Raw genomic sequence first — 69116 nt, forward strand, 5'->3', positions numbered from 1 at the left:
CTTCCCCAGAGCCTAGTGCCTCCCATGGCTCCCCATTGCTGACCAGAAAACTCGTAAAGACCCAGCCACTCATGAAGGGCCTGTCAGGAGGACTCCATGTGCAAGTCCGTAAGTTCTGCAAGGACAGGGTCCCACCTGAACCATCCAACCTCCTGGGCCTGGCTTACAGTTGGTGCCTAATAAATGACTATGCAGGAATGACGGGCCTGCAAGTAGGAGGTGAGACAGGTCAGATGAGAACCTCAGTTACCCCTTTCCCAACTTTGGGAAGGCAGTCTTAGCCCTCAGCAATCCCAGGACCCCTCACAGAGGCTGTTGGCAGGAAAGGAGGACTCGTCCCAGATGCTGTGTCCTGGCCTGACCTTGAATTCTGCCCCACCCAGTGGCCCTAAGGGAGGCTCAGATACTGAGCTGTGACTAAGCGGAAGGAAGAAAGGAGGGGTGATACTGGGGCCCTAGGGTTTTGCTTCTCATTTCTCTCTTTCCAAAGCACAGTCAGTTCCCAGAAATGAAGGTACCCAGAACCAGTGAAACTCTGGGCTTTCAGGGGCACAGGGTTCCCCAGTCTTTCCACCCTTGGAGGCACCACCAAGGGCCTGGGGAAGTCCCTAGCCCATGTCTACTGCTCGGGGCTTTCTTCCCTGCCCCAGATCGGGGATGGAGTACTTGGAGCATCCACACTGGAACCAGGTGGGGCTCCCAGGATCTTTCAGGAGCGTGTGGCCCAGATTCATTTGCTGTGACAGATGCTGGGTGGGAGGTGCCGGGAGCCTCAGGCTATGGGGGCTGGAGCAGTTGGGGCAGACCTCCAGGAAGGGAATGGTCACGTGGGGCATCAAGTGCCCCAGATGCCCCACCCCACAGGAGTTCCTTTTCTTTCTTTTCTTCTTCCTTTCTCAGCTCACTGCAACCTCCGCCTTCTGGGTTCAAGAGATTCTCCTGCCTCAGCCTCTCAAGTAGCTGGGATTACAGGCATGAGCCACCACGCCCGGCTAATTTTTGTATTTTTAGTAGAGACAGGGTTTCAACATGTTGGCCAGGCTGGTCTTGAACTCCTGACCTCAGTTGATCCTCCCGCCTCAGTCTCCCAAAATACTGGGATTACAGGCGTGAGCCACTGTGTGCAGTCCCTTTCTCTCTTTCTTGCTTACTCCTCCCTTCTTCCTTTTCTTTCATTTTTAAAACATTTTTTTAAATTACTATAATTTTTAAATTTTATTTTTTTGAGACGGAGTCTAGCTCTGTCGCCCAGGCTGGAGTGCAGTGATGTGATCTCGGCTCACTGCAACCGCTGCCTCCCAGGTTCAAGCGATTCTGCTTCAGCCTCCTGAGTAGCTGTGATTATGGGAGCCCGCCACCACGCCCAGCTAATTTTTGTATTTTTAGTAGATGGGGTTTCACCGTGTTGGCCAGGCTGGTCTCAAACTCCTGACCTTGTGATCCCTGGCCTCCCAAAGTGCTGGGATTAGAAATGTGAGCTACTACGCCCGGCCTATTATTATTATTTTTGAGACAGGGTTTCGCTCTTGTTGCCTGGGTGGGAGTGCAATGGCGTGATCTTGGCTCACTGCAACCTCTGCCTCTCAGTTTCAAGCGATTCTCCTGCCCCAGCCTCTCGAGTAGCTGGGATTACAGGCGTGAGCCACCACACCTGGCTAATTTTTGTATTTTTAGTACAGACGGGTTTTCACCAGGTTGGCCAGCCTGGCCTTGAACTCCTGACCTCAAGTGATCTGCCTGCCTCAGCCTCCCAAAGTGCTGGGATTACAGGCATGAGCCACCGTGCCCAGTCTAAAATTATTTTTTTAGAGACAGGGTCTGACTCTGATGTCCAGGCTGGAGTGCAGTGGTACAATTATAGCTCATTGCTGTCTTAAACTCTTGGGCTCAAGTAATACTCTTGCCTCAGCCTCCCAAGTAGGTGGGACCACAGGAATGTGCCACCATGCCCAGCTCATATTTTTAATTATTGAAAAAAAATCCAATTTTTAAAACCACGCACAGACTCAAATGGGCACAGCACCAAATTATGACACATTAGAATCCTTCCCATGTACTCAGAGAACAGGGTTTGTGCTGAGCTTGAAATAAGGCTTCTCTTGCTGTCCCTGTCAATCAGAGAGACTGCAAGGTGGGCTTCAGACACAGTGCTAGCATTTGTAAACACTTATTTGTGAGACTCAGCGGTCACTTCATCCTGTGCTACCAAAATCAAACACTGAAAGAAACTGGACATTGAGACCAACATAAGACTACAACTACCATCCCAGCCCCCAGTTCAAACATTTGTGTTCATTGCTGTTCGACTTGATGGATTGTATGCTGAGAAATAATTTGCATTTGCAAAATACATTTATGCTAACAAGATGCTCATTTTATCTTTTTAAAAATATATATTTGAGTTGCACACGAAACGTGCTTTGAAAGAATGAGCTCCAAATTTCTGGGGGACTGAGGCAGGAGGGCTGAGGGAAATGAAGAAACAGTGGTTTTCAGTGCAGGCCAAGAAAGTAGGCAGCAATGGTCAGTTCTTGAGCTGTGGAGTGCCTTCAACAAGGGTTTTTAGACACATGCATCTGGTGCCTCATCCCAGAACCTCACAGGCCTAGGGACCTGAAATGCTCCCCGTGACAAGGCAAACTTCATATCCTCACATGCTGAGATGGACTCGACTTTCAGTCTGGAATTGGGCTGGGTGTCTGTCAGTCTGCGCCACCCATATGCGGAGTATATGAGTCTGGGTTCAGTGGCAACCACTTTCGCTGCCCTCTCCTGCCCCACACCTAGTGCTCTGCCTGGCCCCTTTGCTGTGGGCGTGAAAATCTGGCACCCGGGCTGACGGGGAGAGAGCTCAGTCTGCATCTGCTGCTTTCTGTTTGATTCATCACTTTCCCCTTCACTCTGGAGCCCACGTTGGCTGTGGGGCACCTCACTGGCTCCTGGGGCCCCTCTGGGGGTTGAGGCTCTGGGCTGCATTTGGCCTCTGCAGCCTGCTCACGCCTCTCCTGGCTGGGACGTCAGAGGACTAGGTTCAAACTCCAGCATGGCCAGTTGCTGGCTGTGTGGCCTTGGGCAGGTTAAGCCTCAGTCCCTTCATCCGTACAGTGGGCCAAGGAAGGGATCCCTGATGTGCCAACAGAAAGACTTATGACAAAGTGTGTGCGGCACCTGGCACTAGTTTACATACTGCAGGTGCCCAGTACTGTTGTCAGCACTCAGGTCTAGGAGAGTGTTCTTCCCAACTCTACCTCAAGGGCTGCCTTTGGACTGTGTCCCCACATGGTCACATTTGCATCTCCAGACACTCCGATGCTGCCTTTCGGATATTCTGGAAGCATCCTATGCTGTCAAGCTCCCCGACTGTCCCCCCCAGCACCCCAGTCTCCAACTCAGGTGGCCCCATTTCCCCCACGTCCCAATCAGAGCCCTGGGCCCATTGTGGTCCTGGCCATCCCACATCCAACCCCTCAGCAATGGCTGTGAGTCAGTTCTGTTCCAGAGTATCTGATGCCACTGCTACAGACCCCAGCCGCCTCCAGACCCTGGACAGTTGCAGCCTCCTGCCCCAGTCCCTTTTTCCTGGAAGCCAGAAAAAGCAGCCTCAATGCCTCTCTAACTCTGTAACTCAGCTCAAAAACCTCTTTAGGGTCCTGGTCCCCAGAAATGCATTCAGAGCTCAGCAAAGGGCACCCCCCAGCACCAGCTTACCCCTACACATCCCTACCCGTGTGTCTGCAGAACTCCAGGCCTTTGTCCAGACTGTCCCTACGGCGTGGTATATTCCTGTCCTATCCGCCCCTCTCAAGCCTGGTGTGACGACTAAGGCGTCCAGCTCCAGGTCACTCAGCCTGTGCCAGAATCACAGCTCAGACAGCATACAAGCAAGTTTCTTATTTATTTTTATTTTTTTTTTGAGACGGAGTCTCGCTCTGTTGCCCAGGCTGGAGTGCAGTGGCCGGATCTCAGCTCACTGCAAGCTCCACCTCCCGGGTTCACGCCATTCTCCTGCCTCAGCCTCCCCAGTAGCTGGGACTACGGGCGCCTGCCACCTCGCCCGGCTAGTTTTTTGTATTTTTTTTTAGTAGAAACGGGGTTTCACCGTGTTAGCCAGGATGGTCTCGATCTCCTGACCTCGTGATCCGCCTGTCTCGGCCTCCCAAAGTGCTGGGATTACAGGCTTGAGCCACCGCGCCCGGCCTCAAGCAAGTTTCTTAGACCCTGTGTTTGTTTCCTCATCGGTATAACGAGAGGGTTAATAGCCTCCATTTCTCAGGATGTCATGAAGGTTGAGTAAGATAATCCAGGAAGCACTTGGCGCAGGATGCACCATATTCTATAGGACCCTCCACTTGGTATCATCTCCCTGGTGCCTGACACATAGCAGGTCTTGAGAGACTGAGGCCTTGGCCCTATACCTCAGGAGACGCACCCAGGTGCAGCTGCAGGTCTTCTAGAAAGCCCTCTAGGGACAGCCCTGGAAACCCTTGCTCCTGCTCCAAGGGTCCACAAGCCCAGGTGACTTCTGCACTAAGCTCTGTAGGGGACAGCCCAGGACCTAGTTATGCTGGCCTCAGTGTCTCTGATAGTCAAATGGGCACCAATGGCAGCCTCATCCTCCCTTCCAATCTAGCTATGCAACCTGACCCGTAACTGCATCCTGCTGAGCCTTGATGTCCTCAACTTTGTAATGTGGGGACAATTAAAAACCCCATGTGCCAGCCCTGGCAACATCAAGAGACCCTGTTTCTACAAAAAAAAAAAAAAAAAATTAAAAATGAGCCAGGCAGGGTGGTTCGCACCTGTAGTCCTAGTTTGCTTTGCTTGGTCATGTAGCTCAGCCTCACGCTGACTTCCAGGAACAGCAGAGGGACTTGGCCGCCTCTCCAGGCAGGCAGGCCTGTTCCTGGAAAGCAAGGCAGGGTGGGGGTCTTCGGGTGGCAAAGGAAAGACTGACAGCTGGAGCCAGAGAAGAGACCTGGGATTGTGCCCCAGCTCTGCTCCTGTCCTGCTAAGCCTGAATGTTCTCATCTGTAGCGCAGGGATCTCTGTGTTTCAGGCACCAACAATCTGCTCCCTGGGCTCAGTAGGGGATATCTGATCCCACCATTTCCCCAGCCACATGCCCCAGAAGAGGGCTGCAGACCTAGTACAAGACGGAGCAAAAAGGTGACATCCTCTGCTCTGAGAGAGTGTCTGAGGAAGACTCCAGACCCTGGGAAGGGGGCCACTTAGCCAGGCCTGCCTACCATGGAGCATAGTTACTCTGAGCTGTCACACCCTCCCCCTTTAGGCATAGCTGGGGCAGGTGGAGGTCAGCCCAGTTCAGGGCTTTCAGTGAGGCTGAGGTAGGCTTCCTTGCCTTTCCCACTCTGTGAGCTGTAAACTTGGCCTTTCCTGACCATTTTCCTGCAGGACTGTTGTATGTGTGAGAGGTAGTCTTTGGAAGAAAAGGGGCCCCTAGAATTTGAAGCTTCTGATTCCTGGTTATGAGGCCAAAGATCCCAAAGGTCCTTCCAGACACCTCAGGAGGGCCCTGGGAGGGAAGAGGCTGGGGGTTGTACAGTCAGTTCCCTCAGAGGGGAAGGCGCCCACTCATTCCGCAAGCGGGGGATATCCTGCTCTCCTCCCACAGCTACCAGAGTTTCTGATGGGACCCAGATCTGTCCGCACACCCAGGGGCTACAGTTGGCCTAATGTGGCTCTTACTTGCCCATAAACCTGGCCCAGAGGGCTTTATGGGCCTGAATCCCTGGGTTTAGTAGCTACAAGGACAGCCATATGAGCACCACCTAATTAACTTAATTAACTAACCACAGACCCTTGGAAGCAATGGCAGATGAGAGCACCACACTGGGAGTCAGTAGTCAAGTGCTGTGTTACTTTAAGTAAGCCCCATCCCTCTCTGGGAAAAAAAGATCAGGGATTGAACATAAGTCTTGCCAAGATCCACTCCTTTCAGTATAAACAGGCCCTCCTGGCTTCATCCAAAGTGTATCCAGGTGATTTGGGGCCAAGCTGACCCTTGAACCCAGGTGTCCATGCTCTCTGTCCCCTAGTTTCTCAGCTCTGAAATCCAGCATGAGGCCCATGTCTGGCTTCCCAGTAGTTCTCCATATGGCTCCTGGGTTAGGACTGGCCTCAGGAGCCCTAAGCCTTGGCCAGGTGGGATAGTGTCTCCAGAGTCCCTTAGTACCCCTGGAGAGGGAGGTCCTAGTCCCAGCCTGGACGGGGACAGGGCTGAGGGCACCAGTTGGCCACTTCGGTTTTAGGGACCAGGAGGTTGAGAACCCCAGGGATAGCCCCATTTCACCATAGGAACAGAATGGTGACACAGCTCTGCTCAGGCCTATGGCTTACATGGAGGGGCCAGGTCCATTACCTCAAAGTCAGGAGCTGCTGTGCTCATTTCACAGATGCAGTACCTGCAACCCAGAGAGTATAGGGCCCCTGCTCATCCTCACACACCCAAGGGGTCCTGGGCCAGTCATATTAACTCCACAGGAAAGCAGGAACAGGCTTGGCCCCAGTCTCTGAGGTCCTCTCTGGACCCAGTCTCTGGAGATGGGTCATGGAGGCCAGCCTTGCACTCTCTCCCCACATCCCAGTACCATTCCTCACCCACTCCCTTCTGGGACCCATGCTGGTCAGTCTTCCAGTCTTCTCACTCTGGGAAAGGGCCACCTCTCTCCAAATAAGAGTAAAAAATGGGGAGCCTGGGCAGTTTAGGTCTGAAGGTTGAGGAAGAGTTCCCTGGGCCATATCACCTATCTGAAGAGAGGTGATTAAGGCAATTTATCATGACTCAAAATTCTTCCAGCCTCTGCCCATTTCCACATTGCAATTCCAAAGCCACTTCAGTCAGTAGGCATGTGTTACAGCAGCACTAATTTGGGCACCACAATCTGTATTCATTTCCCATGGCTGCTGTAACAAATTATCACACATTTAGTGGCTGAAAACAACACAAACCTATGATCTTACTATTCTGGAGGTCAGCAATCTGAAATCAGTTTCACAGGGCTTAACATCAAGGTGTTGGCAGGACTGCATTCTTCTTGAGGCCCCAGGGAAGAAAAGGCTGTCTGCATTCCTTGGCTCATGGCTCTTCCTCCAGCAATTGCATCACTCTGACCTCTGCTTCCATTGTTACATACATTTTCTTCCATCACTCTGACACTCCTGCCTCCTTTACAGAGGCCCTTGTGATTATACTCAGTTTACCTGAAAAATCCAGGATACTCTTTCCATCTCAAGATCCTTAATCACATCTGCAAAGTCCATTTTGCTATGTGAAGGTAATATAGTCACATGTTAAGGATTAGGTGATTAAGACACTGCGATTTTGGGGGGTCACTGTTCAGCCTACCAAAGCAGTGGTAGAGTTGCTTTTACAGTCCCAAATCCAGTTCAGGGGGCTTGTCCAAGGTAGAAAGTCATGAGGGGGAGATCAGGTCTCTGCCCTAGCCAGGACTCTGGCTGGGGGCTGGCTGAAGCCAAGAGCTCCAGGAAACCTGGCGCCTGCTCCTACTGCCGCCAAGGACAGCCTGTTCTCCTGGCATGGCTGTCGCACAGGGATCAGGTGCACTTGAGCATTCGAAGTGGCCACTGCTCAACTTGAATGGCTGCCTGGGTCTGGCAGAAGGCCAGGTCCTCATGGCTTCCTCTGCCTAATGACCGGAATACATGGGCCGCCAGGTCAGATGTGGGCCACATGGGAAGTCCCAGCTCTATTCTAGAAAATGCATGTACCATCAGCTTACCGGTAGACATTTACTGAATCTGGGTATGCCAGATCCACAGGGGGCCCCAGAGATGAGGGGGATAAGAAGGTTTCTGAAGGCATGGTACAGAAGGTCATTGGTGCCAGCAGAGGTATGAGCTAGGGGAGGCAGGGAGAGCACAGAGCAGTTGTCCTAAAGGAAGCAGCATTTGTGTTGGAGCTTGAAGAAGTGGATTGTTTGCACTGCCTGGGCAGAGGGAAGGTGTGTGTTCAGGGCATCAACAGTGCTGCACAAAGGCTGAAGCCCAGGGCAGTAGAGAAAAGAATCCACTAAGAAGGAGCCAATGAAGAGAAAAGAATCGAAGGTGGATAGGGAAAGACATGCTGTCCCGCAGAGGTTAAAGGGGTTCCCACCTCAAGCCAGCAGTTCTCAAACCTTGTCAGCAGTGGAACCCTTTGTTCTGATGGCAGCCTACTCAGAGCACTAATGGGGCCTTGGGAGGGCCCCCAGGGCTTTTCCCACAGTTGTCCTCCCCCATCTCTTCAGAACTGGATTCCATAGGACACAAGAGAACACACTTAAGTCATGGGGAGCCAGCTAAGTGTTTGGGGCAGGGATTGGGAGCAGCCAATGGCCCAGGGCCCAGGTGGGGGTAAAGGAGCCAAAAATAGTAGATTTCTTGCATTTACAGGGTTGGAGGCATATTTCAATAAGGCAGCTGGATGAGCCCCATGGAGAAACCCATTGACAACTGGGAAAAGCATCCAACTGTGAGATAAGGCCTCAGTTTCCCCAACTATCAGAAGAGGAGATAGAATTACTTTCCCAGAGTACATCAAACAGGGACTCCTACACTCCTGTCTGTGCTCTGGGCTCTGGCTGAAGGAGGCTGCATGGGCAGTAGGCACATATCTCAAGACCTCAGGGGCCTGCACAGCCTGGACTCCACCATCAGCTCCATGTCCTCCTCCCATTCTGCCTGCAAGTGCTCCTTGACATATGCTGGTGGTGATGGGGAGGTAGTTCGAGTCTCTGGCTTTGGCCTCAGGAGCAAGGGAGGGGATAGGGCAGGTGAGCCTGGCTTTCCCTGAGCTGGAGCCACTGGCTGCCCTGGCCTGGGCCTCAAGGCACTGGGGCCATAGTGAGGAGGGGCTGAGGGGAGATGTGGGCTGCCAGGCTACCAGCCTGCTGGCTCCATCTCTAGACAACAATGAGGAGTCAAGAGCCCAAGACTGAAACTCCTGCCTACCCTTCTTTCCAGACTGCCTTGTATCCCTGCCTGCCTTATGTTGGTCCCAAGCATCAGATGGATGCCTGAGAGCACCAGGTCCTTCCTCCCTGTGTCTGCCCTCTGGGGAAGGCAAGAAAAAATGCCACAATGTGCCAAGCCAGGCACCTTCCATGGGCTCCTCACATGCATCCTATGAAATAAAGCATTTAGTCACATTTCTCAGTCTTAGAAGCCAAGGCTGAGTGAGGTGAAGTCATCTGCCCAAGGTCACATTGTGGTGAGGGGCAGATTCTGGGATTGAAATCCAGGCTGGTGTGGCTACAACATCAGGGCTCAATGTCCAGGGCCCAATCAAGCCAGTGGCTGCAGGCTTGAGGCCCCACCTGCCAGTCCTCTTGGCTTGGATCTTTTCCTCAGCAGAGTCAAGCTGCACATTTTTCTGGGCAGAAAGTTGTCCCTGAGGGCCGCTCCTGCTTGTGGCCCCAGCTGCCCCAACACTGTCACTCTCCAACACTGCACTCTCTTCTGGTGCAACATCCACAAGCTCGCCAAGGCCCTTCCTCAGGAATGGGCCTGAGGCCAGGAGGGTGAGACCATCAGGGAAGCCAGGACTGGCCTGAGGGGTGGGGGATGACAGACTGCACTAAGGTCACGGCAACTACCCTGAGATGCTGCTGAAGATAGCAAGAGCCAAAGGGCACAGGGAGGAAGACAGAAAGGGCAACACTGGTGAAGACCTTAGCAGGCAAAGGTCTGTGAGCACAGGGAACTCAGGGAGTGGGGAGCCTCACCCTGGTTGTGCACCCCTTCGCCTCCCAACCCAAGTTCCTTCTGGAGCAGCCTCCTCAAAGGAAGCCAGGGGCAGCTCAAGGTTCATGCAGCTGGGGCTGGGCATGGGGCAGGCCACTGGGGCGCTGGGAGCTGTAGCGTGACCTCTGCCAAATGCATCCTCCAGCCATAGTGCAGGGCGACACTTAGGCTGGGTGTGACTCCAGCAATATAGGCTCCCCAAAGGGACGGATCTAACTTACTATCTCCACTTGGCCACTATCATGGGACCTCAGGCAGTTCACACCTTCTCTTGTTCTCTCTGCCTGGAGAATGGACATTCAGATGCCAGCATGCACATTCCACTTGGCTAAGAGGAAAGAGGCTGCCACTTGGCGTTGACCTTGGACTCAGAAGAGCCAGCTTCTCATAGGGAAAGGAGCTGCCCAAGGTCCCACTGCAGGACACAACCTTGGAACTCAGCTCTCCTGGCTGCAGCAGAGGATGCTGCCCATTGGACCACACTGCCCATCAGACCATACTGCCAGGCCCTGGGAAGTGCTGGAGTGGCAGGGGGCAGTCTAGTGGAATGAGCCAGCCTGGTTTGCCATGTTCCTTAGGACCCACCCTGAAGCAGGCTCACACCACCAGTACTCACCAACCTAGAGATTTCCTGTCACTGTTGATAGGAAGGCTGGATCTGCAAGCCTCCTGGTGGCCATGAGTCTGCACAGACCAGAGCTGGGGTGGAGGCCACAATCCTGTGCCCAGTATCTCAGTTTCTCACTCTCCCCAGCCCTAACCAGGTACACATGGGTTATTTGAAACCCCAGGGGGTCAACTCAGGAGGGATGTTTTAGTTAAAAGCTATGGGGATAAAAAGGAAACACCCCTCATTGGCTCAAGCCTTCCGTTAAATGAATGTGGATGTGCGACCCAGGAACTGTGCAGCAAGGACCTCCAGGCCCTCCCCTCCAGAAAGCAGGCAGTCATCCTTGAGCCGAAATGCAGATGAGCTTCCTGTGCTTGAGCCAGGCTCGGCCAGGGAAGTGTGTTCGCATGCACCCAGGGCAGTGGAGGACTGATCAGTCCCTGGGAGTGAGCTGCTCTACACCAGGCCCCATGGTATCCAAGGCCAGGAGTGAGGACTCACGTGCCTTCCTCCACGCTGCACCCGCACACCCCTACCAAGCAGGGGACTGATGGCCAGCCCTGCTGGGGCAGAAGGAAACTCTCGCCCTGGCGCTACCTGGGAGTAAGGGGTCAGGGGACCTGCAAGTCATGGAACAAATCATTAGGTCACCATTTGTTAGTCTCTCAATACTTTACTGGCCATATCCCCCAATACTCCCACATCTATTTCACCAACACACAGCCCTCGGCCACCCTGATGTGATGGAGCCAGACTGAGAACTTGGGTCTACCCAGGTGTCTTAGAAATATCCTAGAAATGCAGAGCATGGGGAAATTACAGAACCTTGGGAAATGCCATAAGCACTTGGGTTCTGGAAAGTGCCATCCACCTCCCTCCGGTCAGGCTGGCGCCACTGACAAGGCATCCACAGGGCAGCCACACTATGGCCTAGACCTCTGGATATGCAGGAACCGGGGCCTGAGGAGACAGGGATAGGGGCTGGTTACCACCTGGGCCTCGGGGAATGAGCAGGGAGTGGGAACAGCACACTCTCCTGACAGCCAGGGCTGAGGATGGCCCCAGTGGAAAGACCAGCATGCTACAGGGCTAAAGAGGGGTAGGAGCTCACCTCCCACAGAAGTCCTTGCGCACAGCCACAAGATTAAGGTACAGTTCAGGCCGGCTCTGAAGCCAGCTGCTGACAAGCTCCGGGTGCCTTGGGTCCACTTCTAAGAAGATACTACTACATGGGGGAGAAATGGGTAGGCTCAGTAGGACAGGTCTGGAGCCTGCCCTTCTGGGCTGCTTGGGCTGGTGAGGTGAGGGTCCTGTGCTCATCTCTGCCAGGGCCTGCCCAGTACACATTAGGAGCAGTGGAGGCTGCTGGGGACAGACCTAGGAGACCCATCCCATTCATACCCAGAGTCCTTCAGGAGCTGGGGTGCCAGGGCCAGGATGTGGCTAATGATGTCCATGCCCTCCTCCCCACCGTCCAGGGCCGCAGGGTCTTCATAGCTGAAAGGGAACGCAGTGGGACGTGACAGCCTGAGGAAGGGGTATCTGAAATGCATGGAGGGTGTGGGCAGGACCTCCACAAATGGGGCCCTGTGGAACTTACACTCTAGACTGAAGGGCAAATCTGAGGGCCCAGAGAAGGAGGGCCCCAAATGGGTGGCAGCTCCTCTTCCCTTCCTCTCATGGGCAGCACCCTGCCAGGCAGTGCCAGGCGTGCTTGCTGAATCCCACTGGCTGATGGCCTCTCCTGATGGACTGACTCATGTCAGGGCATGAATGTCTCCCCACAAGGCTGCTCCTCTTCTTGGTTTGGGAGATCTGGAGCTAGTCCTGACCACTCCTGAGAGCCCAGAAAGGGAGAGCCAACACCCCAACCCCATCCAACATGACTGCTGCCCCATCCAGGACTCCTGGGCTGCCCCTGGTTCTCAGCCCCTGTGTAAGAGCAGGATCGCCTGGTGCAAAGCTAGCCTGGGGCCAAGTTTTAGTCCCAGCTTTCCCACTGAGCCCCCATGTGACCACAGACAAGACACCTTCCCTTTCTGGGCCTCAGTATTCTATAAAATGATGTGCCCGGCCGGGCGCGGTGGCTCAAGCCTGTAATCCCAGCACTTTGGGAGGCCGAGACGGGCGGATCACGAGGTCAGGAGATCGAGACCATCCTGGCTAACACGGTGAAACCCCGTCTCTATTAAGAAATACAAAAAAAAAACTAGCCGGGCGAGGTGGCGGGCGCCTGTAGTCCCAGCTACTCGGGAGGCTGAGGCCGGAGAATGGCGTGAACCCGGGAGGCGGAGCTTGCAGTGAGCTGAGATCCGGCCACTGCAGTCCAGCCTGGGTGACAGAGCGAGACTCCGTCTCAAAAAAAAAAAAAAAAAAAAAAATGATGTGCCCATCTACATAGCACCCCCTGTGAGTCCTCCACTGTGTTTGATGCTTTCAAGTCGTCACTGAGTCCTCCCATGGCCCTGCAGAGCACTACCTCTCTTTTTTCAGAGGCAGGAAACAGGCCCAGAGAGGTTCGGTGGCTGTTCAGTAGTCTTAAGTAGGGAGGCAGATGCTGAATCTAGGTAGGATTGTGGGCTCTCCAGTGCGTCCACGTAACACCACTGCCTGTTTCAGCACCAACTCCCCTGTCCCTCTAGATGACGTGGTCCTCGATCGAGGGCAGACTAATCCCATTAGGCCTTTCCAGGCCTGGCCTCCCTGGCCCACCCTGCTTAGCACCTGCGGATCTCGGGGGCCAGCTGTTCCATGTCCTGGTGGAAGATGTAGGGAGGGTTGCTGACGACCAGGTCCACAGGGCCCCAGGGCAAGTGTGTCCAGCTCCTTTCTGTCATCAAAGAAGAGGACACACAGCAGGGACTAACCCATTGGGAGGTAAAGGATGGTAGCTCCCCCTGCCACTATGTCCCTCTTATCACGCCACACCTTGGGCCTGCCACTGGATCTGATAAGTCAGACCTGCAAATTAGTGCCCAGGGTCCTCAGCTGACAGCCTGGTGGAGGATGTGCATGCTTTAACATGGCAGCCCTTCATTTCAAGACATAGAGTGTCCTTGCCAAAAATCCTCATTACACAAGACTCCGTTCAAATGCCACTTCCAGGGCGTCCTTCCTGATTGCCTAGGCAGGAAAGAGCCTTTCTCTTCTGTAGCTCCACCAGCCTTATAGCCAACATGGACTGAGAGTACACAGAGGGTGGGCCTGGCCTCATCAGCCAATTCCTGATGGCTCTGACTACTGGTTTCACCCTGTGCCGGGTGCTACACCAAGTATATCACACTCCATGGAGGGGGGGCACATGAGGCTCAAGGATCCCATGGGTAAGGCAATGGAGCCAGAACTGGAGTTGGAGGCCCAGAGACACTGTAAAGGCTATGGCTGAGCTGTGCAGTGCCTGGATCGCTTCTTTCCAGGCCAGGCAGGGGGAGAGGGGCACTCAAGTATTTTGGTCCTGAAGGCATTATTTTAAGCTTTTGCTTATCTGTTGCCAACAAGCAAGCCCTTAACTCATTAGTTATGAGGAATTCATTGACCTGACCCTTATGGGTCAGGTCAGCCTAGGAGGCAAAAGCAACTTGTCTGTCCTCAGCCAAGGCTTCGTTTGAACTGCCACACACAACCACACACACACACACTTGTGTGTGGTTGTGTGGCTTTTGGGGAAGCCCTCCCTCCATGTCCGCGGAGTGCCTCATCCACCCAGCAGCACCTGTATCTAGTCTCCCTATGTTAAGGAACATTCAGGGGAGGGTACCTGAGGTCATGTCGAGGTGGATGATCCAAATCCTGTCCTGCAACTGAAGCCTAGATAGACAGGGAGAAAGGGGTGGGCACGGGGGCAGATCCCTACCCTTCACTACAAGAATGAGGTCTTGGGCCAGGCGCGGTGGCTCAAGCCTGTAATCCCAGCACTTTGGGAGGCCGAGACGGGCGGATCATAAGGTCAGGAGATCGAGACCATCCTGGCTAACACAGTGAAACCCCGTCTCTACTAAAAAATACAAAAAAAAAAAAAACCAGCCGGGCGAGGTGGCGGGCGCCTGTAGTCCCAGCTACTCAGGAGGCTGAGGTCGGAGAATGGCGTAAACCCGGGAGGCAGAGCTTGCAGTGAGCTGAGATCTGGCCACTGCACTCCAGCCTGGGCGACAGAGCGAGACTCCATCTCAAAAAAAAAAAAAAAAAAAAAAAAAAAAACCCACAAAAGAATGAGGTCTTGTAGTCAATCTTTCTTGGACCAGCAAGATACTCACTGCCCACTACCCATTCAGAACCCCATGGGACCCATGCCAGGCTACCCCACTGCTTCCTCCTTCTTGGCAGGAGAAATCAGACATTAGTAAGTTTGAAACCTGAAAAGGAGTCAAGATCAGGCCCCAAAGTGCAACTCCCCCACCTACCTCTGAGCGTTCTCATGGGTCAGAGAGATGGCAGCTTCCCCCTTATCCACAGCAATGACTCGGCTCTGTCCCAAGAACAAACAGAGGATATGTGGAAGGCAATGCTGAGAGATGCTGGGAGATACTGGGCCTGGGAGACCCTCCTCCAACCCCCCACCAGAAGAGAAGGGAAATACCCAACAGCCTCTTCTTCTTGGCCAAAATCTAGCCAGATACATGTGGTAGGCATTAGAGTCTGTGAACCACAGTGGGCTAGGGGCAGCCCTGTCCTCCCTCATCTAGCTGCTTCCCCTCAAGTGCTCCTAGCAGAGAGATGTGGGGGAAGCACTAATGGGAGGGACAGTGAGTGTCAGTCGCAGTCTATCTAGAGTGGGTGGAGAGGCTCACCTGAGGGAGCTGGCTCAGCAGGCTGAGGGAGATGGCTCCCGATCCACAGCCTACCTCCAGAATGAGGGGGCTGCCTGGGGATCCCACAGCATAGGACCTCTGGGCCACCTCTTCCAGCACCCACTCAACCAGTTCCTGTGAAGCAGAGGGGTCTGGATCAGAGTTGGTGCCTGGAGGTGTTGGTACAGAGGCCTAAGCAGTTACCCCTGTGAACGTAGGAAGGGGAGGTAGCCAAAGCCAGACTAACCTTCATGTCAGCTAGGCCATGGCCAAGTCACCCTGCCCCTCCACGCCTCAGCTTCCCCATCTGTACAACTGAGCCCAGTTGAGGATAGCCCACCTCATGGGGATATGGTGGGGATTAAATGAGCTAATCCACACCTGTGTCATGTTAAGTGTTTAATCAACCCCAGCTAAGCCCTTTACAGACATCCTCCCATTCTTAGCATTTCTTAGCAGAAATGCTAAGAACTGGCTGGGCACAGTGTGGCTCACGCCTATAATCCCAACACTTTGTGAGACCAAGGTGGGCAGATCACTTGAGTTCGGAGTTTGAGACCAGCCTGGCCAACATGGTGAAACCTCGTCTCTGCTAAAAGTGCAAAAATTTGCCGGGCATGGGCATGGTGGCGGATTTCTCTAGTCCCAGCTACTCGGGAGGCTGAGGCGGGAGAACTGCTTAAGCCCGGGAGGTAGAGGTTGCAGTGGATCAGGATCGTGCCACTGCACTCCAGCCTGGGAGACAGACCAACACTCCATCTCAAGAACTGTATCTGATAGTTCCTGGCCATTCCCTCTGGCCTGATCCTGCTCCCAGAGCTTTTCCTGTATTAATCTGTTAAATCCTCACAAGTGTCCCATGAGGAAACTGAGGCCTGGGGTCAAGGCCCCACCTGAGCCTAGCCTGTGGTTCATGGTGGCCAAGAATCAGGAGCTGGTGTGACAGAGCTGAGCTTGAGAAGCCCCAGGGAGGCTCCTAAGCCAAAGGGACAGGGAATTCCCTCCTTTGGAGAAGATGGGTCATGGGGGAACATGGTCCTGACTAAGGACCTGGGGGCTGTGGCATACACAGGCATAGCTCAACAGGCATGGGTGCAGAGGGAGGTGCCTGCCCTGGCAGCAGGAGGACATTTTCAGACATTGCCACTTTGGAAACAAGAGGGTTTCAAGCCTTGCCTACCCAGCCACTGCCTGCGAGGACTATGCCTGCAAACCAACATAGGGTAGGGGTGAAGGGTGGAAGGCTCCTACCGTCCAATGGCCAAAATGTTTCCCAGAGGGTCAGAACTCCTGGGACCCCAGGTCTCAGGAAAGACTGGCTCAGGGAGCTAGGGATGGTGGGCAGCAAGTGGGTGCTTCCCTGATCTGAAAAGAGGACCACCTTTTCCATAAAGCCTTCCTCAAGCCTGGGCCAGGCTCTACCATGGCTTTCCCCACCCTGAGCCTAAGGTCTAGCCTAAGGATGCGGTGTGCCTCTCCCACCAGACTCCATAACAGGAAGACCTGAGGTCCGACTCATCACAGTGTGTCCCACACTGGCAGGGCTTGGCCCACAGACAGACTTCTTGGCTACTTTCTTTCTTTTTTTTTTTTTTTTTTTTGAGACAGAGTTTCGCTCTTGTTGCCCAGGCTGGAAAGCTGGAGTACAATGGCGCAATCTTGGCTCACCGCAACCTCCGCCTCCGTTTCAAGCGATTCGCCTGTCTCAGCCTTCCCGAGTAGCTGGGATTACAGGCATGCAACACCATGCCTGGCTAATTTTGTATTTTTAGTAGAGACAGGGTTTCTCCACGTTGGTCAGGCTGGTCTCGAACTCCCAACCTCAGGTGATCCGCCCGCCTCGGACTCCCAAAGTGCTGGGATTACAGGTGTGATGTGAGCCATGGCGCCCGACCCTCTTGGCTACTTTCTAAGTGCTGGGCAAACTCTCTGTGGCACCACCCTCTGCGTCTCACACTGCCAGGTCTCCCCAACACCCCAATGCGATCAGCCTCACTCACACCCATTTTCCACATAAGTTCCCCAGTGCTGGGTTCCAAAAAGTATCTCACCCTTCCAGGCCCCCAACCCCAGCAACAATGTTCACCCACCCTGAGGATGGCAAGTCCAAGCCAGGCAGAACTTGGCCAGCAGGTGCAAACCTCCCTGTTCCAAGACTCTTCTGCACCAAACAAATGATTGCCTGTGGGTGAGGGGGCCCAGCTCTAGCAGGGGAGGGCATATATTCACTAGCTCTCACCAGCCCTGTGCTAGGCACTACCGGAGACCACTAGGGTACTTGTGGCAATCTGGGCCTGCAGGGTTGGGACAGGTACAGAGTGAGCAGTGTAGGGTTGTGGCTGAGAGCCTGTGGTCTCAGTGGTGAGGCCACACGCTGAGAGGTTGGCAGGGTGACCAGGACTTGTCAGGTGTTGAGCCTCTCTTGGTTTCCTGGCCATAGACCTACTCTGGCTGGGGAATGACCCCTCAGTCAGCCACACTGGCCAGTCACCTCACAGAGATACTCAAAGACCTCAAAGACACACACTACATATGTGGATGGCCACCTTGGGAGGGTGAGAAGCTGAGAAACTGAGCCCCTGCCACCGCTAGTGGCCTCTTGCTTGCCATAATACTCCAGAGCACAGGAGGCTCATCTTGGTTGTAGGGCCACTTGGGGCAGGGATAGACAACAGCACAAGAAGTCCAGAAACTTTCTCTTCTCCGCCCAGTGAAGAGCCTCCCTCAGCCTGACGCTGGTGGCTCTTTCAGGGAGACTAAAAGCCAAGCTGGTCACAGGCTTAAGGCACCCACTCCAGGTGAATATGGAAAGAATCCAAGAACAGGGTGGGGCGCAGGGGCATGCAGGAAGGAGGCGAGGGGCAGGCAGCTGTTGGCTCTGCCTAGAACTGCTGCCCCAACATGGACTTCATACCCCATCAAGAGGTTGGCCCAAGGCCTCAGCAGAACCTGAGTGCCCACAAGTACCCTCTCTTAGGATGGCATCCCTGGTGGAGCAGACCCAGGGAGGTGGCATTGCCTCCTTCGAGTCAATCACAGACAAAACACTGATCCTCCCACAACCTGTACAGCCTCACAGCAGGCCAGGTGAGAATGGTTCACACCCCCAGCCCTGAGTTTCCTACTGTACTCACTGCCAGGCCAGAAGCTGAACCACCTTCTCACCCCTAGGGAAAATCCAACTCACTGGGTCACATGCCTCCTGCAAGTTTGCACTTCAGACTCCTCCTTCATCAGACACCATCCTCTGCACCCATTCTCACCACTCCCTGCCACAGGCCACGTCCTCTTGAGTTCTTGGTAAGGCATCCCCCGATGTGGCTTTACATTGGGGTGAACCTGGTGAGTTCTCAGAAATGTCTGCACAGTGAGGTGAGCACTTGGCCTCCCAATCGCAGCATCTCCCCTCACCCCACCCCTTGCAGTAGAGCTGCTCTCTTGGCCCAGACCAATCTAAGAATCAGGGGCCACATGGGAGCCAAAGTCCACACTTGATACTCAGAACCCTGGCACATATGGCTGGTGCCAGGTCAGCTCTGAAGGAACTCAAAGGTCACCATGCCCTGACCCTGGGCAGCCAGAGACAGCAAATGATCTCTTCACCAGAGATCACGTGTTTTTGGGAGCCACAGGTAAGCCTCCCAAGGCCTGCAGGTGGCAGGCCACACCTTGCTCTGGGTCTCCATACTGTGTCCTAGGCCATGCCAATCCCAGATAGGGGAGCCACCACGAGAGGGATGGGGCTCTGACGGGAGTCAGGAAGTCCAAGTGCTGCCCTCATGCTCCCTTCCTTGACAGCCCTGTGACTTCAGCAAGGCCTCAGATTCCCTACTGTCCCTGCCCTGACACTGGGCAGTGAAGCAAGGACCTGGCCTCCCAACCACATGACATGGAGGGGAGAGGGGTCAGAGAGTTTCTTGGCTAGGGGACAGAAGCTGGGAAAGTGAAGGAAGGGTTTGGGGCCCCTGGCCACGGCAGGGGAATGGATGGGAATCTTTCCCAGAAATGCTTGTGTGCTTGGGTCTTTCTAGAAACATTCCTTCTCAGAACATGCCGCCCTCTGACTTGCCCACCAGCTCTCACTCAACTCTACTCCCTGGTCTGCACCCTCTGGCTCCCAGCTCTGCCACCTACAAAGTCAGAGGGGAGTCCAAGAAGGGCCATAGAAAGCGTCTCTTCCAGGACCAGGGTGCCTTATCAAGGGATAGCACACTTGCGCCGCACATCCCTAGTCCTAGTAATTTGAGGGACAACACGGGTGATTACCAGACCAGTCAGTAGACTAGATTCTCTGGTCTGGAGGCCTAACCCTCTCATCAACTGGGCCCAGAGAGGGCAGTAGGGCAGTGACCTGCCCGAGGTCACACAGCTGATACCAGGTCTCCAGGTGTCCGGCTGGAGCCCTCTCCACTTCCTCCATGCCTCCTGAGAAGCTGCTGGAGGACACTGTTCCCTGTGGGTTGGGTAAGCCATGGGACAGCTCCCAGAGAAACAGCAGAACAGTCTAAGTACTTGGGCAGCACTATTTGAGGCACTCTGGGACATTGCCAGACCTAGAGGCTGGGGTGGTAGCTTGGAACATGACAGTCAAGGGGACCAACAGGAATCCTGTCCTCTGGGCTCTGCCACCACAGACAGCGAGAAGATACATGTCTAGAAAGGCAATGTCCCTGAAGTCATGGGGCCCCAGTGCCCCCTGGAGGAAGCCTGGGGTAAGACCGGTACCCTGAACTCCACCCTCATCCTGATCCTGCCTTGCCCTGGTGGCACACCTACCTCTGTTTCTGGCCGAGGAATAAACACTGGGGGCACCATCCTCAGGCTGAGCCCCTGAAAGTCCCACTCTCCAAGGATGTACTGCACCGGCATCCTGCAGAGGGGGCAGCCAGGTGGTCATCATTGACAGAGCCAGGACCAACAGGACCATGCCTGGGTTGAGAGATACCACTTGTGGCCAAGGGTATCAGGCAAGACCATGTCTCCAGGGCCTTGGGACTCCTGAGGCAAAGCCTTCCCTCCCTCCCTTCTTCTATTCACTACCCCAGCCCCACTCTTGCCACCCCTGCACCCTAACACCTCCTTAGTCCTTGGACATTCTCCTCCTCCCTGAACTTGGTGGGGATAGGGGAAGCTGGACTGCTGCTCCCCAAACACATCCTTCAGGTCTGATCCATGGGTGCTCACCTCTGCAATCGACGGCTACTCAGCTCCTGGATACACTGTAGTTGCTGAGAGGTCAAGGGCTGGGTCCAAAGTGCCGGCCTCAGGCTCTGAAACTGTCCCCACAGAGAATGTAAGTGGCTGGCTCACTGGGCCCAGGGGCCCCAACCCAGGTGTCTTATGTGGATAATGCCTGCCTAGCACTGGTCTGGAGGCCCAACGCTCTCATCATCTGGGCCCAGAGGGGGCAGCATCCTGCCCAAGGTTACACAGCTAATACCAGGCCTCCAGGTGTCTATCCCAGAACACTTAGGCAGAGATTTATTCATTCATCCAACAAACTGTTACAGTGTGTGCCAGGTGCTAAGACGTTCCTTCAGAAAAATCCCATCAGTCTCAGCTAAGAACTCTTAGTGAACAGAAAACCTGGATATCTCTTCCCAAAGTCCTCCCTCCTCCCTCTTCCTGTCCTCTTGACAACACTGAACTTAACTGTTTTGGCTCCAAGGACATGAGCCACGATGTACTCACTGGATTCCCGGGCCTCAGGGATACCTCTCCTCTCAAAGACCCTAGTCCAGTGGCTGACCAGTTCTGTGGCACTGGATAACCCAGCCAGAGGTGGTTGGGGTTGCCATGAGCTGAAGGCCCAGCCGAGGGTACTTCCCCCTCTCCCTGGGCCAGACAGGAGGGCCCACAGCATACGGCCCCAAAGCTCCATGTCTCAGGAAAAGGTTCTCCAGAGTGCTTCCAGGTTCCCAAGTCTGCCTTATGATGTCAGCTGCTGAGGTGGGTGCTGAGTGGCCCCTGGACCCAGCTGGGTGGAGATGGAGAGGTCACAAGTTCTGGTGCCCCAAAATGGCTCTGGTCCTCAGATACAGTTGGTTGCCACCCTGGGAGTGAAAGGAACCAGGAAAGCAGGTGAGCCTTGTATGACATCCTCCCTTCTACCAGTACATTGCCTGAGAATAGTTGTGCTCTTGCTGACACCCCCTTGACTCCATTTAGAGCCTCACCCACCTATCTGATCATTCTTGTCTTGGCCACTTATGTTTTCTTTTTTTTTTTTTTTTGAGACGGAGTCTCTGTCACCCAGGCTGGAGTGCAGTGGCCGGATCTCAGCTCACTGCAAGCTCCGCCTCCCGGGTCTACGCCACTCTCCTGCCTCAGCCTCCCGAGTAGCTGGGACTACAGGTGCCCGCCGCCTCGCCCAGTTAGTTTTTTGTATTTTTTTAGTAGAGACGGGGTTTCACCGTGTTAGCCAGGATGGTCTCGATCTCCTGACCTCGTGATCCACCCGTCTCGGCCTCCCAAAGTGCGGGGATTACAGGCTTGAGCCACCGCGCCCGGCCTGCCACTTATGTTTTCTTCACATTTTTAGCTGGAATGGGCTGAGCCCATGGCTCAGTCTCTGCTAATAAATGGGTTGGTGGCAGGTTAGGGCACATATTTGGGGATAGGACAGATCTGTGTCTAACCTAGTGTGTGTGATCTTAAGCAAGTCATTATTTCTGAATTTCACTTTCTTAATCCGTAAGATGGGAGAAAATCACACCAAACCCATGGCAAGCAAAGCATTAGACTATGAATATCCAAGGCCTGGGAGGCAGCTCAACACACAGCAGAGACCAGATGTTACACGATCTTAACTGACGTTACAAGGGGCAGATGATTGCCTTTGACTGGGAGCTTTGAATCTGACATTTTGTGTGTACTGTCAAGGATTTATATGCTGAAAATTTCCTCCTAATTTAACCCATAATCCAGGACATTAGTGTAAACCGCCAACTAAAAAATTTACAATTTTATATTTAAAGATGTCACAAGCAAGTTTAACTGAAGGTTTAAAATCAGCGGTCCCCTTTGCTTCCAGATAAAAGTCCAAACTAGCATTTATTGAGCACCTGCTAAGTGCCACATCTTCAAATACAAGTAGGGTCCGAGAAGGGAAGCGACTTGCCCAACGTCACTTAGGTAGAAACTGTCCCAGGTAAGCTGGGCGCAGTGGCTCACGCCTGTGTAATTCCAGCACTTTGGGAGGCTGAAGTGGGCGGATCACGAGGTCACGAGTTCCAGACCAGCCTGGCCAGCATAGTGAAACCCCGTCTCTACTAAAGATACAAAAAATTAGCCGGGCACGGTGGCGGGCGCCTGCAGTCCCAGCTACTCGGGAGGCTGGGGCAGGAGAATGGCGCGAACCTGGGAGGCGGAGCTTGCAGTGAGCCGAGATTGCGCCACTGCACTCCAGCCTGGGCGACAGAGCAAGACTCTGCCTCAAAAAAAAAAAAAAAAAAATTAGCCGGGCATAGTGACGCGCGCCTGTAGTCCTAGCTACTCAGGAGGCTGAGGCAGGAGAATTGTTTGAACCCAGCAGGCAGAGGTTGCAGCGAGCCGAGGTCACGCCACTGCACTCCAGCCTGGGTGCCAGAGAGACTCCGTCTCCAAAAAAAAAAAAAAGAGAGAGAGAGAAAAAGAAACTGTCCCAGGCAAGACACAAACCCGAGTCCACCAGACTCCAGAAGCGGCTCTGTGCACCAATAAGCCGTCCCAGGAACCAAGGCCCGAAGTCAGAGGTGTAAATTCCCTCACGGCTATGCACTGCATTGTTAACGACCCAGACCGGGTCCCCTCCCTCCAACCCTGTTTCCCCATCTGCACTATGGAGAATGGGACCGGCCAGGTCTCCAGGCGGTTGCAGTCGAAACAGCCCCTTCCGATCCCCACCTCCCGTGCATACCTGCCTGAGAGGCTCCCCACCCTCCCACCAGCCGGAGAAGCTGCCCCGTACTGAACGCCAGGACGTGCGTGGCCCGTCGCTCGCTCCCTTGGATGCCCCGCTTCCGGGCTTGGCGCATTTAAAAAAAGGCTCGGGCGGACGCCGTAGCCCAGCTTCAGGGTTCCCATCGCCTGTGGGTTCCTCCCAGGAGACCCCTGCGGATGGGTGGGGAGGCTGTGAATTCCACGCCCTCTACGCCCGCAGGCCTACATGCAGGAAAGTGTGGGGGATGTGTGTGGGGTTGACCCCTGGAGACCCGGACCTGCTGGTCTTCCTTAAAATCACATCAGGGATTTGGCTCCAGCCCAAGGGGATTGCTCCGAGCTGGCTTTTAGGAACCGAGCCTGGTAGGTGTGTGGGCAGAGCCCAGTAGCCTGCCGGAACGGAGGCGTGTCACCAAAGGGCCTGTGTGTTCGGGCGGGGACCAGATGTCCGGGGGCGTGGTCTATTTTAGCCGGGTGGAGCTGTGCGAAGGCGGGTTCCAGTGTTGAAGACAGGTCCAACTTTGGGGTCCAGTCCCAGTGTCGTGACCCTACCTAGGTCAGTGGCCGAGCCCACCAGGGGGCCGGCTGAGTGGCAGCCAGACCCCAGGGGCCACTCTTTTCCTGGTGCGAATCCTGACTCTATTTGGCAACTCATCAAGAGACTTTGTCCAGGTGTTGGGACCCCTCTGGACCTCAGTTGCGCCTTCTATAAAATACACGGCAGCGTCTCGCAAAGTGTGTCTTGTCAATATCCCCCCACCAGAATGTACTGTTAACTACCTTTTTTTTTTTTTTTTTTTTGAGACGGAGTTTCGCTCTTGTTGCCCAGGGTGAAGTACAATGGCGCGACCTCTGCTCACTGCAACCTCGGACTCCAGGTTCAAGCGATTCTCCAGCCTTAGTCTCCCAATTAGCTGGGATTACAGGCGTGAGCCACCACGCCAGGCCTTAAACTATTAAACATGCTGTTTCCCTGGATCCTTCCCAGACCGGGAGACACAGGAGCGTTCGCATTTGTACCAGGCTACCCTGTGACCCCCATAAACTCCTTTGAAAACCGGCGGATTAGGAGTATCTGAGGGCTCCGGAGTATCTGAGGGCTCCTTCCCTGAGCTGATCATGCTGTGGATGGAAGCTATTGTAAGGGTATATGTAGACTTGCCTGGGTCGGGCGTGCCTAGTAATAAATCCGCCCCACTCTCAATTTTCTCTGGACGAAGATTCCCCATTTCTAGCCCGGAGTTGGAGTCATTTGCCAAGAACCCTCACACCAGAGGACCCATCTGAGTAGAAAGCCAAGGTTCACGAAGGGAAAAGTAGTTTCTTCAAGGTCACAAAGTCAGCCAGAGTTCAGTGCAGGCCCAAGGACTCCCAGTCCACTGCTCTCCCCAAGTCTCCTCTGTACATCCGCGTTTTGGGGGCGTGAGTCTGCCCTGGCACGGGTAGCTGGCAGGGGTCCCGAGGTCTGGCCTGGGAAGGACCTAGCCACGTACGGTCCCCCGCCCAACTTCAGCGCAGGCCACGCAGTCAGGGGTACTCTCTAAAAACCGCAACCAGGCTCCAGGCTCCAGGCTCCCTCTAGGGGTGGAGCCAGACCCGAGCGACAAGCGAACAGTCCAATTCTGGGCGGGCTCTAGGCCCGACAGCCAATCGGGGACCGGGGGCGCGGAGCGTGCAGGGAGGCAAGGCGCTGTAGCTTCGGGGATCCCCCGAGGCTGCTCCGCCCGGCCCCACCCCCGCCGTGGGTCCCGGCCCTACCCACCCTGGCTCACCCACCCTGGCTCAGGCCGGCAGAGCCAGCGCTCGCAGCTGAGGCCGGTGCGCAGTAGCGGGCCTGGCCAGCGGCTCGGAGCTTGCAGGGAGGGTGGACCTCTGGTCGGACCTGCAGCCCCCGACGCCGGGCCTGGGGGTTCCCCCCGCCCCGGCCTTCTGCCAGTCACTACCACCCCTAGCCTCTCCAACTGAGCTCGGCGCCGGGAGAGGATTAAGTAAGTGCTGAGGTCGCTGCTCCTGTGCAAGAAGGGAGGCATCACAGGGTCGCGGAGGCGGGCATGGGGATTGGGGCAGGGAGGACTGAGAGACCTGGTGGAGAACGGCATGCGGGTTCTCAAAGGTCGCGGTGCCGACCCCTTTCGCCCTGGTTTCCTTCCCTTACCCTTTGGACCCTGAGGCAGGCCTGGAAAGTGGTCAGTAGGGCCCCTTCTCTCCTTTGGGAGGCGATGTAAACAGAGCCCCAGAGTTAAGGATTTGGCCCAAGGTCACGCCCGGGATCAGTTGCAAAACCAAGAAAAGAACCCGGGACTTCCTATGTGCCCAGCCTAGCTGGAGGAAGAAGGCAAAGAGGGATGAGCCTTTCTACCCCATAACCCTCTGCCAGCCTTGCCCCTTCCTCAGGGGCCACCAGAGGTGTGTACACACCTCACACACGTACATGCATCTGCACAGGGAGGCACCCCCACTAATGCCCATGAACCAGCACAGAAAGGGACGTGTGTACCCATGAGCTAGGTATCCTTCCTCTCCCTAGGCCGCCCCCTCTGCAGCTTGGCTGGGACTTCTTCCCACCCCACCTTAACCAGGGCCCTCTGCACTGGGCAAATCTCTCACCTTCTGCTTCCAGAGGAGGAGGGTAAAGGAAGAGAAGACACCCAAACTGGGAGCTCCATTCCTTCCTCGCCTTTCTTCTTGACCCTAGCAGCCCCTCTATTGTTGGTGGGTGGGAAGGGCAGTCCAATGTCCGCGAGAGCCTGCAGAGAAGCCCGGCCAAAGAACCAGAGCCTCTATCTCCTTCTTGTCTTCTGGTCTTTCCACATCAGCCTCCACCCACACTCCAAGCATAGTCTGGACCACACAGTGGACTGGGTCCAGGGGCTCCCATGTCTCCCCTTTGTGACTGGGTTGGCCATGGGGAGAAAATCTAACATGTAGTGGATTCTTACTGTGGATGGGGGTTGTGCTGAACTAAGTCTTTCTTTGAGACCTGTTTGTTCTGCCATTTCTGTAACCCCATGACCCTGTAGACTCAGGAAAACGGAGACACAGAGAGGTGGAGTGACTTTCCAGGGATCACTAGTTAAGCGGCTGAGCTAGGTTTCAAAGACAAGCTTGTCTGACTCTTGGGCAAGTGTTTCCCTCCAGGAAAGGAAAAAGCTGTGGTATTTTTTCCCCAAGCAGGATGAGGGATGTGGGAGGCAGGGAATGAGGCGGTGGATGTGGGGTGGTGGGGGATATGGGGACGCAGGTTGTGGGGAGTTTTTGATCAGGGGAGGGAGACCTTTTCTTTCAAACATCCCTGCTGTCTTTCATATCTTCCAGGTTTGATCACTATGATCATCTTATCCACAGAGGATGCAGGGCTTCATTTTTGTTCCTAAAAACAGGGGTACCATAGATATGTAAATATGTGTCCTAATGCCTCCTGAACTTGCCCTCATCCTTGCCCTCAAACCTTTTCCTCACCAATGCTTTCAGAACCTAGAGAGACTTCATCTCACTACGAGTCCCTGTCCTTAGCCTTATGTTTCTTATTCTTTCCTTTCTAGCACCCAGGAAGGCAGGGGGCTCCCTTTATCCAAGGAGGTGACTGTGCAGGTGGCCACCACAGGTGGCAAGAACCACAGGCTGGGGCACTCCGGAGTCAGGAGTGAGTGGGCAGGTTGACTGGCCTCAGGCAGCCTCTCAGCCAGGGCCCTCTCCGCGTCAGCATGAACTCCAGGACCGCATCTGCTAGGGGCTGGTTCAGCAGCCGCCCACCCACCTCTGAGTCTGACCTGGAACCTGCCACAGATGGGCCAGCCTCCGAGACCACTACCCTCAGCCCAGAGGCCACCACCTTTAATGACACCAGAATCCCTGATGCGGCTGGTGGCACGGCCGGCGTGGGTACCATGCTTCTGTCCTTTGGGATCATCACGGTGATAGGCCTGGCTGTGGCCATGGTGAGAGCTGGGGTAGGCTGGGGGAGGATAATCAGTGTTTAGATTTATAGAGAACCTGTTCAATCAGAAGACAATCTGGTTGTTGTTGTTGTTGTTTTTGAGACAGAGTCTTGCTCTGTCATCCAGGCTGGAGTGCAATGGCTCGATCTTGGCTCACTGCAACCTCTACCTCCTGGGCTTAAGTGAGTCTGCTGCCTCAGCCTCCCAAGTAGCTGGGATTACAGGTGTGAGCTGCCATGCCTGGCTAATTTTTTGTACTTTTAGTAGAGATGGGGTTTCGTTATGTTGGTCAGGCTGGTCTTGAACTCCTGGCCTCAAGTGATCTGCCCCCGTCAGCCTCCCAAAGTGCTGGGATTACAGGCATGAGCCTCTTCGCCCAGCCAACAATCTATTAATGAGAGTGCGGTCCTCCTCTCTCACAGAGATTTGTCCACTGGGGCCCAGAGACCAGAGACCAGAGACCAGAGAGGCAATGCTTCCAATTGGAAGAAACAGAAAAGGTTCTTGGGAATTACATGGTGTCTTGAGCTGGGTGGTGAAGGCCACATAGTAGTCAGGGAGTTCCAAGTGGAGGGTCCTGATGGGCAAAAGTTTGGAGGCAGACAGGAGGTTCTGTGAGCAGCCAGCAGGACAGTTAGGGCAGTGGGTATGGGGTTGCAATAGGAGAAGACGCTTAAAGGTGGTTGATGTGGACTGTTAAAGAGCTGATCTGCACCTGGGAGGCTGTTGGCAGTGAACATTCATTTATTCACTTTACTGAGTGTACCTGCCCTGGACCAGGCCTTTGGGACCCAATAGAGGCTAGGAAGACAAGGTCCTGCCCTGTGGTTCTTACAGGAAGCGGGAAACATAAAAACCAAAGGTTCCAAGGGAAGCCTGCAGGAGCTTTCCAGGCTGGGTGGTTAGGGACAGCTGAGAAGCAAAATTAGAGTTGAGATCTCAAAGTGCAAGCCTGGCCTCCGTGTCATGAGAAGGGGTGGAGGTGGCAGCAATCAGGAAGGCAGGGGGCTGGGGAGAGGGCTGCAGGTATCATCCAGTAGTGAGTGTGACGCCTCTTGATCTGGTGTCAGTCCCTAAGGATATGGACTGTCCCCCTAAGATGATACATGGACACTCAGAATGTCACTGAGGGACCACTGGAGATCGTGCAGGCTGAGACTAGGGAGGATGGGGTGCCCCTGAAGTTCCCCAGTGTGTCTGGCAATGGTAGGATTCTGCTCACTGCCCCTTGCAGGCTCTGATGGCTGGCCTTGGGCTCAGGAGCATGTTGCTCTGACAAGTAGGGCTGTGGATGGTCCATCATGGCCTGGTTGGAGCTGCTGTTAAACCAGGGTTGCCATATGGGCCCCACAGGCTCCAGATTGCTGCCAGGGAGCAACTACCAGCCAGCAAGCAGGCCCAGGGTGCAGCATAGGCAGAATGAGGCCAGGGCCTGAGAGGTCTCCTGGGTGGGGGTAAGGCAGGATGCCACTGTTTTCCCTTGGCACCCATGCAGTGGGTAAGCAGATGGAGGCACCCTTAAGGGCAAAATGGGGCCTAGAAACTGCCCTCTTTACTCTCAGTGAAAGGTTTTGTCCTTGAAACTTGAGGACGCTTTCTTACTCTTTGTTCTAGAGGAACATTCAGAAGGCCTGGGTGGATGGCCCGCTTGCCAAAATCAGAGAGGTAGGAAGCTCATAGGACAAAGGCAGCGGAGGGCAGAAGATAGCTCCTGGGGACTGCAGACAGGCCCAGAGGTGCTCACTAAGCGCTGCTTCCTCTCCCCGATGCCAGCCTCAAGGAGGGCTGTGGGTACAAGGAGGAGCAAATCTGCACCAGGCTTTCTGCCTTACCCAGGAGGGAAAAGTGCTTGGCACGGACAGACCAGGATCACTGGTGGGGGAGGTTCCTGGAGGAGGCAGGGCTGCACCTGCTGGACAGTGAAGGGTAGAGAAGATTTGGAAAGGAAGGTGTGGGGGTGGGTGTTAGCTGAGGAACAGGGGAAAAGGCATGGAAATTGGGTAAAAGTTCTGGCCTTTTCTGTAGATCCTTCTGAATCCCAGGGTCTCAGGGGAGGGAGGAGGGCTTGGGGCAAGGGCTGAAAGGTGGGGACCGCAGAGGCTGGGGCTGGGGATGGATCCACTTGCTCATGGTGGCAGGGGCTGGGCCAGAAGATCCCAGAGTTCCTGTCACAGCCTACCCACAGGAGAGCAAGGGAGCACCCCTATGTGGGACCCTGAACAGGAGGGGAGAATGAGGATCGATACCCCAGTTTCTTTTTAGGTTTTGGGGGTCCTGCAGGAGGAGCTCTGGGCCAGGCTGGAAACCAAACCAGATTCAAGCTGTGAATGGGCCACAAAGAATGTGGGAGGATTTGGAGCAACCACAGGGCTGTGCTTTCCCCCAGGCAGAGGTAGTCATGCTCCTGGTAGTCAGAAACTGCCAGTTTAGGGAAGAGCAGGATGATGGCAGAAGTCCCTGGATTCCCTACCCAAAGTGGTCCCACAAGTGTTACCCGCTTCCTTCCTCTCCTCAGTGCATTGTACAAGGTTTCTTGCTCTGACCTAGAGGTCCTAGATGTTTTCTCAGGCTGCCTAGGCCCTCATCTTTAAGGTTGTAATTGAGGGACCGGACCTCAGGGGTTCCTCTTGCATCAGAGCTTTGGGGGGTTGACCTGGGCTGATGCCTAGGGGCTGCGGTCCCCCACCCCTACCTTAGTCCACTGGGAGCCGTCAGCCTCCCATAGGAACTCCAGAGACCACCAGCTCAGGGCCTTGCCTAGAGCCACTGCTCTACACACTACAGAGTCTGGCCACTGCCTGTCCCTGGTTCTTTTTGTTGTTGTTATAGAGATGGGGTGTCAGTATGTTGCCCAGGCTGGACTCGAACTTCTGGGCTCAAGAGATCCTCCTGCCTCAGACTCTTGAGTAACTGGGACTACAGGCACGCACCACCTTACCTGGTCCCTTTACTTTTTCCCTGCATGTGGCTTTGGGCCTGGGAAGAGTTGAGGGGAGGGTACGCGCTGAAGTCTTCCCTTTCGTCTTCAGTCCTGGGGAGTCACAGGTGGGTGCTGAGTGGCTGGAGCTACAGTTAGTATTGGCAGCTCGGCCAATAGGTGGGGCCCACCAGTCCCCAGGCTGGGCCTAACTGTGTGGGCTCCCAGGCTGGAGGGAGCCTCTGAGTCTCCAAACTCAGCCTGGGCACTGTCTGCAGCTACAATGTCAAAAGGAGGCATGGGGCGGGCGCGGGGGCTCACGCCTGCAATCCCAGCACTGTGGGAGGCCAAGGCGGGCTGATCACGAGGTCAGGAGTTCAAGACCAGCCTGGCCAACAAGGTGAAACTCCATCTCTACTAAAATTACAAAAATTAGCTGGGTGTGGTGGTGCACGCCCTCCCAACTACTTGGGAGGCTGAGGCAGGAGAATCACTTGAACCCCGGAGTGGAGGTTGCAGTGAGCCAAGATTGTGCCACCGCACCCCAGGCGGGGGGAAAGGGGGGAAACTTTAAAAAAAAAAAAAAAAAAAAAAAAAGGAGGCATGAAGGTGAACGGGGGGGTGTATGTGTCATTAGGATGGGGACCCACGGGTCTCTTGTTCGTCAGCCTCAGCATGTCCCCATCCAGAAGGGCTGCTGGGTTCCTCAGGGTCTCCTCTCCTTGCCATTTGATGCTGCTCCTTCTCTTGCAGGTTTTGTACATCAGGAAGAAGAAGAGGTAATTCCCCACCCCAACCAAAATCCCAACCAAATCTCGAGCCCATGGGCAGTGCTGGGCTGGGCTCTGAAGGAAGTAGGTGAAAAGCTGATCAGGGAGTCAAGGCCTCTTCTGCCCATTCACAGTTGGGGGTGACCACTTTCCTTTGGGGAGGGTTGAGGGCCCCCCCTCCCACAAGGATCTCACACACAGGGCAGGCAGGTGTGAGGATTCTAGATAACTGGGTATAACCCTGGGATTGGGGATGGGCAGGGAGGGGGAAGGCTGGGATTAGTCCCACCCAACTGCCCACTACCCTTGCCCTGCTGCTCTGAGCTGACTGCTACTGGCTCCCCAACCCCACCTGAGACTCAGACGCTATGGATTACAGCAAGGCCCTAACCTAGGTGATCCCTGTAGGGCCCATGGATAACAGCTACTTGGCCTATGGCCTTACCCTGGAGTGGATAACTGCTGCCTCCCTGGCTACCCATTTAAGGGAATGAGCTGGTATTATAGGTACAAAAATGTCTGTCATTTGTTCTCATTTCAAGGAAAATCTTAAGGCCCTAAGCATGGTTGTGTGCTATGGCTCAGCTAGTCAGCAGGCAAGGCCTGGAGGGCTGCTGGGAGGGGAAGGGCCTGCCCTGTCCCCAGCAGCCTTTGCCCCCATCCCCAGGCTGGAGAAGCTACGACACCAGCTCATGCCCATGTACAACTTCGACCCCATGGAGGAACAAGATGAGTTGGAGCAGGAGCTGCTGGAACATGGGCGGGACGCCGCCTCTGTGCAGGCTGCCACTTCTGTGCAGGCCATGCAGGGCAAGGTGGGCACTGACCAGGCTCCCCACCCCGCCTGCAGCGTCCTTTGTCCTCCACCCTCACCCTCCCTCCTTTCTCATGCAGCTTTCTAGCACCTGCCTTCTGGTCAGATAGCAGGTATTGGGTACATGGCTTTTGCCAGATTTGTTCAGAAAGTGGTCAGATTGCTCTGGGGCCACACACAAACTCATAGCACAAGGCCAGGCCGAGGCAGTCCTGGGATCCAGCCTGGCTCTGCCCCATAGCCTGCTGATCTTGGGAGACCCACTGGCATCTCTGAGCCTCAGTGTTCTCATCCACAAGTGAAAATCCTAATTCTTGCCCCGTGTGCCCCCACATACTGGTTAGGAAAGTAGGAAAGGACTAATGGGGGAGATTGTTGGTGGCTAGGACCCCAGATTCCTCTGCTTCCTGAGAGTCCATGGCCCTGAGTGGGTTGTGGATGGGGTCAGACTCTTGGGCAGCAGTACCTCTGAGTAGGCTGGTGGATTCCCAGTAGCTGACAGACCCAGGCATGTGAAGACCCCAGCCAAACTTGCCTCCTGTGTCCAAAGGGATAGGTACCTGTGTGGCCATCCTGCTGTAGCCACTGGGCTGCCTGACCACTTGCCACCATTCCCCCAAATCCCCACGGGCCAGAGCACCGTCAGCAGGCCTGACCTGCCCCTGACTCATCCAGCCTCTTTGCGTCTTCTTGGGCTCAGAAAGAATCCAGGCTGGGAGTCTAAAGACCCTTTGGTTTTGCCAAAGGTTCTGCATCACCTGGGTCAGGATATATTGCCCCCTTGGGATATTCAGGAACTCGCACTGAGAACCTTGATCCACCCAGCCGCTGGGACTGCTGGCCACTTGACACTTGTTTCCCATGTTCCTCCCTGTGCCAGGCCCTGTGCTAGGGCTTGGGGGTACAGAGTCCTGCCCTCCGATCCCCCGGTGGGAAAAGGTGATGCATGCGTAATTAAATCAACACAGTAAGTGCCTCCAAGGTGACAGGGCAAGCTAGGGAGGAGTCATCTGAGCAAGTAGTATTTCTAGGCTGAGCTTACAGGGAGGGCATTCCAGGCAGAAGCCATTGCTGGTGCCAAGCATAAGCAGGCACCAGGAAGTGAGGGTGGAGGTGACCAGGCCAGTGAATGCATGGCCTTGCCCATGGTCTCTGATGCCTCTGCCTGTCTTCCTGCAGACTACTCTGCCCTCCCAGGGCCCACTGCAGAGGCCCAGCCGGCTGGTGTTTACCGATGTGGCCAATGCCATCCATGCGTGAGTGGCCTGGGACAAGCCTGAACTTCTGATAGAGACCCGCCATGGTGCCCACAGAGCTGCCCACTCCCTGATTGTCAAGACCTACTCTGAGGACCTGCCCTGCCAAGATACGAGAGGGCCCTGCCAGGCCCCAGCTGTTCTCCAGACCCACCTGCTGACTCTAGGCTCTAAGAGAGGGCCCTGGCTGGGCTGGACTTCTGACCACTGACTTCTCCTGACCTGAGGGCCCTGGCACAAAGGGCATCCCTCATGCTGAGAAGGTCAAGAGCCTCTGCTGGCTTCCTCATCCCCTGTCCAGATTGCTCACATTAGGGTCTGCCCTGCTAACGTGGAGGAAATCGGGGGAGATACGGAGTGGGAGGGATTGGGGGAGGAAAGGGGAGGTTTCCCTCTGTTAGGGAAAGACCTGTTTTTTGGAATCTGGAGCCTCCTCTGGGGTGGGTAGAGGAAACCACCCAAGTTATAGGGACAGGGTAGGGCAGCACCTGTTATGGGCCCTGAGAAGCCCAGAGATGGAGCTGAAACTGCCCAGTATGCAAGGATGCCAGGAGAAGGACAGTTTATACCCAGGGTCCATCCATACTACAGAGGGTCCAGGAGGTCTCCCAGCCACCCATCCTTGGCAACCAGATGTTACTGGGGCCAAGCTAGGATGGGAGCTGAGGGGGAAGGAAGTAGGGGAACAGAAGTGGAAGGATGCAGCCCCCCAGACCTGCCGAGAGGCCTCATGCATGTGCATGAGTGTGCCCATGGGCAGACGTGCCTGTCCCAGCACAGAGGGCAGGATGAGATTGTCCACATTGGCCCCACCCTCCAAGTCGACCTGTACCCCATGGTATGTAGCGGAGCATCAGGGTAGGCTATCTTCTCTGCCTTCAGTCTTCAGGGACTGCCAGGAAGAGGGAAGCATGCACGGCAGGGTTTCTCTCTCCACCGCATTGCTTCACTGGGCTCACCTGCTTCTGAAAACGGCTCCCTGTCTTGGGCTCTGCTGAGGAACTGGGGTTGGGAGAGGCTGTTGGTCTGAAGGCAGTAATCACAGGCTGCAGGCTAGAGGGGGCAGTTATGACTGCCTGAAATTGAGTGAGGGATTGCACCTCAGAAAAAGATCTAAAAAACCTAGTCTATGAATTTCCCACCTCCATCCCATCTATGGGAAGAGCCATTCAGTGTTTAGAGAGTGGGGAGATGGGTCCCTGCACTTGGCCTCTCCATAAGCCTTGGAGGGTCCTGGCAAGGCATTGGGCAGAGACAGACCCCAAGAGCGGAGCATCTTTTTACGCTGGACATACGTATACACACAAGCGTGCACAGAGGCATGTCCCGTGCCCAGCCTCTCCACCATCACTGTCCGCCGCTGGTTGGAGGGGCTGCAGGGGTAGTGTGTGCAGACCTTCCATTGGGCAAATGCCACGTGTCAGGAGGGAAGGGCCTAGGAAGCCCCCATGAAGAAGGTTCTGGATTTATTCCCTCCTCTAAATGCTATAAATATGTTAGCACTTGAGCCGACTGGAGGCTGCCAGGAATTCAGGATGCATACAGCTGTAATTTAACCCAGAGCAGCTCCATGTGAGAGCATTAAAGATGTAATGAAGATGTTTACATGGAGGGAGTGTGAGCCTGTGACACTTGGGGTGTGGAACCCCAGGAGGGGCAGGATGGGTGAGGGGCTGTCGGGGGCCTGGGGATAGTTGCTTGGATCATAGCTATGAGGTGGCAGCCCAGGTTTCTCTTGAGCCATCTGAGGAAATGCCTCTGGCCCTGACTTCAAGGTTGCCCTGGGGCTTGGGGTCCCAAGGCCTGCCACCCCCTAGGGTGGAAAGGTCAACTGGACAGGACCTTGTGGGACTAGGGGAGGAAGGAGGCTTGAGCCCCAAGGGCCCCGTGGGAGGTATGGCGCCTCAGGACCCATAGGAGCTGAGTCTGAAACACGAAAGGAAGCAAAACAGTGTCGCTTTTTCTGGGGCACGAGGGTACAGGGGAAGGGTGAGGGGTGGGAAGCCATTAGGGTCATCTGTGTGGAACCCACCTGCAGGGTTCAGAAGGGTTTGGGGGAGAATGACACTAGGGTGACCAGCCATCCTGCTTTTCCCAGGACTATTCCAGTTTTAGCCCTGAAAGTCCCACAGACCAGAACTCTAAGTGACATCCAGGCCCTCCCCAGAGAACTGAGCCTGCAGGCCAGCGTCATGAAAATAAGGGGCAGGTGAGCCCCCCCACCTCCCCAGTTCCACGATGGAGGGCTGAGCTAGAGGAAGGGGCTGGCAGACAGGGCCTTAGGTGAGGGGAGGGCCACGTGCCCATGGACCAACCACACTGGGGTCACAGCTCAGCCTGTCAGCGATGGCCTTGATCTTTGGAAGAGGTCTCCTTCCCTCAACAGATTAGCAGGATTCTGGAGGGGCATGGAGTGAGAGGAGAGGTGGTGGTGGGCTGTGTCCTCCCTTCCTGTTGGGTGGCCCTTCAGCCCAGGGATGTGGGAGCTGCAGAAGACCCAGCGTCTGGGGGATCCTGAAGAAACGGGGCCTGTGGAGTAAGGCTGGCTTCCAGGGACCAGGACCTGGACAGTGGCTCCAGGAGGACCCCAGTGCCCATCCGCTCCTGCTGCCTGCCCCATGCCCCTCTCCTGCAGGGCGGGCTTGGCTAGACAATGTGCACAGGGCAGCAGACTCTGTGGGTGCCAGGGCCCCTGTTCACACCTCTTGTGCCCTCACAGGCACCTTCTCCCCGATCCACCCACCTTCTGCTCTCTATCTCTTATTCCCAGTCCTTCAGGAAAACCAAGTTCCCAGGTCTTCCAGAGTGTGGGGTCAATAAATATTGGGATGAAATGTTCTGGTTGGCGTGTCCTCCTTGAGGCCTTGAGCCTGGTGTGCTCACCACCCTCAGCCAGGCAGTGGAATGAGATGGAGTCACCTGCCTGCCTCACTGCTCCTGAAATTGACTGTTAAATGGAGCCCTTTGAGAAATGCCCCCTGCCCAACAATACACACACACACACACACACACACACACACACACACACACACTCTTCCATAAGTAAAACCCTTCCTTGGGAGTAGCAACCAGGGCTTGGGCTCAGAAGCTGGGCAGTTTGCGGTAGGTGGTATCTGAAGACGTGGCTTGGCGCCTTCAGAGGCCATCTTCTTGTTTAATAAAGTGAAATGTCACCTTTGAGCCAAAGTGAATGAAATAATCCCATTGCCTGGCTGCAGGCAGACACTGGGGATGCCTACAGAATATAAAGGAAAGTTCTTGTGGGGGAGGGCCCAGAAACTCCAGTACAGCAGCCTGACCTTGCTATGGATTCCTTCCAGAAACATTGCTAAGCGTCTATCATGAGCCTGGCATCACGGTCCTGAGGGTGAACCAACCTAGACTCTGCATTTCCATTCTAGATGGAGGAGACAGATGTCAAATAGGAAAACAGGTGTGTGCGTGTGTGTACACACATAACACACATTCTATAGGTCTATATATCTCTATATGTACAGCTGTAGGAAAAAGAAGGTGGGGTGGGGGCAGGGTGTGCCTAGGGATTTTATAGGCTGAGGGCAGACACCCCCGCCCCATCCTGCCCAGCTGCACCCCTCAGCAGGCCTCAGTGTGGAGAGCCGTGGTCCATGATATCTGGGGGAACCCCAGGAGACGCTGTTTTGACATCCCCACACAACTTGTCCTCTGAGGACTCAGGACGGGGGGCCTTAGTCACCCAGAGGACACTCTAAAAGGCCAGAGTTGCTGAGAGAAGAACAAGAAATGTGTAGACATCAGCTGCAGGAAAAGGAGGAAGGGAGGGGGAGAGCATGGAGACCCCTTAGGTGGGGTGCGACCAGGATGCCCTCCCACCTGGGCCTGGGTCTGCCTGTGGCACCTTCTGTCACCTCCCCTCGGCCCTCAAAGCTCCTTGGCAGCAATCCCCGCCCCTCACCCCAGGCGCTTTGGTGCTGCGAGTGGAAGATCAGGGCAGGTGTCAATGCTCCCCAGGAGCAACTCCCTGCCCCTCTGCCGCAACCTGAGGGAGCTGGGGGAAGGGCAGCAGGCATACAGGGAGGAACAAGAAGTGGGTGTCACCTCCCCCACCCCAGAGAAAACTCTAGGGCTTCAGCCCAGGAGAGGGTCTGTGGGGGAAGCAGAGAGGGAGGTGGAGCTGAGACCTACCTGGGAAGGTGGTTTCCTTTTCCCAGCCCCTGGCCTGGGGAAAGCAGTCTGTGTCAAAGAGACCTTCTGCTGGGTAGAGGAGGAGGACCTGCTTCTCAGGTCTGCCCTCAGCTTTGAAGAATCCCCCTCTGTCTCAGGGTTCTGCTGGGAAGGTGATCCTCTGGGAGCCTGGGGACAAGGTTTCTGTCTGGGGATGTTACCCTGAACTCAAATCTGCTGACAGGGGAGGGAGGTCTAGACAACCTTTATTCTGAGGCCAGGGAGCCCCCTACCTGGCCTCACCCAGGGGATACCAAGGCCTTCAGTAAGCCAGGTCAGCTCTGATCAGTTGGTCACAGCCTGAGCCAGATGTTCACATTTTGGGCAAAATCTCAGGTAGCCCATCGTGCCATTTAACTTGAAAGCAAAGTGAAAAATCACACAGGGGCCTCCCTGGTGTCTCTCTCATGCAGAGTCCACAGGAGGAATTAAGCACTTTCGGTATGCTCAACCATGTGCTTGGAGGTGCTTGGAGGTGTGCTTGCTGCCCTTGAGAGCCAAGTCTGCTGGTCAGAGAAAGTGTGCTGACTGAGTTGCTCCCAACTCCAAGAGTTGCATTCAGGGAGGCCTGCCTGGAGGAGGCACAGGAGCAGCACCAGCCGCCTTCACTTTCTGCCTGACTCACCAGGACCTGGGTTGCAGGCCAGGATGTGGCAGCCTCTGCTGCCTATTCTGTGGGTGTGGTTGTGGTTGTGACAGATGTGACACAGGCTGTCTAGCAGTGGAACAGAACAACAGACCCCAATGAGAAACATTCTCTACCCGTGGCATTTCCCAAGAAACCCAGTGGAGTGCTGCTCTCTCTTCCAGCAGGCACAGCAGCATCCAGGAGGTGCCACACTCCTGGCTGATCCTCCTGTGGCAGCAACACCAGCTTCCCTTCTCTGGGTCCAGGTCATGGCCCAGCAGAGCAGCCCCTCATTCCCAGCCTAGGAGACTCAATAACATAAAAGCCAGTCCCACCAAGGGGTGTTAGGGGTGTTAAGAGGGCAGGTCACCAGTTAGAAGCCACCGGGCCTGGGCTGATGGATGGCCCCAGTGGGCCAGACCTGTAAGAGGTGCCCAGCCCCGTTTACCCATGAGGAACTGGGTGGTCAGAGGGGCTGAATGAAGTGTCCATGATTGCCCCACTGTGTGGGGCTTTGGAGCCCCATGCTGTCTGCTCTTCCCACAACACCAAGGGAGAAAGTGAAGTTGGCAGCCACTTGGCCCCTTACCACAGTTCTTGGTACCAACTTCAGGCTTGCCCTGGCTGAGGACTTTGGGGGCTGCAGAAGAAGATGGCCCCATGGTTCCAGCCTGGGTGAGTGGGCAGAGCGATGGGGAGGGGAGCTGGGGTGGAGGCTTGAGAAAGAGCAGGTCCTGGGCCATAGAGGGAGCAAGAAATGGGGGTGAGGAGGTTGTTCCTCGGGAGTCCCAAGGTTCAGGCCCCAGTCCTGGATTTGGCATGAACTGACCAAACCAGGAGGGAGGATCTGTTCCCTCCTCTGGCCCTCCGTTGACTCATTTGTAAAGTGGACAATGTAATCCTGCCCTTCTTTCTGCCCAGGCATGGGGAGGTGGGAGGCAGGAATTGGTCGGATAGGCTTTGAAAAGGGAAGGCCTAGGTGGAGCAGAGAAGGGGCTAGGGGCTGTCATCTGGGCCCACCTTCAGACTGGCCAAGCTCCAACAAGGCTCAGAGTCACTCGGTGCTTCCCCTTCACTGGGAACCTTGGAGAGACAGCCTGGGACAAAGACAACGATTCAGAGCTTCTCCAGCCACACCAAATATAACTGCTTCCCAGGCCCTGAAGTCTCCCAGGTCTAAAGTGAAGGACAAGGATTGTCTCTCAGCCGGGGACCTTGGAGGGGGGATTTGGATGAAGTCTCCTTGGGGACCTCATATCTTTGATTTTGGAGGGGGCAGGGTGGTGGGTATGAGAAGGAGGCCTGCCTGATGGGTTCGTGGGCACCACCTCTGTCCGTATGTCCTAGTGACAGAAGGAGACACAGTTCAGCCAGTGGCTGGAGCTTGGGTAAAGCCTTGAGTCCAGCTGGAGGGGCTGGCAGGGCAGGGGCCTGGTGCGCTCTCCTGCCGGGGGTGCGCTCTTGCTGGAGGCCAAGGCAGGCGGGAGGCTGTCCCCTGTGCCAGAGCCATCGGCAGGGAAGGCACAGAGAACACATGAAGCCCCTGGCTTCAGGCTAACTTCATGGGGACTTTCCCTGGGACGTCCCTCACCTGTGGCTCTCCCTGATCCCTCAGGCTCCTCAGCATTGGCCCCTTCATCTTCACCTTCTCTTTGAATTTTGTCCTGGCCAATGTTCTCTCTTTATTCTAAATGAAGGCAAGTGCCTGGGCTGGTCTAAGCCCTGTCTGAGTCCCTAGTCCCCACTTGGACTTGAGCCCATGCCTGTCTTGAGCCTGGTACCCTGAGAGGGGCTGTCCACGGGGACTCTACTCCTACCCCACCGCACAGCACCTACTGCCTGCTGTGTACCCCCTCCCATCATCTCATTTAATCCCTGTGATAAACATTAGCCCCCTCTTATAGACAAAGCACAGGGGGACTCAGAGAAGCAGTGAGACTGGCTGTGCAGTCTGCGAGGCACGGATGGCAGGTCACAAGGGCAGAGCTCGGGGAGAGCCTGAGCACAAGGCCGGCTCCCTGCACATAGCTGGCACCCAGGAATGCTACCAATTTCACAATCTTCCAGGCCATTTTCTAACTAAGTGGTCTTGCTCATGGAGATCCCTGTCAAAGAGATAGGACCCCTAACCTTGGTCCGGGTGCGGCGGGTGAGGCACTCAGCAAATGGGACTCCCCAAACCTGGGCTCCTCAAAGAGCAGCAGAGCCCCTCACCCCAGGTAAGCCTCATCCTGACCACCTCTTGGTTGATCCTGGGACCCTAGAGCTCCCTCTTGGTTTACTACCCACCTTGAGGTTTCTTCCTGGCTATGGTTTCCCATGGCACCTTTCTAGACGCTAGTGGGATGGGGGCTGGTTTGAGAGTTCAGTCCAATTCTATCTACCTCGCCCAGGACATCTCTTATATGCTGAACTGAGAGCCCTGTAAGGTGGTTTTGCACACAGGCCCCTGTATCCCCAACCAGGGGTGGTGCCAGGCATGTATAACAATTCCATACATGAGGGCCGGGCGCGGTGGCTCAAGCCTGTAATCCCAGCACTTTGGGAGGCCGAGACGGGTGGATCACGAGGTCAGGAGATCGAGACCATCTTGGCTAACACGGTGAAACCCCGTCTCTACTAAAAAATACAAAAAACTAGCCGGGCGAGGTGACGGGCGCCTGTAGTCCCAGCTACTCGGAAGACTGAGGCAGGAGAATGGCGTAAATCCAGGAGGCGGAGCTTGCAGTGAGCTGAGATCCGGCCACTGTACTCCAGCCTGGGTGACAGAGCAAGACTCCGTCTCAAAAAAAAAAACAAAAAACAAAAAACAAAAACAAAAAAAAACAATTCCATACATGCACTTCCAGGGGCTCCAGCCAACAACTCCGGAGAGCTGCCAGAAGGGCCTTGGTAGTGGGCCTTTGGCTACCTTGACGGCTAGAATCTGGTCCTAATAAGTTATCCTTGATTGGTGCAATCTGGCACCATCTCACTTTACTCTCAGTAGCCCCTGGGAGGGTATACGGCCACCCCTATTGCAGAGGAGGAGACCCAGCACCCAGAGACTGCGGGCATCAGACTCAGAGCCAGGGACCTGGCCCTTCTCCCATACCATTCTAGAAAGGAGCCTCAGATAAGATAAGCCCCAGAGACTGCGGGTGCAGGGGCCTGACAGGGCACCCAGCAGGCACTATCCACTTCACTCCCCAATCTGCCCACCAACCTTCCATGCCAGCCTGTTCTGCCACCTGCTTGCAGTTCCAGGCACTGCCACTCTCAGACAGGTCACCTGTCTGGTGGCCCAGGGGTTCTGTGGTCCCACCCTCAGATCTCTTCTCTGCACTTGGCCTCTCCCACATGTGGCATGAAGAGCAGCCCCCAGACTGCAGGCCCTGATGTGGGAATCAACTGGCAGGGCCAGGACTAGGCCAAGTGAATGAAGGGCCTAGGCTTCAAAATTTAAGGAGCCACTCACTCTCAGGTACTGACACTGCACTTTCACCAACATTAATGTGTGTGCCTCCTTAAATCTCATGCCCTGGATACCTCATTCACCCGAATCTCAGGCCCCTCCCTAGCTAAGGCTGATATTAAACCCCTACCCTCCTCCCACACCCTGCTAGCAGGCTGGAGGCCCCAGAGGTGCAAGCAATGAGAGTGTGGGCCAAACCCTGCCCCAGCTGAAGCTCATCAGGAAGCTCTTTACCCAGAGGAGGCTGAGAACACCAGATTATGAGAGATTTAAGGGATTTCTCAGCGGCTCGATAATGGGTCAATAAAAATGACACTCTGAAACTCCAGGTGAAGGAGGCAGGAAGATTCATGCTATAAATCCCTTCAGATGAGTCAGACCCAGAGTCTGTGTGCGTGTGGACCTCCTGGGGCACTCACAGACAGAATCCAAGCCCATTTAATTCCCCAGCAACCCACAGAGTGGGCACCCCTTGTGTTCCCACATTACAGATGGGGAAACTGAGGCACAGGGCAGTAGGGTTGCTCAGCACAAGGCAGGGCCTGAATTTGATCTCAGGTGGGCGAACCCGAGTTCACACTCCCGAACAAGGAAAGAATATCCTCTGAAGACAGAGCTGGCTTCTCCTGACACCACTCATTCATTCTCTTCACACGTTCCCAGCTCTTCCATAGCAGGCCCTCTGCTGGGCTCTGGTGCTGAGGGGCACCTGGTCGGTGCTGGACTTGGAAGAGACCCCCCAGCAGGAAAGCCAGGACAGCAGCACTGACAGCAACAACAGCCCCCTCAGGAAGAAGTGACCAGAGAGGCAGCTGGGGACAGGGGACTCCAGAGGAGCCGACACCACTGCCTGGGGGTGAGGCAAGGCTTTCATGTGCTGGGCCTCTTGCTGGGTTTGATAAAAGGTGGTGGTGGATGTTTCAGGCTGGGCAGGGGGCAAGGGGTGAAGGACGTGAACTTCCCACAGCCAGGACACTAAGATGGTGACCTCACCAGGTGAGTCCGGCGGGCATGGAGCGCCCGCATGGTGCTGGGCCAGCACGCCGTGCGATACTCATCCTGCCTGCTCTGCTGAGGCCCTTGTCGCAGACGATGGTGCTGGGTGGGGAGTGGATCTGTTGGACACTGCTCTGTAAGATCCACCAGGACAACAGGTGCTGCTAAATGACTCCCCCAGAGAGACCGCACCTGCCTCCACACCCTCCAAAGGGGACCAGGAGGCCTGTTCTCATCGCCCAAACGGTGACCATCCCAAAGCTGGGTGGGTGGGGTGGGTGCAAGTTTCCTTCGTGGAGGAGGCAAGGGCACACTATTTGGAGCCATTCTGAATGTGAACACCAGGTGGCGGTGCAGACCCAGATTATTAGGTGGGAGCAGGCAGGGGCTTGCCTGAAATTTGGCCTTGAGGCTTTTTTCAGGGCCCTGGGGTCTGGGAGGCTGCTGCATTGGAGCTGTTTGCTTCCTCCCTGCCAGAAGCAGGTCTGGACTGGGGTTGGGTCAGGCACACTGGTCACCACTGTATCCTGAGTCTGCCACATAGTGGGTGCTTAGGGCTATTTATCAAATGGAGAATTGAATAAGTGGTCCTTGCCTCATGGGAATTAAATGAGTTAACATATTAAAAGCACGTGGAGAGCCATCAGTGAAAGTGTGCAGCTATTTGTACTTTTATTATGGAGGGTGGTTCTTCTCATCAGGGCCCACCTATCTGGGCTCAGGGCATCTAAGCTGCGTGCCCTGCCCTGGGATTTGGACAGCCTCCACCAGCAGGGGATAAAGACTGGACCCCAAGGCCTTACCACTCGATGCAGCATCCCTGTGGGCAGTTGGGGGACAGAAGGGGCCTGTCATAAGCACTGAGGATGGCACACAGGGGTCAGGCCCCTAGGCCTCACCATGCAGCTTCCATAGCAGGGGAAGAGGCCACCTGCTACTGTCCCCTAAGTGCTGTCAGGACTGGGCCACTGGCAGGGTTAGCTAGCCGGAGGTTAGGGAGGGATGAGGGTGGGGCATGCCCCTCAGTGATCAGGGCCCAGGCTCTCAGAGTGATCTGATCATTCCCTCCCAGGCTTTTCTCGTTGCACACCTTTGCCTTCCCTGAGACCTCCACTGTAAATGCCTGTCTCATTCTTACTTCAAATCCTGGCTCCCTTCCCTGCCCACCCAAGGCATTGCGCAGAAAGCCGCTCTCAGACGCCAACCACCCTCCCCTAGGTCCTCCCCACAGAACTCTCATGAGCTCCATCAGCCACCTTGCCTGACACAGAGTCTCAGTAAGGTTGAGTGATTTGTCCTAGTCACACAGGATTTGCACCCAGCTCTGTTGAACTCCTTCAGCAGTCTTGAACAGGCCTGGGTTATCTCTGCATCCCTTATAGTGGGTTCCTGAGTATGTCACCAAGGGCCCCTTCTTTTTGGCTCCTGCATCCCCCAACATGAACAAGCGAGATGGGGACATTTGCCACCTCCAGCGACCTGGCTGTGACTGGGAGGGCAGGAACTGTACCACCTCTTCCCCATATATCATCTCCAGTAAGGCAGACAGCAGGAAACAAGCCGCTGCTGCACCGGGACTCCTGGTGATCCAGCGCAGCAGGCAGCTGGACTCTAGGGAGGAGCTGCGACTGGCCCCACACCTCTTTGGGCTTCCAGAAGAGGCATACCTCACGGCGAGTCAGCTCTGCCTTCTATAATAACATGGGTTCTGGTGCCAGGTGTCCCAGACACCCCTGTCCAAGGGGCCTGGGGCAACTGCATTCTCCTGAGTGCCCCTTGCTACATGAATGAGCTTATCTGAATCACAGCTAAGCCACCATGCAACTCCAGGCAAGTCCCTGAACCTCTTGCCTCAGTTTCTTCATCTGTAAAGTGGGGCAAGTCTTCCTACTTGACAGAATTAAGAGTTCAATGCCAGTGAGTACCAAGATATGGGAAAAAAAGTATAAAAAGAGTTCAAGCCCTGGGTTTGAGACCAGCCTGGGCAACACGGCAAGACCCCCGTCTCTACAAAAAAAAAAAAAAAGCTTTTTTTAATTAGCCAGGCATGGTGGCATGTGCCTGTAGTTCCAGCTATTAAGGAGGCTGAGGTGGGAGGATTTCTTGAGCATGGGAAGTCAAGGCCAGCCTGGGTCACATTCTCCACTTTAAAGACCCTGTCTCTAAAAATAAAAATAAAAATAAAATAAAATAAAATAAAATAAAATAGTTCATATGTGTAGAGGGTCTAGAACAGTGCCTGACACATAGGAACACTAGGTAAATATTTGCTTAGTAAATGACACGCTAAAGGTCTGAAAGGTGGCCCACGGGGGACAGACCTTTTGCAGGGGTGGGGCCTCTGAGCCATACATGGGCTCAGCCCTCGGGCAGCCCTGAGGTCTACAGGGGCTGCGGGGCCACCCAGTTCTAGGTTACACTTCCTGGCTCCACAGTCTGGAAGGTCTAACCCTTGAAGTGGCCCCGAGTTCTAAAGTTGCCTCTACCTAGCAGTGCATGTGCCCTCACCAAGTCCCCCACTGCCAGGTGGGGGCAGGGTCATGGGGCAATCCCCTGCTCTACACCTGGCTTGACCTGGAGCCTCCTGAAGACACAGCCCAGACTCGGATCCAGCCTGGGAGAGGTGAGTAGGGGCAGCTGGGGCAGGTGAGAAGGATGGGCCCCATCTTCTGAGCTCTGGGGCCAGGGAACCCTCTGACCTGGCTCGAAGCAGCAGCCTTGGGCCACAAGGTCATAGAGTATTTTTCCACCGGGGAGGATGAGGTGAGCCCTCTGGCTCCTGAAAATTCATGAAAACTGGTGGGTGGCTAAGGCTACTTGGCCACTTCCCCAATCACTCCTTAATACAAGAGCCACAGAAGGGCTCAGGACCTAGGAGACCTGGGGGTCCACAGGCTGCAGGGGAGAGGCTGGCTTCTTTCCCCAGCCAATTCTCTGTCTGGCTCAACGATGCCCACTGTCTTCCTAGTTCCCAGGCCACAAACCAGGGTCTTCCCCCAGCCCTCAGCCCCCAAGGCTAGTCGCTCTCCTCCCGACAAGACTCATATGCAATGACATAAGTACCACCTGGTCAGATTTTCCTGGGCCTCCCACCCTCCCCTACGGAGTTCCCAGACACACCCTATTTGCCAATGCCCCTCTATCCTCCACTCAGGCCTGCAAGACTTCTTCTGAACTCTGAAACGCCCCAGCCTGGCCTCCAGAGTCCTCAACCTGCTGCCTCCCATCGTGCCCAGGCCATCTGCTCAGACAGCAGCCAGTCTCCTGCCTTTACGCTCTCTGCCCATGCCTGTGCCAGGGTTACTTCCCACCCTGCCCCTGGCTGGGCCTTGCCTCCCTGACATCTTTCCAGCTCTCTGGCAATTACCCAGGTGATTAATTTGGCAATTAATTTGGTAATTAATCATGCTTCTGCTGCTTAGGATGCTCCCCTTCCGCCAGCCAGGCCAAAGATCTACTTGGCTTGACTTTCCCTGGGAAGGGGGGTTGAGCCCTGGAGGCAGGAGAGATGGTCCACTCTGAGTCCCATTACCTGGCCCTGCAGCAGCCGTGGGCCAGGGATTGCATGCAAAGGAGCCCAGGATTCAGCTGAGATAGAGACCCAGGTCCTGCCTCTGAGGGTGCCCCAGGATGCACCTTAGCATTGTTTCTCAGCCTGTCTCTAGCTGCAGGAACTCACTACCCACACTGTGGCCCCAGCACCAGCTCAGCCTTTGCTCAGCCTCCTGGTGACTCTTCCTCCAGGCTCCTGGGGGAGCTGGTCACTGGTGGAGAACCATGGTCCTAAGTGAGCTCACAGCCTCCTGAGGCCTCGGAACAGGCCAAGTCCTTCCATCTGGTAAGAGGGACTGGGCAGCCTTCTAACAGGCACCATTTCAGGTGGGCTTTGATCAATAGCAGGATTTAGTGGCAGAGGAGAAACTGAGTCCTGGTGTCCAGTTGGGTTGGACTCAAGTGGCCCTGGCCTTGTTGTGGGCTCCAATGGGGCTAGCTACCAGATGTGTAGCCCTACAGTTACAACCAACAGATGTACTGCCAGGACGAGGTCCCCGTGGAGCCAGCCCTATGGCATTGATTGAAATGCCCCCCTGCCAATTAGGAGTTTTAAAGAAATGTATAATGATCCCTAATTGGTACCCTCATTAGTTGCTAATTAAACACTTAAGCATTTCTTACAAGTTTAACACATTAATAAGGCAGTTCATTATATGGTAACGAGATTTATTTCTCATATTTATTATATTGTTTCACCACTACTGACGGCAGAGTTATTTTTTTAAAAAACATGGCTTCTTACTGATTACACACAGTCCCCTTCCTACCCTGCCTCAGCCAACAGCTGTTCCTGCCAGTGCCCTGAGCCTTGCTTTCTGGTGGGCCAGAAGCCAGTGTCCTGGGTCCTCCCTACCGCTTTTGGTCCAGCCTCCCAGAGGTGAGTCAAGCAGGGCACCTTCTTCCCGAAGTCTGGAAGGGCCAGAGCTGGGCTCTGCAACACAGCACAACCCCAGAGGGCTTCAGGGCCAAGAGCCCTGGGAAAACCTCTGTGCATTTAGTCAACCTCTGCATTCCAGGAGCACCTGGGTGGGGTGGGGGATGGGCTTCCTGCTTTCAGTGCCCTGGAGAGCCCAGTTTCAGGACAGGCACCACACTGGGGGCTGACACTGATGGCATGAGCACAGCAGCCAGGGGAGGACAAGGAGGTCCTTTGAGGCTGTCCCCTCAAAGTGCGCAGGAGGAGGGTTGCAGATGGCAGGAACTGGGCTGAGACCAGGATCCTGGGAAAGGTTAGGGAGTCTACAGGATGAGTGGCCCACAGAAGCAGACCCTCAAAAGCAGTGGTGGGGACCAGGCGCAGCAGCTCGTGCCTGTAATCCCAGCATTTTGGGAGGCCGAGGTGAGCGAATCACTTAGGGTCAGGAGTCCGAGACCAGCCTCGCCAACATGGCAAAACCCTGTCTCTACTAAAAATACAAAAAAATTAGCAGGGCATAATGGCATATGCCTGTGGTCCCAGCTACTCGAGAGGCTGAGTCATAAGTATAGCTTGAACTCGGGAGGCAGAGGTTGCAGTGAGCCGAGATCACGCCACTGCACTCCAACCTGGGTAACAGAGCAAGACTCCATCTCAAAAAAAAAAAAAAAAAAAGGCCAGGCATGGTGGTTCATGCCTGTAATTACAGCACCTTGGGAGGCCGAGATGGGAGGATTACAAGGTCGGGAGATCAAGACCATCCTGGCTAACACGGTGAAACCCTGTCTCTACTAAAAATACAAAAAATTAGCCGGGCGTGGTGGCGGGCGCCTGTAGTCCCAGCAACTCGGGAGGCTGAGGCAGGAGAATGGCATGAACCCTGAAGGTGGAGCTTGCAGTGAGCAGAGATCACACCACTGCACTCCAGCCTGGACGACAGAGTGAGGCTCCGTCTCAAAAAAAAAAAAAAAAAAAAAAAGCGGGGGTGGGGATCTGACCTCCTCCTGACTTCCATCCAGAGAGCAATGGGGAGCCATAGAGTGTTTTGAACAGGGAGAGATGTGACCAGATCTCAGGGTCAGAAAAATCAAGTGGAGGGTGGACTGGAAAGGGCCAAGGGAATAAATACGACCTCCCCATCCTGCCTGCTAAACTCCTGGGGGTCTCCATTGTCCAGATTCAACTGAACGCCAGAGGGCAGAGCCAGACGAATGCCACATGTGCAGCTCAGCTTCCTGGGAGATGGGGGCCGAGAGGTCTTGGGGATACTGGCAGTATTTGGGAACACTTACCTTCTTTCTTTTAAAAAAACACATGTTCACCATCCTATACCTATACTACACCTTGTCCTTATGGCCCTACGTGTGGCTCTGCCTCCCCCTCATTGGTTCCAGTAATTGCAGAGTATATTTGGTGAGGAAGCTCCCTATTCACTCAGTCAGCCTTCCTGGGGTAGGCTGTTTCCAATCGATTGCTCTTAGAAACATCATGCAGTGAACACCTTGGGCATAATTTCACCTGTGTGTCAGTCTGTAAAATAAATTCCTAGAAGTGGGCAGTGCTATGTCAAAGGGTCTATGCATTTTTAATTTTGATAGATATTGCCAAATTGTTTTCATGAAGGCTGCACAGATTACATTCCAATGAGCAACTCTTAAGTTTCTGATTTTCCCCATGGTCACCAGCAAGTGCATCAATCTTTCATGGCTTTGCCTATTTAATTTGCATCTCTCTTAAAGAAATGAGGGTAAGCATGGGTTCAGTGGTTGAGACTTTTGGATTTCTTTTTGTGTGAATTGTATGTTCATCTTGTTTGCCCCTTTTCTCAATGGGATTCTTGATCCTCTCCTTATCAATTTATAAGGACCCTTTGTATATTATGAAATTTGCATTTTTTCCTTAACTTGTAGTTTGTCTTTAAGCTTTGATTTTTTTTTTCCTTTTTTTTTTCTTTTTTTTTTTTTGAGATGGAGTCTAGCTCTGTCGCCCATGCTGGAGTGCAATGGCACGATCTCAGCTCACTGCAACCTGTGCCTCCCGGGTTCAAGGGATTCTCCTGCTTCAGCATCCTGAGTAGCTGGGATTACAGGCGCTCACCACCACACCCAGCTAATTTTTGTATTTTTAGTAAAGACAGGGTTTCACTGTGTTGGCCAGGCTGGTCTTGAACTCCTGACCTTGTGATCCACCCGCCTCAGCCTCCCAAAGTGCTGGGATTACAAGTGTGAGCCACCACACCTGGCTATTATTATTTTTTTTCCGGGTAGAAATGTTTGGTTTTTATGGAGTCAGGTGTATTCATGTTTTCTCTTACGGCTTTTCTGTTTTTTGTTATATTTAGAAAAGGCTAGACTAAATCAAACTTGTCTAGGGATTTTTTCTTCATTCTTTAGTCCCCATACCTTTGATCCAGCTGGAACTTGTTTTGGTGTTTTAAGGCGTGAGGCAGGGATCCAAGTGGATTTCCCCCCGCCCCCTGCCCCTGATTACCATCTAGTGATTTCAACACCATATTTTCCCAGAGGTTATGCTTGACTGAGTTGTTGAGACTTTAGGAAGTGAATGAGAGGGGAAATAGTGCATCCTGTTGCCTGGTGGGTGGAAAGGGGCAAACCTTGTCAGGACACCATCCCCAGTAGGACAGGGTGAGCTGGGTGGGATTTACCTCCTGGAGGTTGAGGAAAGGGAGGTAAAGGTCCATGGGAGGAACTGAATTTGACTTTCCCCTTGGATTCCAGGAACAGTCCATTTTTGTACCCAATTTTAACTTTGCCTACCACATCAGGATTCCTTCAGTAGACTTTGTGACTTTGACATAATCTTTTTTTTTTTCTTTTTTCTCTTTTTTTAGACAGGGTTTCACTTTATCACCCCTCACTATATCTTTGACCTCCCCTGCTCAAGCGATCCTCCCACCTCAGCCTCCTGAGCAGCTGGGGCTACAGGCATGCATCACCATGCCTGGTTAATATTTAAAATATTCATTTGGAGAGATGGGGTCTTGTCATGTTTCCCAGGCTGATCTCCAACGCATGGGCTTGAGAAACCCACCTGCCTTGGTCTCCCAAAGTGCTGGGATTATAGGTGTGAGCCACCATGCCTGGCCCCTTGACATAATCTTAAGCTTGAGGTGCAGAAAGGAACTATGTTCCTTCCCGAGGGCCCTCTGCTGGGGGCTTGTGAGCAAGCCTCCCCTCTTCCCCCCACCCCTGCCCCTGCTCTGGAACTGGGGGCGGTGTATTATGACATAAGTAGGTGACACTGGGGTGTGGAAGAGAGCCTCATGGGACTCACTCCAGGTCCTGCAAGAAGAGGACCAGCAGCATTTGTGAGTAAGGCGAGGACAGGGGAGGCAGGGCCTGGCTAGGCTGCACCCACCTCCACCTTCTCCCTGCCTCCCTCCCATATCCCACTATTCCCTCTCTTCCGGACACCAAGACCCATTGTGTGTGCCCCTGGATGTCATTTGGGCCCTCTGTCCCCCTCAGTATAGCGGAGGCCAAACAGGCATCCCTGATGCTAGACTGGCCTTGCTAGCATTCTGGAAGGCTCTGGTGGGCAAATGTCTGATGGCACCTGGGAAAGCTCTGAGCCAAGTTGAGTGAGGGCAAAGGTTGCAGGCCAGGATGCTGACCTGGAGCAAGGAGTGCATATTCTATCTCCCTGTGCCTCTGCTCCCTGAGGAGCACCCTTCCCTCCACCGCCTTCAATTCCTTCTGGGAATCGGAGGAGCAGGTGTTTTAGGTGCGTTACCTCTTTTAGCCACCAGGTGGCAGCAGTGCACGCCATACTCTGCCTCACTCCATTCCCGGACCCTTTGGAGTTGTGGATTTAACCTCCCAACAGACTCTGAGGTTATCTAGAGGCCCTGGACATGCAAGAGTTGAGGAAAGATGGGGTCATGCCCCCCCCTCCCCGAGGCACAGGAACCCCTTCCATCTCAGAGGAACGAGGGGCCTGTGGCCCTGGCTCCCTTCCTAGCCCCACCTCTGTAGAAGCTGCTGGGGCAGTAGCTGGGCTGGAGGGACAGACTAGGTGCTACTAGGGTGAGCCTCAGGGTCTAGGCGCCCTGAGATGCTCACACTGACCAGGCCCACTGATTCTCAGATGTCAACCAGAGAGGACCCTTCCTGGAGCCCAAGGAGGCAGGGAGTGTAGAGGGAGAGAAGAGGAGCCAGGACCTGGCTGGCTCCTCCACTTCTCCTGCCTGGTTACCCACCCAGGGCTCAGCACAGGGTGGTGTTAAAGGCTCTGGCACTGGCCCCCCATGGGCTGAGCTGAGCTGGGCCCCAGAGCTACCCCCACCCCACACACACCTGTGGAGCACACCTTCCCTCCTCCCCATAGAGGGCGGTGTCCAGGAGGGTTTATGGATTCTCTCAACATATTGTGCCCTCCTCTGCCCTGCCTTGTCCCCCTGCATAACCCCTCATCAATAAGGCTGCACCAACTTCCTCATAATCCACTACAGCTCCACACCCCTCTCATTTGTCTCCATCATTGGGGGTGGAGGTGCCCTGACTTGCTAATGTCTACATGCACCCCACTCTGGGCTCCAGTCACAGGGGCCAGCCCAGGAAGGGCTCAAGGAACCTGCTTTCTGGGTGTGCAAGGTCCTTGGGTCCTGGCCATCTGAACCCCCTCTGAGAGCCTAGATCCAAACCCATAAGCCTTTACATAGAGTCCCTTAGAGATGGGGCAGCCTGTTGCCCTGGAAACACTCCTCTTGTTTCCTGTCCATGACCAGGGACTGCCTTATGCTGATCTGAATGACCCTGGGGACTAGGGCACTCATGGACGGTTGGGGAAAGCAGCTGGGACCTTGGCTCCTATGCAGGGCTTGGTGAGATAGATAATAAACAGGTGTGTCAATAAACAAGGTATTTTCAGGCTCTGGAGGAAACAAACCAGGACTGCATGGGAATAAAAATGGAGGGGGCAGCTTCTGATGGCGATCAAGGAAGGAGGGCAACTTCAGCACTGGCTGAGACCTGAATGTCAAGAGTTGCTGGCCATGCAGGGATCTGGGACAGAAGGGTTCCAGATGAGGGAAAAAAAAAAACAAAAAACAAAAAACAAACAAAAAAAAAACACAGCAAAAGCAAAGTTCCAGAAGCTTCTTGGGGAAACAGCAGGAAGCTGATGTGGCAGGAGGGGAGCGGCATGGGCAAGGAAATCCCAGGGCGGAGGGGAGGGCCTGGCCTCACTGGGTGGAGGGGCCAGAAAGGACAGCAGGGGCAGATGTGGGAATGAATGAATGAAGAAATGAACAAGGCCTGGGACCAGGCCTTTCCATCAGCCTAGCCCTTGCCCTGAGGTCTTTCTTGGTCCACTTGACAAATGGGGAAAACCCACCACTCCCTGCTCTGGCGGAGGCTTGGCCCACAGAGCAATTGAGGGCCTGGCAGGGCTCAGCTTTCCAACCTGAGACAGGGCGGAGCCAGCCCACCTCTGCTGATACTCTCAGCCCCTGTGGGGGGTGGCGGGGGATGGCCCAGGCAGGCTAAGGAGAGTTGGGTCCCAGCAAGAGGTCTCTTTGACTTCCTGGCCCAGCCCAGAGCCGTCTCTCAGGCCCAAGACTGCCTTGCCAGGCCCTGACCTCCACCCCGGACAGGAACCATTTATCTCCATCAGCTGCTCCCAGCAGCCAGGCTCTCGGCTAGCAGGTCCTATCTCCATTCCATGAGGCTGACACTGGGCAGCCCTTCCTCCACTCTCAGTCTCATTGGCTGGACTCCCTAGGAGGAGGCCAAATCAGGCAGCCCCTACACAGTCTGCAGGGGCTTCAAGGAGCGACCCCTTCCCTCCAAGCCCCCAGAAGACCCAGCTTCTAACACCTCAGGGTTAATCCACCCCCAGACCTCTGCAAGTGCCCACTGCAGGCCCACCATGTGTTGGGCACTGGGCTCAGCATGGTGAACAAGGTCAGGGTTCCACCACCACCCACACAGAGCTATATTCTCCCGGCCAGGAGGGACTTGGTTCCCCAGGCCCAGCCACATGAGCAGTGCAGGCTCAGGGAGCCTCAGACCTGTCTCAAGCCCAAGGCCCAGTGGCCATGGGCCTCCATGAGAGGCCACTGCCCTGCCCTGGAGGGGGAGAATGGGGGTGTCCTCAAAATCTGCCTCTGAGAATAACAGCATGCCATACATGCTGATATGGGCCTATCTTCACCTGCCCCAGGTGACAGGCTACAGGCACCAAGCTGAGTGTGGGAATCTGAGAGACCAGATGTGGCCAAGCGTGTGTGAGGACATGGCTGCAAAGGACACGTGCGCAATGGGCCAGTCTCCACCAGGGCAGGGATAGTCCCTGTTGTCTCCGTGAGCTGACATGCATGCCCGTCGAGGTGTGATCATTCCAGGCTCGTGGGGGATGGGTCATGACTTGTCTTCTTTGATTGGAGGAGAGCCCTGAGCTCAGGGAATCTGTCCTGTCCCTCTTGGTCCTGCCCAGGTCCAGAGGCCTGGGTCTGCTTAGACAGCTCACTGTGCAGCAGAGATGGGGTAGGGGTGGGAGGCTTTTCTCCTCGCTCACCAAGGGCACAGGGGTACCCTGAAGCGATAGCTTCCTCTTCCCTCCTCCCATCTCACTAGGGCAGCTGCCCTTCTTCCTGGGTTTCCACCCACAGGCCCAGGACAGGCCCTTGAGCCTCTAATCCCTGCCCTCCCATCAGCGTCTGCGCCTTTCTCCCCAACCTTATCTGCCTCCTGCAGCCAGAGTCGACTCCCCTGTGGCCCGGGCTCCCCCTCCCTCCAGCCTCCCTGAAGGTCAGGTTAGTGTGTCCTCTCCCTACTGTTTCCTCCCCTCCCTCTTGCTCTCCTCCCTTCACCTTCCTCCTCTTTTCTCTCTCCTCCTCCCCACCCCGAGTCAACCTACCCTCCTATCTCCCTGTCTCCTTCTTTTCTTCCTCCCCCTGCTTCCCCTGCTTCTTTCCCTTTCCTGCCTTTCCTTCCTTCATCCTCTCCTCCCCAGTCCTCCCTAGGGGAGAGGAAGGATTGGCGGGGGGGGGGCAGCCACTGCACTCAGTCACCCCAGGTCAGCCTAAGAAGCCCCGGCACAAAGACTCCTTTGGTTGCTTTCTTCTAAACCAGAATATAATCATGAGCAAGTGAGGGAGAAACAGCTAATTACACCCAACAAAGAGAGGCCCCCAGACTGTTTTATGGTGAAGATGAGAAGGTATAGGAAGGGGCACATTTACCCAGCAAATGTGGGCTGGGACCCAAAGGGTTTGTGTCTGGCCTGGCAGCCTGAATGAGTTCCCTCACAGCTGGAGCCCTCAGCAAGGATTCAGGAGGAAGCTTTGTCTTTCAGGTCAGGAGAGTAAAAGGAACATCTTCCCTCACCCATTGCAAGAGTCATGACTGACACCCCTATAACAAAAGACAGATTGACAGAAAAGCAGAACACATTGATTTCACCAAAGTTTTAAGTGACTGGGGAGCCTGAGGAAATGAAGATCCAAGGGCCTGGGAAAACAGAATATTTTTATGCTAAGTCTGATGAAAGAAGTTGTGGAAAAATGCTTAAAGCAAAAGGGCATTGCCTAATGCTAATACGCTGGGAGCAAAGCTTCAGCAAGACTCATTTGTTCAGGTTTCTTCCTGGGTCTCTGCATGATAGAGGTGCCCCCGCCCCTGCCCAGGGCCAGAACCCCTGTCTCATGAGGATCTGCACAAGAGAAGGGAGGAGGTCAGAAAGTGACCTTTCTAGGTTTTATGGTTTGCTTGGCCAGGAGAGGGGTTCTAGTTCCTATGACCACTTTCCGGGAGAAAAAGGAGTGGAAAAAAAGGAGGGCTGGAGAAGGGCAGAGTGACCTGCAAGGTGCCACATTCTGGAGTCATGTTTCTTTCTTTCTCTCTCTCTTTCTTTCTTTCTTTCTTTCTTTCTTTTCTTTCTTTCTTTCTTTCTTTCTTTCTTTCTTTCTTTCTTTCTTTCTTTCTTTCCCTCTTTCTCTCTCTCTCTCTCTCTCTCTCTTTCCTTCTTTCCTTTTTAGATGGAGTTTCGCTCTTGTCCAGGCTGGAGTGCAATGGTGCTATCTCGGCTCACCGCAACCTCCGCCTCCTGGGTTCAAGCAATTCTCCTGCCTCAGCCTCCCGAGTAGCTGGGATTACAGGCATGTGCCACCACACCTGGCTAATTTTGTATTTTTAGTTGGATTTCTTCATGTTGGCCAGGCTGTCTTGAACTCCTGACCTCAGGTGATCCTCCCGCCTCGGCCTCCCAAAGTGCTGGGATTACAGGCGTGAGCCACCACATCTGACTGGAGTCATGTTTCTTGAACCCCAACAATACTGTGCACTGAATACCACACACCACACACCGTGGAGCATCCCAGTGCCAGGGGCCACCATGCAGCTTTCTTTCTTGGCCTCAGGTCTTCAATCGTCCCATCTGTACCAGGGTGTGGGGTGCAGACCCAGCCTAGTTGGTGACCTGACCAAGATCCATTGCTGCCACAGCTACTTTCTACCTGGGAGCTCCCCAGTAAGTCACTTAAACTCCCAAAGCCTTACTTTCCTCATCGCTCAATGGGGTCATGGGGCATGCCTCTGCCACAGGGCATGTGAAGACTTCAGCAGTGGCCTGGTATACCAGACATTGCCCATAGGAGTCAGGACCAGAGAGTATCACTGTTGAAAGCAGCAAGATGAACCTAGGTTAGCAGTGAGCAGAAAGGACAATGACATTCCACCTCCACCAAAAAAAAGAGATGCAGCTTGGTTTTACCCCTGACCTTGCAAACACAGCCAGGGAAACTGAAGAGGCTCCAGCAGTCTGGGTGTGACTTGAGAAGTGTGCTCCCTCCCTGAGGAGCTCATTCCTTGTGTTCAAGAGGAGGGAGAAATGAGGGATGTGTGGGCAGGGGACAGAAAGACTGGAAAGACTGTGATAACAACCAACTTCAACCACGGTGTGAAAGCTCCAGCACATAATAGGTACTCAGTGAGGGCTCATTGTCCTCTGAGTTCTGTCTCCTCCAGGAGGTGCCTTCCCTGTGCCCCACCTCTTCTCCAGTTCCTGGGATCAGCTTGGGGCAGGTGAGAGTCCAGGTGTTGCCTGGCACAGGGTGTCAGAGGAGGGGAGATGATGCCTGAGTGGGAGACTTGCTCAGAGTGTCTGCCCCAGGGGCTCCCCCAGGGTGACTGACACCCCCACAGACACACAGACTGATGGATAGAGATGGACAGCCTCCACTTCTCTGGCCAGGCCTGAAGCTGGCAAGCTCCTACCCCTCCAGCCCTGTCCTGAGGGTGCCTCAGCCCCTGCTGTGTCCAGGGATATCTCAGAGAGGTGTGGCTGGCATGGTCTGTTGAGGTTTGATCATGGAGGCCTCGAATATCAGGCCCAGGACAGGCATAGTAATAACAGCTGTTGGCTGTAGCTGGAAGCACAGTCAGCCAGTACGGATGTGTGTGTGGGAGATGGTGATGTGTGTTTGTGTGTGTGTGCATGTATGCATGCATGGCTGGCTACGTGGGATGTGGGATGTGACTGTGCTAGTGTGTTATACGTGTACACGGAAACACAAGGGTGTGTGTGTGTTTGTGTGTGTGTATGCGTGTGTGGGTGGGTGCATGCACTCCTCTCCTGCTGCCCTGGCATCCCAGGGAAGCACACCCGCACTGCTGTACTCCCAGGTACACAGGCAGGTGGCCACTGAAGGTCTGAGCCATCCCAGCTGTCCACCTGCCCACCAGCTTACCCACCTCTGCCAATAGGCCATGCAGGCAATGAACACATCAGGTAATTAAACAGAAGATCAACTCAACTTAACTTGGAGGAAAGCAGCCGTGCCTAGTGGAGAGGAGAGACAGGGCTTCAGGAGGCTGAGCCTGAGCAGGGAGTGGGTGGGGAACTGGCAGGGAAAGATGGGAGGGGGTGGCGCTGGAGTAGGATGTGCCATGCACCCTGCAGAGGGGAGCAGAAGCCGAAAGGAGAGGAAAGGAACTATGAGGACCAAGGCCACTGACCAAGGGGGCGAGGGGACTGGCTGGTGGCACAGAGAATAGGAAAGATGTAAGGAAGAACCAAGGCCAGCAAGAGGACAAGCTTGTGTCTCATCAGCTTCCCAGGAGTTCTCTCCTGGTGGGACAGGGGCCAGCGGTCAGGATGGGTCTATCACCCAGCTTCCCAGACGGCTCACAACCTCTTCAATGGTCCTGCTAGCCCCTAGCATGTGCACAGAACTTGCCCCTGTTGGCTCTGTAGGGCGTGGCCCAGGAGGATCTTTGACCATGCCCCATTGTTCACCGGCAGAACTGGCCCCAGGTGTGAAGGCCCCATCACTGGAAGGTCATCCATTCATTCAATGAACACGCACCAAGAGCGGTAGAGCACCAGCTCAGGGTCTGACATGGGCCGACTCCAGGAGGAATCACACACTGGCCACCCTCAAGGGGGCAGAGTGTGCCTGGGGAGAACATGCAGACACAGACAGATATCCTACAGCAGAGGAGGGGACAGTGGCGGACCACAGAAGGCTTCTCTGTGACCCCTGAGCTACAGCTTAAAGAATAAGGGCAGCTAACCTGGTAAGGAGGAGCGCTTGGTGCAGAAGGCCAGGGAGGAAAGGCACTCAGGCCCTGGGGAGGGCGGCAGCGTAGGCAGAGAACCTACGAGAATATCCCCCAGAGATGGCATCTTGTCTGTGGGGACAAGAGAGGCCAGCGTCCATGGGGCCGCCAGGGCCTCGGGAGCAAGGGTGGGCTGGGCAGGAGCTAGCATGAGACAGCTTTGGCACTGAGGAGGTGGAGAACAGAGAGGACACCACAGGAGTTTAGGCAAGAGGGATACATGGACAGGCAGAGCTGGAGGCCACACGAGGAATGGGGGTGGTTTGGGGTGGGGGCAGATGACATAGAGCTGTGGGAGATGGAGGGTTGGTGCAGTGAAGATGGCATAAAGACAGAGCACAGGGTGCCTTGGCATGAACATGGATATGTAATCTTAGTTAAGCCCCTGCCTCAGTTTCCCCTTCTGTACCATGAAGGGCTCCCCCTCACTCACGGACACTGGGAATCCTGTGGTAAACAGGACAGCCTGGTTCCTGCCTCTGGGCTCACAGCCTAGGCGGAGGTGAGACAGGAAGAGAATTAACTCTCTCAAGGAGTTAACCAAGGAAGGGGAGTTGAGGCACCTGTGGAGGTTCAGCAGAGGCCGGGCCATGCTCGGGTGCTCACTCTCAGTTGTCCTTGGGGAACCCCTGACCCCATCATCATGTGTTGGGAACAGTCACATGCCTCCCCCTTGACGTAGGCCTGGCCAATCAATCAGCTTCCTTCATCTCCAGGCCCACGGTGATTTTCCAGGACAGGCATGTGGCTGACTCAAGGCTGGGGTTCCAGCTGGGGGATCAGGGAATGAGGTGCCTTGAGGAGCAGAACCGGGGAGGCCTGGCTGGGCATGGAGCTCACATTCAGGTAAGTATGACAGGCAAGAGGCCAAGTCACGGTAATAACGTTTGAGCATACCCAGCCATACCTGAAGTTCTCAGACCTGGATTTTTAAATTACTTGTGCCAATAAATTCCATTTTGTGACTGAAGTAACTTGAGTCTTGGTCTTTCCCTCCTGACTCATGGCCTAAGGGGAGAGAGTGCTTCCCAAGCATTGAGAACAGCATGGGCAGAGGCCCCAGCCTGAAAACAGCTCCATGCTGCTGAGGAATTGGAAGTAGCTGCTGGGGCAGGGAGTGTAAATGGTGGCGGGCCAGGAACTTCCAGAGCAGCTGCCTTGGCCAGAGATGAGGGGGTCCGTGGAGTGAGTGGATGAGGGGCTGGCTGAGCAAGAGGGGATTGTGTGAGCAGGGAGTGAGTGGGGCCAGCAGAAAACGAAGGGGGCAGCCAGCACAGGGTTCCATCCTGGGACCAGGAGGACGTCTAGGAGATCTTAGGAAGAACAGAGCCTTGAAGAGGCTAATCCTAGAGGCAAAAAAGGGAGTACAAGAGTAGGCCCAGGACAGAGACCCAGGTAGCAGCCAGACATGGAGCTAGGGGAGGGCAGTGGGGTCTGGAGAAGCAGCTCACCTCACCCATCATGGAATCTGCCCAGTAGGGTCTTTGGTGATCTTGGCCTGAGCCAGTTCTGGTGTGTGGAAGGGTCACAGCCAGGGCTGGCCAGGAGGAAGAATGGGATAAGTATGGATGAGGCTGAGGACACCAGGGCTCGGCAGAGGAGGCTGGGAGGCTCGAACAGCACACTACGGGCACAGACATGGGCTCTGCAGACTCTCTGGAGAGTCCCTCCTCACCTCTCCTGCCAGGGCTGGGGACAGGAGGCAGAGGACCAGGCAGGAGGGAGCAGGAAATCCTAAAAGAAGGGTCAGGAGACTCAGGGGAGCATGAAGCTTGGAGGAGGAGCCAGGCCGGGGAGAGGGACTGGGGTTGCAGGGCAGAAAGAGCTTTTGAGGCTCCAGGGAGAACGCGGCATTCCAAACTGAGGCCACAGCAAGAGCAGAAGCACAGAATGAGTTGAAGTGGGACTGGGTCAGGGGACTGACGAGAGAGGAGGCCCAGGGGTCGGCCTGACGGCAGGCCCAGGAGACCCCCCAAAAGGCAAGGGGGATCCAGAGGGCACTCTGCCATGCCCTGTGGCCAGTTTCAGTCGCTCCGCTGGCCTCCAGCTTCTCTCTTCTGTGAAATGAGGGTGCCCTGCGACTCCTGCGGGGAGGGACAGGACACCCAAGCCTCTCCCTAAATCAATGCTTCCTCACCCCTCCCCACCCCACCGGGTGGCTAAAAATAAAAGCAACGATAATTTCCCTAAATGAAACCTCCACTTAAACACTTAAAAAGCAATAAAAACTCAATTTTCTTTCTCTCAATTATTTTACTTATTCCATTTTCCAAAAGGTTCACCCTGTTATGAAGATGTATTTTTCCCCATCAGCAGCAACGTTCTCCGCCATTACTCAAACTGACTCAGCCTCCCCCTGCCAGGAGGGTCGCCTGGTCTCCGCGGCAACCGAGTGCCTTAGGATTGTGACTTCACCACTGCTGCCTTCGTTAGTGGGGACACTCCAAGGGGGCAGTATCTGCCTCCCTCTAGCCCTTGTCTTGGTTTCCCAACCTCCCAGCACCATCCCTAGGCCTCCTGCCTCCAAGCCTCTCCCACCAGCCTCTGCACCTGCCTGCTGGCCCCTCTGAGATGTATAGAGGGAGATAAAGTTCCACCCGCCTCAGGGCAGCATACGGCCTGGTTCGGGAGCAGGCCCAGTGCTTCAATCACCCAGTCCTGACACTGTAAAAATTAGGTTTTCCGATGTCATTAGTGCTTTGTGATCGGCTCCATTTGTATCGTGCCAGCCCTGTTGCCTCATCTCTGCTAATTGTTTTTACTCAGTCCTTTCATTTTTAAACCGCTGTCTTGCTGGTTTTTAATTTTTAATTATTGCTGCCTCCCCTTCCATCCTAATTGGTCCAGGCCCCTATTGAGGCTCCCTGTGCCTGTGGCTGTGACCAGTTCCCTCCTGGTAGCCAAGGCTTGCCCACTGCCTGCCCCCAGTCTGTCCGAGTTGGTCACAGCCTTACTCCAGAGGCAGGCCATACATCTGGCCCCTGGTGCAGCAAAGGCATCATGATCCAAGTTCATGCTCCAAACACACATTGGTCACTGACTGTACAGGGTGCAGTGATCCTTGGGGGATGTGAATAACCAGACCCACCTGAGTGCTGCCTTTGTTCTGTTGTGGGAGGGCTGCCTGTGTTAGGCAGGGGCACTGGGAGGTGGGGGATCACAGCCACCTCCCAACCACCTGCCCCTCCAGCTCTGCTTTCCTCATGGCCTTGGGCCTCTGCAATGTACTATAATAGGACACCAGCCTCCTCCCCTACTGCTCCTAGCCCAGAGGTCACTTGCAGCCTCCCCTCCAAGCCTTTGCTCACACCGGTGACCCTAGGGTTGCAGTTTCTCCTCCTGGCTCTGCTGAATCCTGCTCAGTGCTCTCTGACTGTTTGAATTGGCTTGTCCACTTGTCCATCCCTCTGTCCATCATCCTCTCATTCATCTGTTCATCCCTCTGTCCTCCTGCCTGTGCTTATCAGCCTGTCTATGAGTCTCCTAGTCGGATTTTTTGCCACAAGTCCCTCTTTGCATCTGCCCTGACCTCAGTCCTTCCCATGTGTCTGCCTTGAAACCTCTGGTTTTCCCTTCTGCGAAGGCCCCTCCTGTATTTTATTTGGTCACAAACAACCAGCCAAGGCCAACTTCCTGAGAAGTTTCAAAATTAAACTTGACCCTCATTTGCCCCAGCTTATGTCACACACATTCCTGCCTCCAGGCCTTTACACTCAGCAGGCATCTCTGCCAGATGTGCCCTCTCTTCCCCTTGATCCATGCAATGACCACAGGCCCCCCCAACCTGGAGTCAGAGGCCTGGGCTCTGTTCTGGGTTCTGCCTCTCTCCTGCAGAGTGACTGGGGCAAGATCTGCCCTTCTCTGAGCTCCCACTTTTCTCATCTGTGAATGGGAACAAACCACAGGTGGTCTGATATGTTCGGTGACTGAAGACATGAGAGAAGAAATGAATGTCTCAGCCCCACTTGGCCTCTACTGAATGCAGCCCCAGGCGCTAATGGGCTTCTCATTCAGAAGCACCTGGACTTCAAAGGAGGATCTGGAGGAGGCCAGGCATCACTAATGAAATTGCAGGCACAGAAGAGTTGGGAATCCGCGGGAACGGGCTGTCTTCCTGGTGCCCCTGCTACCGGCTCTCGCAGCAGCCCTAGACGACTCAGGCTCCTGGTACTAACCGCCTGTCTACCTGATGTGTTCTCCGCCACCCCCGTGCCCCGTCCCCCGTCCCTGCGTGCCCGATGTTGGCACCCTGCGGGCCCGGGGCTGCCGTGCCAGCGTCGCAGAGGAAAGCAGGGCCACCTGGACGGGTGCACATGCGCGGAGCAGCCGCCTGGCCCCGCCGCAGCAGCCGGCGCCCCCCGCCGCCGCCCGCGCCCCAAACTCAGAGAAAAGCAAACAGAGACGTATTGGTTTCTGCTCTATTAGAGGCGCAGGAGGGGGGAAATCAATGTTTAGTAAATGGGAAAAGAGAAAATCGTTCAGGAAAGACAGTCTATTTCCAAGCCGGAGAGGGGTTAGTAAACAGCACAGGCCATTGCGGAGGAAGCACCGCGGGCCATAAAACTCCCCCAGCCGAGGAATGTTCACTTAGCGAGCCCTGAGCCGGCCCGAACACAGTGATACTGGAAGCCCCAAGGAAAGGGTGAGGAAAGGACCTGGCATGTCCTTTTAAAGCCGCACCCAGGCACTGTACATTGACTACACCGCTCCCCCTTAATCCCTTCCATGGCTCACCATTGCCTGGGTTGAATCTGAGTCCCCTACCCGCCTGCAGGGGCCTGCATGGTGGGGCAGGGACAGTTGGCCTCTCTCTCAGTGCCCCATCCCATGGCTCTAGCCTCCCTGATTGGCTGGACTTGGCTGTTCCCAGGATGGTCAGGGCTGGCTTCCTGGAGGAAGAAGTGTTTGAGCTGGGCCTTGAATCTTGTGGAGGAGTTCTCCAGGTCAAAAAGGGAAGGAATGGCCGGGCGCGGTGGCTCAAGCCTGTAATCCCAGCACTTTGGGAGGCCGAGACGGGCGGATCACGAGGTCAGGAGATCGAGACCATCCTGGCTAACACGGTGAAACCCCGTCTCTACTAAAAAATACAAAAAAATAGCCGGGCGAGGTGGCGGGCACCTGTAGTCCCAGCTACTCGGGAGGCTGAGGCAGGAGAATGGCGTGGACCCGGGAGGCAGAGCTTGCAGTGAGCTGAGATCCGGCCACTGCACTCCAGCCTGGGCAGCAGAGCGAGACTCCGTCTCAAAAAAAAAAAAAAAAAAAAAAGGGAAGGAATGTTGATTTAGGGTAGGAAACAGCCTATCCAAGGGGCAGCGGTACTTGGGAGGAGACCACAGTCTCTAAAGGGGTGGAGTTCAGGAAGGGATGGGGGAAATTTTATTAGGGAGGGAGTTGATGAATTGCCGCTGTGGCTGAGGGAGGGGAAGAGGCTAGGGATGGAGAAGTGGAATTGAGATGGGGATTGGCTTCCAGGAAGTTGGAGGTGGCTTAGTCTACTCCCTATCTAGGCTGCACTGCTCCCAAAAGACCCAGAAAAAAATAGCGCATCAGAGAGGGACTGTCTGACCCTCCAGGACGCTGCAGATGGGATGACTTAAGGCAGAACATTTTCTGCTCTGGGCCCACATCTGCTGCTAGACAGTTAGAATCCATCCCTTGAGACAGCTGGGATGACCCCTCCAGCACCTCACCCATCCCTACTGGGCCCTTGTGGCTGGCATTCCATTGTTTCAGAGAGGAAGGATCAGCCAGCTACGTGGGACAGAGTGTTGTCCTCTCCATCAAGGCCCAGCGGGGCATGCCAGGAAGTATTGAATTTTAGTTCAAGATGGATAGCACGACTGGAGTCTCCTTTACAAATGAATTATACTCTGTGTACTGTTTGTGCATGCATGTGTTCAAGCATGTGTGTATGTGCCAGGTTGGGGGGTGTGGATTTGTGGCCTATTCCCGTGACGGGCATGTCCCATGGGTAGGCTTGAGTGTGTAGGAGTTTGTGCTTGGACAGGAAGAGGCAGCTAGTATGCAGGCAGCTTTTATAAGAAGTTTGATAGAGAAAAAAAGATCTTTATGGGTGAGAATCCAGAGAGGGGGATGTAGGGAAAGGCAGAGGCTTTATTATTGCTGTTGGTGTTACTGTTGTGTTGGTACAAGGCCCTGTCCACTGCACTAAGTTCCTTCCAGGTGAGCCTTTTAGCCTCTGGACAGCATGTGAGGTCAGCTCTGTTATTTCCTCATCTGCTGAGAAAATGAACATTCAGAGAGGTGAGGTGAGCTATCTGAGGTCACACAGCTAGAGCTTGGATCTGGGACTCTGGAACATGGCTGGGCCTGAGATGATTTTCCTAATGAGATGGACCTGAAAGAGAGCTGGTAGAGGGCAGAGGTTGAGGGACAGGGGCGTGCTGAGTCTCCCCAGGGAAGAGCACTGAAATCTTATTTGCTCTGGAGAGGAAAAGAGGCTGGAGAGGGAATGTGGCCAGGCAAGTGGCCCAGCAGAGGGACCTGCCTTTGAAGCAGTCAGGGGAACCAGTTGGACCCCTATCCCCTCCCTGGGACATGACAGCTCCACCTCCCACTCAGAATGACTGCTTCCATTCCTCCTCTTTAGGCCTCTGCTTTACCACCTGTACAGCAGGGCATCTGGACTGGGTTAGCAGGTGGCAGGCTTCTGGGAGTCTCTAGGCTTTGATCTTCTGGAGCCCTATGTTGGACAAATGCACAGGTTTGTGGATACACATTTTTGTCTGGAGTGTGTGCTCAGAGTAAAGCACAAGGCAAAATGGGGGTACAAAGGTATGCAGGCATATGCTGTGTGATCAGTGGGGTAGGGAGTATGTTCGCACTGGGTAGGGGGGTGTCCCAAGGGTCTGCTTGGTAAGTTCAGTCCAGGGTGAGAGGGGAGAGTAAGTGTAGGTATGAGCAGTAGATTGGGGTAGGCCAGGCTTGTGCCTGGGGTCTAGGAGTGGAGGGGTTGGCATGGGGTCCAGGTGCAGGAAGAGGGGACAGAAGAGGCCCGTGGATGTCAGCACTTGAATTTCCACCTGCCATGGCCCATTCCCATCCTTGCACTCACTCTGGCCCCACTGCTAGGGGCAGGCACAAAGAAAATGACTTTCTCCAGTTAAGGTCAAGCAGGAGATGGAGATGGTGAGAAGGGAACTTCAAGGTGAAATCTGTCAGTATGGCCCCTGGGCTGGCCAAGAGAGGAGCTCAGAGAGGGGAGGGGGCTAAAAGGAGGAGGTTCAGAGGCTCTGGGGTTTGGGAGCCTGAGAGAAGGAGGGATGGGGGAAGACCACCTTGGGGGCCAAGTTGCAGGGAGACGAGGATGACTCAGGGACATCAGGGATGGATGAACACGTTGAGGAGAATGCAGGCTTTGAATGAGGAAGGGGCTTCCAGGCCTGGTCCCTGTGAGACCCTTGGGGAGTCACCACTACAAGCACCTCCTGAGTCCTAGAGTTATCTTCAGCATGGGCATACAAAGGTGGCTGGATATGGGTTGCAGGTTCAGGGAAGCCCAAGTGTTGAGAGGAGGCCAGGGCTAGACCTTGGCCTTGACTGCCAGTAGAGAATCAAACACTGCCAGCCACAGAGATGCTGAGCAGGAAGGTAGCTGGGGGGTTCCTGGCACCAGAGGCAGCTCCCTTCCCACCTTGAAGAAGGCAGGCATCTTTCAGACCAGAAGCCTGGTGCCAGGTGGGCACCTTCACCAGAGGAGGTGTTGCCAGGCAGGGGCTCAGGCCACAGTACACTTGGGCTCACTTGCTGATGGAAGAGCAGGTACCAGAGTGAAGGCCATTCTGGGGTCATGCTGGGGCCTATTCAACCGAGCAACTTCAGTGCCCTGTCCTGCCATGGTTTGAGGTCAAGCAGGACTGGGCAGCAGTCTCAGGATGAGGGAGCAGCTGGATGAGTGGGGGCAGGTGCTCCTGGGCCTGGTGAGGAGGTGCCCTTGCTGCAGGAACCCCTTTCACCTCCAGCAGGAGCCAGGTCAGGCCCTGTCCAGCTACCAAGCCCTTGCTGCACCCAGGTCATCTGCCCATCTATGGCAAGTGTGCCATAGATGACCCTGCTGAGACTCCCTTAAGAACAGGAATAGGCACCCAGCATAGCTAGCCTGGAGCATCCCTCCTCCCCATGGCTGTGGTGGGCGAGCAAAGGGCCTGGAGGCTGTTGCTGGGAGTGGGATGCCGTTTTAGTGTATTTTGCTCATTGAAGAAACAAATGGGTCCCCCAACCAGAACCTCTAGAAAAATAGCTGCAGCTTCACAATTGCTCTGGCCCCTCCAAGGGGGCAGCCTGGGAGTACAGGTTGTGTGTGGTGCAGTGGCAGGGGAGGCGAGAGGTGTGTATTTTCTGCCACTCCAGCCCTTATTAGCCAGCCCTCCCAGGGGATCCTATCTGTTTCCTTAGGCTTGATATCCCTCATTCTTTGAGTGTCTTCCCTGCCCCCGTTCAACCCTACAGGCCCAGGAGTACTGGGTTGCTGACTGTATTCCTGGCCTAGGCCTTCAGGTATGTGGGTCTGGGGTCTGAATCAGACTCCAGTGAGAAATGCCACCCACCGGGGAAACATCACTGTGGACGTGGTCCATCTGCCAGGCAGTCAGGGGCTCTGTCCATCCATCAGTCTCTCTTTCCACTGCCCTGACTGAGGCAGCCTTGGAAAATCTCCCTAACTTTCTTGGTGGGAGAGTCAAGGAAGAGGGTGAGAAGGGACTAGAAGAGGAGTGTTTGCAGAGGGTAAACAGAAGGTGGAGCAAGCTGGGCTCTTATGTCAGCTGTTGGCCTCTCTCTGGGTCCCAGACTCAGGTAGAGAAGGAGGGGCCCCTGACCCTGCTGCGGGAAGGGCAGGATGGGTAGCAGCCCTCTCACCTGGTAGATGGGCCTCAGCACCACGGAGAGCTCCCACAACCCTACCAGGCCCCAGCCTGAGCCCAGCCACGTGTCTGCTGAGCCAGTGCCTGGGGTTCCTCCTGCTGAGTCTCATGGCTATGCTGCCCACAATAGGTGGGGCCCCATCTTTCCTGTGTTTCCCCTACATTGGCCTGGACAGGCCAAGACCTCAGGAAGGACCAGTGTGTTTGCTGATTGACTGAATGATGTTCTCCAGGCTACCCCTACCATGCCCCAGCAGCTCCTGGGTCCCAGGGACCATCTTCCCACACTCCACTTCCTCTCAAAGTTTTAATTTAACCAAGCCATCCTTTCTTCTCCCTGAAGAATCAACATTTTCTCTGTCTTTTGACATTTATTTTATTTTATTTTTACATGCGGCCTCTCAAAGGCTGTAATTTATGGCTAATACCATGCAATCAGAGACAATGGCTGGGTGCCTGTGAGCGAGAGCAGGCAGGCTCCCTGCCAGGTGTCCCTGCCCCCACCACCACTCTCTAGGGTGCCTGTGACTGTGAGACCTCTGGGTGCAAAGTCCATGGGCAGGGTGGGGAGGCAGGCATGAGTTAAGACCTCAAGCCCTTATGTGAGGACAAAAAGAATAGGTTCCCAGCTGCCCTGAAACAGCCCAGTGATGTGGGGGCTTCTGTGGGGAACTAGTCTGGGTGGAGGGGGAGGTGGGATGCTCAGGGGCTCCCTGCTGGGATGGCCTCAGCTGCAGAGAAACCCCCCAGCTGAGGTGCCAAGGAGGTGCCTCTTGGCCCGGACCTCCTCACTGCCCCCCTCCCCCGCCTCTGCTGTGCTGTGCCCGCGTGGCTCCCGCACTGTAATCCACGGCGCTGTTACTCTGTGTCAGTGATTTAAATCCTCTGATGGAGCTGGTGACAGCTTAAATGGCTTCCATCCCCTCCTAGTACCCGCCAGGCCCTGACGAGGCCCCATGTGGGGAAGGAGGGTTAGCCAACATGGGGTTCAGACAGTATTTTGCAAGCTTGAGGGTGGCCAGGCTGTTCTTCCTTGCCCCTCTAAAGGGGAAAGAATGAAGCATTCCCTCTCTATCCCCTCACCAGTGATCAAGGAGGGAAGATAAAGCCCTCTATAAATCCCCCGGAAATGGAGTGTCTGGAGCATGCTCAATTCTACCTGCCCACAGGTGAGAGACCCAGGGGCAAGGGCCAGGGAGCGAGGCACCCAGCAGCCCATCTCTGAAGCCCTGTGGCCTGTGACAGCTGGGAGCAGGGCAGGCCTGAAGCTCAGCTGTGCTCAGACCCCGCCCCAACCTCACCAGTCACCCCCAATTATGCTGATGCTCAAACCTCAGCCCTCCCAGGGCCTCCTTCCTCTTCTGGAGTCCTCCCCTCCATTCAGATATTTGATCTCCAGCCCAATCTCTGTTCTGCTAATGGGGTGGGGGTAGGGATATTGTACCTACGAGGAAACAAAGGTACACAGTGACAGAGCTGGCTCAGGTCACCCAGGAATCAGTGGCAATGCAAGCCCTGGCCCCCAGCCCCTGCCTCGTCCTGAGTTTCTTGGAGGGTGTGGGCATGTCAAGAGTGGGGCTGGCAGCAGGTCCAGAGCAGGGCACTCAGCTGGGGGCAGAGAGCAGAGCTGGCAGGTCTTGTTGCTGGATGGGGTCTCTCAGACGAGATCGGGCACGTTCAGGGAGGCATGGCCGTAAATTGGATGGGGTCATTCAATGCTGGATCAAGAGAGCCTATGAGGGCTCAGCACTGCCTGTTCCTCTGGTTCTGAGGTCCTGGACCCTCACAATACACCTACAGAAAGAGTGGTCTGCCCAATCCAGCAAGGTTCAAGTCTCTCGTGGGAGTCTCGTGTGGATGGGGCTTGGGGGTACCAGGTCTTGGCTCTGTTGGGGGATGTCAGGGACGAGACCTGGCCTTTCTGAGCCCCATGCCTTATACCACACGCATTCACGGGACATTGTTCATGACTCTATTGAGCTTAAGTCAAATGCTTTGCATCCCCAAATGCAACTGATTAATAATCACAAAGAGCAAGTCTGTCTTTAGCGTAATGTGTTTAGGAAAACTGATGCGTTTAATTTCAGGCCTCTGCTTTAATGACCTTCCCCTAGTCTGGGCAGGAATACCCAGAGGGCCCCACCCAGATTTGAAGAAGGTCGCCTGAAGAAGGGTGAGTGGAATTCAGAAGAAAGGCTCATGGGAGAGGGTAGGTATTCCAGTCAGAGGGAACCACATGAATGAAGCAGCCCCTGAGGGGGAGCCAAACTTTGCCCTGATGGCAGACAGGGAGAGAGGTGACGTGACAGAGCTCCCGCCCAGGAGGGGCAGACACAGGTCTCATGACCTCCTTGTCCTGTGTGAGGAGATAGGACCCCTTTCGCTAGAAGTGGAAACTGAGGCTCAGTGAGTTTAACTAACTTGTCCAAGGTCAGCAATTTGCAAGTGGCTGAGCTATGACTTGAGCCTGGGTCCTATTGCCGCCCTTCGGCTCCCACCTGAGCCAGGATGCAGGCTAAGCTGGGCTTGTAGCTTGCCAGCCTCCTAAACCCCTGTAAATCCCTCCTGGGAGCAGGAAGTGTCAGAGGAGTAATTAAATGATTGAGTGAGCAAGCCCAGCAACTGGAACGAGGCACTCGGCCACACCAGGTGTCCTTCCAAATAGCCACATGTCCCCAGCTGGGGGCTCCAAGGGCCTGAGCTGGTAGGAGGGGCCTGTCTCCCTGCCAGGGGTGGGAGTCAGGCTGTCAGCCGTCAGTGCAGGACCACTGGAGAGTGGGCTTAGGACTCCGTAGGGCAAATTGTTCCCCCTGAGTGACCCATTACTACATTACTGCCACCGTTCCATCCCGTGAGCTCACAACCTGAAGGAGTGGACTCTGGACAGATGAATGAGTATAGTGTGAGGTCGCTGAGGTGGGGGCAGGGCCTGACTCCTGACTTCCTTTTTTTGAGCTGTCATCCTGGCTGGAGTGCAGTGGTACAGTCTCAGCTTACTGCAACTTCTGCTTCCTGGGTTCAAGCGATTCTCCTGCCTCAGCCTCCCAACTAGCTGGGACTACAGGCATGCACCACTGCACCTGGCTAATTTTTATATTTTTAGTAGAGAAGGGTTTTCACCGTGTTGT

The 69116-nt window shown here is 54.9% G+C and overlaps 2 protein-coding genes across 5 annotated transcripts; one reads left to right on the top strand and one right to left on the bottom strand.

Annotated features, from left to right (window-relative positions):
- Window positions 1-11025: 11025 nt before the first annotated feature.
- HEMK1 (HemK methyltransferase family member 1) lies at window positions 11026-23473 on the bottom strand. 4 transcript variants are annotated; one of them, XM_003894365.2, is made up of 11 exons: window positions 23057-23473; window positions 20813-21212; window positions 20344-20435; window positions 19936-20029; window positions 15160-15294; window positions 14773-14837; window positions 14130-14179; window positions 13097-13202; window positions 11774-11869; window positions 11484-11597; window positions 11026-11332 (listed from the first exon to the last, which is right to left on the bottom strand). In XM_003894365.2, the coding sequence occupies exons 2-11, from the start codon at window positions 21038-21040 to the stop codon at window positions 11296-11298; spliced, it is 1017 nt and encodes a 338-aa protein (XP_003894414.1). In that variant the 5' UTR covers window positions 21041-21212; window positions 23057-23473; the 3' UTR covers window positions 11026-11295. The 4 variants fall into 4 exon arrangements, with proteins under 4 accessions (XP_003894414.1, XP_031519180.1, XP_031519181.1 ...); XM_031663320.1 differs by having other exon boundaries at window positions 11774-11914; XM_031663321.1 differs by having other exon boundaries at window positions 11774-11914; window positions 22819-23121.
- A 1255-nt stretch (window positions 23474-24728) lies between these two features.
- On the top strand, window positions 24729-35612 carry C2H3orf18 (chromosome 2 C3orf18 homolog). The gene is made up of 5 exons (XM_003894367.4): window positions 24729-25067; window positions 26622-27017; window positions 30688-30713; window positions 31372-31519; window positions 32698-35612. Exons 2-5 carry the CDS (start codon window positions 26784-26786, stop codon window positions 32776-32778), a joined length of 489 nt encoding a protein of 162 aa, XP_003894416.1. The 5' UTR covers window positions 24729-25067; window positions 26622-26783; the 3' UTR covers window positions 32779-35612.
- The last annotated feature ends 33504 nt before the right edge of the window (window positions 35613-69116 follow it).

This window comes from Papio anubis, chromosome 2 (genome assembly GCF_008728515.1).
Source record: "Papio anubis isolate 15944 chromosome 2, Panubis1.0, whole genome shotgun sequence".
Classification (NCBI taxonomy): domain Eukaryota; kingdom Metazoa; phylum Chordata; class Mammalia; order Primates; family Cercopithecidae; genus Papio; species Papio anubis.

Excerpts from the sequence above, each read along its gene's own strand:
- HEMK1 (XM_031663320.1), bottom strand. The coding sequence starts at position 21,040 with ATGGAGCTTTGGGGCCGTATGCTGTGGGCCCTCCTGTCTGGCCCAGGG. Across the intron at positions 14,838-15,159 it reads TGCTGAGCCAGCTCCCTCAG|AGCCGAGTCATTGCTGTGGA; the intron begins GTGAGCCTCTCC and ends TTCTTGGGACAG. Across the intron at positions 11,915-13,096 it reads CTGGCCCCCGAGATCCGCAG|ATACCCCTTCCTCAGGCTGT; the intron begins GTGCTAAGCAGG and ends CATGCATTTCAG.
- C2H3orf18 (XM_003894367.4), top strand. The coding sequence starts at position 26,784 with ATGAACTCCAGGACCGCATCTGCTAGGGGCTGGTTCAGCAGCCGCCCA. Across the intron at positions 30,714-31,371 it reads TACATCAGGAAGAAGAAGAG|GCTGGAGAAGCTACGACACC; the intron begins GTAATTCCCCAC and ends CCCCATCCCCAG. Across the intron at positions 31,520-32,697 it reads TGCAGGCCATGCAGGGCAAG|ACTACTCTGCCCTCCCAGGG; the intron begins GTGGGCACTGAC and ends GTCTTCCTGCAG.